This window comes from Python bivittatus, unplaced genomic scaffold, assembly GCF_059951505.1.
Source record: "Python bivittatus isolate LINGU-HERP-01145 unplaced genomic scaffold, Pbiv_v1 ctg000220_np1212, whole genome shotgun sequence".
NCBI classification, from domain to species: Eukaryota; Metazoa; Chordata; class Lepidosauria; order Squamata; family Pythonidae; genus Python; species Python bivittatus.
In genome coordinates, this window is record NW_028277048.1 from 13,434,562 (window position 1) to 13,506,650 (window position 72,089).

Here is a 72,089-nt window from a genome sequence, read left to right on the forward strand (position 1 = left end):
CCCTGACTGACTCTGTTATCCAAAGACCTGAGCTAGGCCGTTCACTATATTAAAAAAGCCTGATGCTTTTTGATGGCTTAAATCGCACATTGTGTACTGTATATTGTGCAACATCCTCGCAAGAAAAGGTTTGAGGTAAGTCTAATGAGACTTACCAGAAAGTTTAGATTCGGTTGGTGTGTCCTCTTCTACTCTGTCTTCAGAAAAGCCCAGTTTGGCTGTAAAGGCTGTGGCCTGAAGCCGAATCTCCACCAGGTAGAGGCCCTGGGATTTCAGAATCGGATTGCTGCACTATATTTCACTTGAAGGAGACGGCACTGAGTCAGACTGTGCAAAGCTTTGGATCCACTCTGAAATATATGCCTCAGAACACACAGAAGCACCAATATGATACCTGTCTGCAGCTCTTTAAAGCAGCTGCATCTGTTCCTGGACTGGGCAACTGCCTTTCTGCCAGGCCAGCCTCTTCTTGAGGCACCGGACTGGGGCATGTTTGAAAAGTTGCTGCTGCCTGTGCGGAGGGATCATTTTTGAAAAGCCCTTGGCTGGCTAGCGATGCTGTTCTCAGTTTCATTTTTAACCCTTCCCTGGCCTATTCTTCTGCTACCTGATGTCTCCTCAGATGTGTCAGAATACAAATTGCAGAATTGGCATCTCACAGGCCTGGAGGGCAGCAGGTTGGGGAAACCTGGGCTAGCCTCAGCAGCAAGTCAAGATGGTGGCTGCAGCAGCATTACTGAAGCCCCGCCCCTTTTGTATGTCCATCCACATGCAAGTAGAAAGAGGCAGGGCTACGGCCGCACTTCTGCGACTGTCATCTTGATTTCTCTTTTACCCTCCCCTGAAGATGCTGCTGGCTAGCCAACTGTATTCATGGTCAGCATCTGCGGGTCAGTGTCCTGGCCAAGGATTGCCAATAGCCTGTTTGCTCTTGTCCTTTTAAAGGCAACCCATTTTCTTTTTAACCAGTGTTCTTTTCTTCATTGGGGAAGGACAGGGGAAGACTCACCTACTCCAAGATGCCAAAGCAAAGACAAGCAAAAGAGGAACATCTTTCTTCCCAAATTGTCCTGCTGGCATCAGAGTGGAAATTTTAAAACACTCAACAACAGACTAATTTGCCTGGATTCCATCAAGTGGCTGCGTTTGTTAATTATTACGGAGAGAATGCTTCAGAATCTTAAGATCCTTTGTGGTTTGCTTCTTTGTTTTTAGAAGGAGGGAGAGAAACAGTAACCTACATTTGTTACTGCCCAATTTCTATTCATTAGAGGCAACTTCCATCGAGTTCGACTCACCACCTCCTTTTACGTAGGCAGGCATTTCCCAGCTTTGTCCTTCTTCCCGGGGTTCCCACAAGCCACCTTTGCACTCCTGCTTTGGTGGTTAGATTGCCACACAACCTACAGCTGTGAGCTCTGGCACCCCAATCTATCTGGGAAGGACCCCTCTGGATACCACCCTTTGTCATGCAGAATAGGTTGCAAACCCTCCTGCCTTCTCCTTGGCCTGCTGCTACAATCACTCAACTTGACAAGCTAGGTGGGGGGGGGGCAGGGGGAGGCAGGACACGATGCTGCAATCACTGGCCAAGACAGGCCTAGGCTGGGCCAACACACAATGTAGGGTAACTGTCTCTGTGCGCTGAGTGACTCACACCTGATTTCCCCCCCTTAATTGTATTTTCCCCACCTCCCACCTAGTGTCATGCTAATTGGAGCCCAGTTGCCGCAGCTGCCGAGATCCAATTAGAATGGCTGCATAATGTGGGCTAATTCTATTTCCATGGCCGGTCTCAGGCCCTCTCCCGTGCAGGGGCTGGCTTCAAAGGAAAACAGGCGTGGGATGAAAATCTCCTGTCCCAATATTTGCTCCCGCAATTCCCTACCGTTGGGGTCGAGCAGGAAATTGGATTAGCTGTTGCGGGAATGAAGCTGACGTAGTGCAGTAACCCCAGCCTGCCTAACACAATGACAAGGATGCCCCAGTGACAGAAGAGCTGGGCAACTAAGATGTTGTTTGTTGCAATGAGCACTTTTGTGCCACCTTTCTCAGCTGAAAAGTTTTCTTGAGTGGGTAACATACTAAGCAGGGGAAACAGGACAGAAGCTGATTATAGGTATTTCACCCAAAGGACATGAGACAGAGGAAAAAGGATGGGGAGCACAGTGGAAACAAACAAAGTCATTATTTTAAAAGTCAAACAGAAGTTGCAGTTGCGTCTGGCTGCAATTCAGGAAGAAAAGGAGTTAGAGAGAACTCCTTCCATTCTCTTCACCCTCTGCTACAATTTAAAGCAATATTTGTTGGCTTGCTGCTGATTGAGAACTTGAATTTCAGCCTGGCTTTTTGGAATCATCACTGCTGGAGCATCATCCAGAGGACACGGCTGCTGCCTGGTGACACTTGAGAAGGAGAACCGAGAGAGCTGGGCTATTTATCTACAGTTGATATATCTGTATATAAACTCTAGTTTCTATGGGGGGAAAATCCATGTTAGGTTGAGGCATCATCAGATGAGCCGGGGACAAGGATGACTACTCATAGTTGGTAGATAAGGGAGACCCCAGAATTCTTAGAGTTTGCAAAATTTTTAGAGGGTACTGAGTGCAGGGAGATAGAAAGGGACAGGCAGAAGGTTGGAAATCAGAGAAGGATCAGAGAGTTTTTTATGGAGCTTAATCTAAAAAACCACCTTTTTTAAATATGCAGATTGGGAACTTTGCTACCCTCCCCTCTGCAGTTGTCTAAATACTGAGATGTAGACCTATCTGATCCAGCTGCAAACATTTGGATGATCAATAGATAGCACCAAAGAGGTACAGAAATCTCTTACTCTGTTCCTCCATCAGGTGATTGTCTGAATTTTGCAGCTAACATATGGGAATTCAATCTCTATGGTACATTTAAATACATTTGAAAGAAGAATATGTAATTCAACTCATCTTCAAAGACATATTTGAAAGGATATTTTAAGAGGATAGTTGCAGAATAATGTGAAAAAGAATGTAGTCATGGATTTTCAAAACATCTGAAAGGGATACATCCTTGGGAATGTTTATTCCTAGGGAAAGGGATAAAATTGCTGGTTGGAGGAAGGATGGATGGAAGAGAAAGCGATTCTATGATGCCAACAGGGATGTGGTAGGCAAAATGGTATTGTCCAGAGGTTTTGGAACAATCCTCATCAGTTTAATGATCGAGATCATGAGCATTTTCATCCAAAAGTCTGAAGGCATCAAGTTGACTGCTCCCTGATTCATGAAATTAGAGGGCTACAACCAATGGAAATGAGAATATGAAAACAATTAATGGGGGTGGGAGTGATAGAAGGTGAAGCTCTGTAAATCTGGAGCACTGGATGTCAGAAGAGACGTACCAAAGAAGTATTTACAGAGGTACCAACCCTCAGCCTGAAGTAGTATCCACCAATCTCTAACAAACAACCATTTCTACTGTAGCTCTATTCTACTACTGTACTGTTACTACCAGAGGTAGCTGGGAAAATCCCTAAGTCATTGTGCAAATGATGCAAAATGTACAATTCATTTCATTTGTGTGATGATATCATCACATGGATATGTCATTTGTCTTCTTTCGCCTCTCCAGGAGACTCCCATGGTTATCACTCAAACACTGGGGTTGAATGAGTTCAGTGCCCTTGATCCTTTGAGTAGATTTGTGGCAAGTGCATGCACAAATGTTGACCACCCTGCTCTGTCTTCCGTTAATAAGTCATAGCTCTTTCAAGTGTTCCAATAATCTCTTTGACCCCATCTGTCCACTTCATTCATTATGGGAAGGAAAATGCTGTTAGATTCCAAAATTCTGCTACTCTAGGTTACATCCGGTATTTCTTGAGTCCGTTTCCTGATCTGGCCTACCTCAAAAGGCTGACATCAGTTAACTCATGTTTTACTAACTGCTGCGCTCCTTCTCCAGGGTCATCTCTGTGATTCTTTACAGGTGGGGAGAAAAACTTCCTAAGGAGAGAAGTTCATGAGCCAGAAGAGTTTGTTTTTTCTTAGGGAAAGGCTGTACAATCTGCATGTTCTTGTTATGAGACAGTGTATGATGATAATACTTCTGAAGAACACAGTCTAGGGTTCGTTTGATCAGGCCTCTATTTCATCTAGGAGAACATCACGGAACAGTGGATGCCCCCAGCTTTCCTCAAAATTCTTCTCTGGAGTCAACGGCAATGTCACCAATCCAGCATCCAGGCATCAGCTGTTGGTGAGTCTCCGATGGCCCAGCAGGCCCAACCGCCTGATTAGCATCTGAATCAGCTTTAGAAAGTTAACATGATTTGATTTAAGGGTTTCAATAGCCTGAACAATGTTCTCTCACGGACAGGATGTCCCGTGGGCTTTAGGGGGTCAGCTCACACAAGAGGGTCTCTTCTTTCTTTCTTTCTTTCTCTTTCTCAGTCGGGGCTGCATCTATCACTTTAAAAAAAAAAGGGGGGGCAGCTCCGAATGGGCAGTTATGATTTATGCATTCTTCAGAAGCAGAACGCTTTATGCGCAGAAAATGACATATTGCTTTCTAAAAACGAAAAAGCTTCTGCCCTGGTCTGGTTTTGCTCTCTGATTTTTGCAATAGCCTCCATGGAGAAGTAAAGGGGTGAGCAAAAGTGCAGTCAGACGTATGAAAACTCCTTCATCTAAGCTGCTTGCTCTCTCTGCCGGGGATTGGAATCCACAAGGGAAGATAGCCTAGTTTGTATTTGGGTCACATAGGGCTTACCTAACTTTCATGAGGTCCTCTGACTCCAAGGCTTTTGTTCTCTTGTCAGCGTCAGATGATCCTCTTCCCTGTCCCACATCAAGACACAGATCCCCTTCACCCTCAAGTGCTCGGATCACCTTAGGCAGAGTGTGGTTCTCCAAAAGTTGTTAACTGACGTTCAGTCATCCTGTTCTGCAAGGAAGGCTGACTGTTCACATCAGGAACATTGGCCTGTTCTCCAAATGGCTGCCATAGTGAATGTTCCCCATTACCAAACTCATTTACAGAAACCAAAATGGTGGCATTGTTCCCCACCAACCCTGTCTAGCCCTTGAGAATGCTCTTTTCTAGTCCAGTATACTTGTCTTTTCCAGTCTAATCTTTCAGACTTGCAAGATTGATGTCAGCCTTGCCAGGTAGACCAGACAGGAAACATGACCAGATAAGCTAATTCCACTTTATTGTAAAGCTACATTAACAGAATCTTGCAAGTCTGAACGTACAATTCTCCTGCCATCACCTTTACAGTCCAAGAAACTCCCTTCTGAGACTCTTTCCCCACCCACTATCCAGCTGCAGACTATGCTGTCTCTTATCTGACTGTTCTTTAGGCAGCATCTCTTCACCCCAGCATAGCAGATCTGTACACAATGCTTTATTGTGGCATATACTTTCCTCAACAACAGGCTATTGCTCTGGGTTAACTCCACTCTTCTAGGCCGTGCAGGTTGCTGTAGCCACATAAATATGTCTTTAATACTCAGTCATTAAAGCAAACAAAATTCTCAAAGTCTGTAAAGTGGCATACAATTCTACCTCCCTCCAAAGGTTCTTGCACTAGTTGGGACGAGGTGCTGCCTCAGTGTAGTTGCTCCTTTTCTGGTTGCTGCTGAACTCCAAGCCAAGCTCCAAACTCTTCTCTTAAGCAGTGTTGCTTTTGAGCACTCCAGCTGAGCTCCCAAGCCAAGCTCCAGGCAGGAATCCCACCAGGATTCACTACTTACTTTAGCTTGTGGTCCTGGCAATTGACTGATAGACCTCTTACCTGCCTGTAATAGCTGTAAATTTCCAGACATCACCTCCCGCTTCCTCACCTGCTTGCCACTTTCTATCTCCTTTTCCCCTGCAAACCCACACACTCTATCTTAGTGTTTCCTTTTGTAAGCCTGAGTGGCGTGAGGCTGTCTCTGGACCTTGACACGTTTCTGAAATTGCTAGGGTGTGGCTCAGTTAGCAGGGAGCTGGAACACTGGCGTGGATGCTTGTAAGTAAACTGTGAGTGGAGGAATGAATGAATGAGCCCATCTCTTCTCAAGCTTCTGGGGCTGTAAACTTTTACTGCCCTTTGGGAGGTGGGATGATAAAGAACTGGTTATTTCTCTGTAACTAGAGAGCTTCTGATGAATTGTGAATACACACCAACCAGCCATCTACCCCTCTCAGATGATCTTTACCTGTTTTCATGGATCCACACTGCTATGCCCATCCCGGAACTGAAAGGAATGGTGCTAGGACCACACTATGAGGTTGGTGGGACTCTTAGCAAAGACTTCAGCTCTAGAACACACCTGTCAATTTCCTGAAAGGCAGAGTGTCCATATGGGGGACTACCCAGATGATCACTTTATGAACTATAGTTACTAGCCAGTAACAAATTCTTTCATCTCCAGTCCTTAAAGAGTGGAAAATGTTGACATACAATGTATGCTCCTGTCAGTTAAATACAAATGACAATCAATGAACAACTAAAAGCCCGTGTAGTAATAGGAGCAGACTCCTATTCTTCATATACCAGAAGTTCATATGCCAGATTTGAGGGATTTACTATAGATTGAAATTAAAAATTTAATGTCCCTCAAGTGAATCCTATTAGTTTACTAGAGTAAAAGAAACTTGGCTTATGCAAAGGGACTGGTTTTCTTCTAGTGTGATTCAGAACATGGAGGCAAGGCAATTTGCTCAGCTAAAATGAAGAGGCCACCTGACTCATCTTCATGAAGCAATTCAAAGTTTCCTTGAAATGCTTTATGCCAGGGCTTCGGAAGAAAATTCCACTCAATCTTCTTATCAGCATTATCAAAGTCATTCCATACAAAGCCACAAGGGGGCGCCGTTGTTCTGTCTAGAGCAGTGTTTCTCAGTCTCAGGTTCTTTAAGATGTGTGGACTTCAACTCCCAGAATTCCCCAGCCAGTATGGCTGGCTGGGGAATTCTGGGAGTTGAAGTCCACACATCTTAAAGGCTCTGAGATTGAGAAACACTGCTCTAGAATGTTCTGTGAGTGTCTTTAATGATAATGCTGTTTCATATAGTAGGAATAGGCAATCACCTGCCTCCAGGTATTTTAAATCATAACATAACAGGGTTTATAGAAATTGGAGTCCAAAAGACCTGAAGGCCATCATGTAGTCTCTCTCTGCCAGAGAACATAAAAGGTGCCTAGTTGGACTGTTATATTGCTAAACAAATTTGATTTATTATTCATCCATTGTGATTGGACCTCTTTCAGCTCAGCAGTTTCTAATGAAGGAGATAGAAGTGCCAAGCTTTGACTGGTGCTCAGTCTTAGCATGCCAAATTTCTGTAAGGACAAAATAGCCTCTTATATTTCACCTTTAGTTTCTTTGAGGGAAGGGCACAAATGATAACAAGCAATAATTTGTGAGATAAAAAGAAAGACTGGCTGCATCAGGACAGCTACTGCATCTTATTTGAGGAAGTGGCATTCACAAGGTTACTTTCTGCGGAACTCGGTATTATAATTTAAGCCTGCATGTGTTTGCTCAGCAGTAACTCACTGCATTCTGTGGACTTCATTTCCAGTGAAATAAGCATAAGATTGCATCTTAGTCACCCCCTTTTTTTCACCCAAGCTGATACAGATCAATTCAGTGATTTATTCATTAAAAAGATCCTTTAAAAAAAAAAAAGAGCAGGCTAATTATAATCATGAAAGTAGACAGTTTGTTGTGTCGATAAATTCATCTAGAATTTAAAACATGACCGTTTCTAAAGTGTTTCCTAGGAAGGTCCCTGATCCGGGGATAATTTTACTTCTACTCTCTCCACAATCAATTTGGTCTGTTTTAATCTTAAATATTTGCCTAGGGTTCCCTCTGTTGGAAAGAGGACATAACTGTTTCTCTTGGTGAAGGCACCAAAAAAAAGGGGGGGAGGAACCCCACCCCTTCTGATTTAACTTTCTTGTATGGTCCAAAATGGAAGGATTGGTAATACTGTATTTATGTGTGTGTTAACACGTACATCTATATCTATACATACAGTCTTGTTTTTTCATCTTTATTTATAATTAAATAGAAAAAGGAAAAAAAAGAAAGTGAAAACACACACACACATACATATAGGCATCTCATACATGTATTTATGTATATAACATTTTTACACAATAAAGGATGACCACATTTCATTACAACTCTCCAGACACGTTGTACGTATGTAAATATACTTCCATCCTTTCCCACAGAGGAGAACAATTCCTGCTGAAAAGATCATTTTTTCTCCTTCTTTCTCCATTTTATTTCTATCCAGAGCAGAACAGCAATCTTGTTTGGTGGGGCAATGCTCCTTTCCCTCCCTCTCTCTTGTTTATTTTCATTTTTAATATCCAAAGAAGCTGAATCCATTTTTATCACATCCTGGCTGGCAGACAAACACAGTTCCTTTCCTTTCTTTTCTTTTTTTCCTCACTTCTATTTTTCTGATGTTGAATGTCAAAAAAAGCACACTAAATCTTCTGACATTGAATAAGCTGTAGTTCCAGGGTTCAGGTTTGTTATGTTCTGCTGCATTTTCACTTCAGAAAAGCCCTTTGGTTAGGATAGTCATTGACAGGTCCTGTCTATCAAGAATCATTATTCAAAAAAATATGCATTTATTATTTCCTCATCCCCTCAGTTCAGGAACCATTTTTACTTTTTCTTCATCCTCTTTGACAGCTTAGTGGTTTTCCAAATCCTGAAGTGGAGGCTTGGTTTTGTTCTCAGTTTTGAAATTTTCCAAGGAACGGATAAAAATGGCCTTCATATATCCAGCAAATCAAAGAGAACAATTCCTGTCGAAAAAATCCATTCTTGTCCTTCTCTTTCCACTTTACTTTATCCAGAAGAGAACCACCATTCTTGCTTGGTAGGGCAATGCTCCTTTCCCTCCCCCTCTCTTTTTTATTTTCATTTTTCTAAATCAATTTCCATCATATCCTGGCCAACAGACAAGAACAGGTGCCTCCTTTTTTCCCCTTTCCTAACTGATCCTCAAATTAAGTGATTTCTTCCTTGTATATCTTCCTCTTAAGTTTCTCCCACAAATTCAGTTTCTGCAGCCCCCCTTCCTTCTCTTAAGCCTGATTTACACACTTCCTTCCTCCTTTTCCTAGAGTCATTCTAGGATATTGACCCTTGTCGATCAAGATCTCTCTGTTACTCTGCAAACTGTTAATTGCTGCTATTGCGCATCAAAGGTTTATTTGATCTCCTTGTGTGCCATTCGCTTTAATGTTGTTTAATAGGTTGTGCTGATAGTTTATTAATTATAGTTTGTTTCTCAACCTCTGGAACTCATAAGCCCATTAAATAGCCTATACTGTTCACATTTGGACACAGGCGGGGCTGTGGGAGGCCCCAGTTTCTTACACTGTTCTGGGAAGGAAGCAAAGTCCTAACTGTTATTTCGGGGTAGTTGTGCCGATATACCTTCGCTAACTGACCATGGAAACAGACTTGTAAAATTATAACAAGTTATCTGTATTCTGCTTTTGTTGATGTTGTTTTTAGAGACACTCTACAGAGACTCTAAACTCTGATGATCTGTATCTCTCTGCCTCCATCTAGTGGTCATCTCAACCTGTGCAGCCCAGCTATGGTTTCCCAGCTTGCTCACAACTTCTGCTCCAAAATTTGAGGGGTCATGGGCAATGCAGCAAGTTATTCTATGTTCTATTATCACTAAAAAGGATGCATATCCACACTTACTTATGAGTTTTTTAAAAATCAGATTTATCACCATAATGGACTTTTTCTGCCTTTTTTTCCTGGACTTCTCATGAAAGAGATTATGATTATTTAAAAATATTTTCATACTGCTTTTGGAGACAGCCTCCTTCCTGGAAGGTCTGGCCTCTCTCTCTTTCCTCTTCTGCATAAACACCATCTCTGGCACTGAAGCCAGACTTCAGTGCCAGACTCTTCCGCTTCCTGAACTTTGATGTTTCTCCTGCTACGTTAAGATGAAAGGAAATGTAACATTCTCTGAGTACTATGGAATATATTGCATATACTGTATATTTATTTTGTTTAGTTGGCAACCTAATTAGTGATTTACACACAGCTTTTATTTATTTAACTTAGACACCACTCGACTCGATAATAATTGTTTCAACTTCTTCCCTCAGGACGGCGCTACAGAGCACCGTATGTTAAAACATCTAGACACCGGAACAGTTTTTTCCCTCGTGCCATTGCTCTGCTGAACACCTAATTAATGTAGCATGACAAACTGATTGACATTGCATGATAAGATATGACTGCCAAGACGTGACTGATAATGCTCTGTTAAATGTGAATATATGCTAGACAATAGCTTCTCCTTTTAAAAATGAATATATTAGTCAATAGCCGTAGTATTATTCTTCCTCCAATTCTCCTCTTCTGCTTGCATAGTTTTAGTATATAATGTTATTACTTTTTATTATTCCTTATTTCCTGATGCTATGCAAACACACTGAGAGTTTTTTGCACCGAAGTCAAATTCCTTGTATGTCTCATACTTGGCCAATAAAGTATTCTATCTATCTATCTATCTATCTATCTATCTATCTATCTATCTATCTATCTATCTATCTATCTATCTATCTATCTATCTGTCTGTCTCTGTCTATCTATCTATCTATCTATCTATCTATCTATCTATCTATCTATCTATCAATCATCGACTTTAGGCAGCTCACAGCATAAAAGCAATCCCGCCCCCCAAATATACAATCCAAAAAGAGAGCAGAGCAATAAACAAGGTGGCACCTCCAATCAACAAAAAAACACTGTACACCCAACAAGGGGCTCCAACCCAGGTTTGTCGCCTGGTATGCGAGGCCAATTAAGCACACAAGATGTGGAAATCTCTTTAAAAGCTTTATCCTATACACAAGATGGACACTTTTTTTGTTCCAAATCAAACACAAAAGTTCATTCTAAGGCATTGGGTTTTAAACAGTTACAATCAGAAAGTCATGACATCATTGGTTCATACAATTTCATTGGTAAACACAGTTAAAATAGTTGGTACTATTGCCCAAAAGGTAGACACTACTGTTGCTAATGGAAGTATGAGCTGGCCGGTACCTTGTCTAACTTGGTTGTGAGGCAGCCGGGAGAGATTTTTACTGCTTTCACTGTTACTTTCACTTCTCGTAATTTTCAAAGGGAAAAGAATGTTAACAAGGCCTAAGCCTATTTATCTACTTTGTTCTCTATCTGCTTTGTTCTCAACAACTAGTGAAGGTCAATTCTGGGGCCATACACAGTGCTCCTTTATTTTCCATCATTCCATCAACCCTAGCCTAAAGCCTGGGAGTTGGGCCTGCTAGTAAAGGCCTGCTCTTCACTTGTTCGTACATTTACTAGATAATGTCTGGATCAGTTCCCAAGCAAAATATGTGGACATCTGAGTACAGAACATCTTGATAATTGATTCAGGCCTGAACACAAACAACGCCAAGGCAGAGCCAACACCAAGGGATAAACAGGTTTGAGTGAATCCTGAAATGATGGAGTTTACTGTCTTTGAACTTGTACCAACTGGAAGACCTATGCCTGAATGTGTAGACCTGCACTCTGGTTGTCTGCAATCAGAATAATGATATGCAGAGGACCTTGAAAAGATATTTCTCCAACTTTCTAAAAATGAATTTCTTAAGCCAAGAAAAACATAAGAAACTTGCACAGGGTCTTGCATTTCATAGCTTATTCATGGGCACGTAGAATGTGGGTTCAAAATTGCTCCTGGATGCAAACACTGAAGATGTTAGAATGGAGCAAATTTCTTACTGAAGTACAATTGATTTTATCATCAAATTGCAGCCCTAGAAAGCTATTTGTTTATTTATTTATTTCAATTTGTATCACTGTCCATCTCATCGTCGTGACTCTGGGCGGCTAACAACAATTTAAAAATACAACCTAACGAGTATTACAATAAATACATAAACAGCAGCCAGGATAAAACTATAAGCAAATATCAAAATCCAGCATCAACATAACCATCTCACAGGCTCTGCGAAACATTCCAACCCCCATGACCAGTGATGGAGCCATGTCTTCAAAGCCTTATGAAAGGCCAATGGGGGCTACTCTTATCTCCAGGGGGATGATGTTCCAAAGGGTAGGTGCCACAAAAGAAAAGGTTCTCTTTCTGGGTCCTGCCAAATGTCACTCTTTCATAGACAGGGCCCACAACCTGCCTCTCCTGCTGGTCCTGCTGGGATGGGTAGATCTAACCAGGGAGAGGTGGTCCTTCAAATAACCCATGCCATATAGGGCTTTATAGGTCATAACCAGCACCTTGAACTGAACCTGGAAGCATACTGGTAGCCAATGCAGCTTGCAGAGCAGAGGTGTAACATGTGCTGATCAAGGAGTACATGTAACTGCCAGCACCATTGCATTTTGAACCAACTGCAGCTTCCAGATGCTCATGTAAAGTGCATTGCAGTAGTCCATTCAGAAGGAGACATACACATCCATGCTAGAGCCCCCAAACAAAAATTCTGACCCCAATGCCTGGGGGAAAAGTCCATAGTCTCAAATTCCACTTGGACAAAACTAGTTTTATGATGAAGGAAGTTCTTCACATCCCCGAAACTCATCCATTACTTGAGTTAATGGTTTAACCAGGATTTTTTAAAAAGTCTTATAGCATATTGCAGAAATACCATCAGGTCCTGGAGCTTTATATTGTTAGTAGGTTTTATAGGGTCTACTTTACTCTTTATATTGTAATGTGGTTACCTGTTTAGTAGACCAATACTCCTTTAGAGTTAGAGCTACCTGTTTTAATATATCTCCTTGGTATTTTTGTATATATTCAACTGATATTTTATATTCCTTTATTTCTGTTCTGTGGTGCTTAGTTTTTAAAGCAAGATAATATTATTCTTAATATAATAATATCAATATCAATATAATAATAAATATTAATATTATATTATTATTTCCATGTAATCCAATAAATAGATTGGCCAGTGGGACTATTCTCCTAAGTAGGATTTTATTTTATATTTTTATAAACAGGATTTTATTGTGTGATCAGAGGCGCTGTTCTGGTCCCATAGTGCAAAAGGGTATTTCCTCTAAAACACATTTTCCTCTTCCTTCACCAATGCAGTTTACAGCCACACATCTATGGCTATGTGCTGAGACAGACCCAAACATGGTGTTACATTGGGCGTCAAAATTCCTTAAACCCATTGTTTATTACAGGCCTAATTACACAAATACCATAAATCGTTTTAGTTGAAGTAATAGTCTCTGGTTTATTTTTCTGAAAATTGCAATGATTTCAGTGTAAAATTGGTGATATTTTTAATTTTATTTTACAATATTGTGCTGTACTGTACAGACATGTGTGACTTGCAAATTGCAAATATAACAGTTGTGTGAAATGAAATGGTGCTTTTTGGTTGCACCTCAGAATTGCTGCTCTGGCAGTGGTGGGAACCCTGATTTCATCACCAATTCATGGTTAAGGAATATTGATAAAAGGGTGCTATCCTGAAATGAAAACACAACTTAACTCCCTTTAATACAGAAATACTGTTACCAGTTCACCCAGCTTAGGAAAATAGCCTGAAGCAGCCCTAGATAAAGGTTAATATCACCAACTGTGATATTTCCATGATTTCACCCAAATGCAGGGGGACAGTTTTTGTTTTTGGAGGGCTCCCTCTCTTTTTTAGACACAACTTTTCCTTTCCAATGCCTTATACACATTTCTTTCCTGCTAAGAAAGATCTGTTAGGATATTCTGATGGGAAAAAGAACAAATTGCTTATCTTGAAACAAATTGTTTATTGCTGCAGAAGTCACGCTATTTACTGCCACCTATTGGCGTCCTCATGCTAGTTACCTAAGGGGAGGTGCATAGTCCCAATAAATTGTGGATGATTGTATGCCTCACTGTTAGTAGGTTTTTAGTAATCATGTAATCATTTTATAGGTTATGTAGTTGTAACTAATAACCAAGTAGTGTAGCTCTTCTCTGAGAGTTTTTGGCTAGAGACTTTGTTGAACTTGTGTATTAGATAAGTCTTGGATGCCACATAAATGAGAAGAAGTGATTTTTATATATTTTTCATGCAACTTGTATTTTATGTAGTTTTATTTTTCTCAATAAACAACCAGATATGTTTTATAACTTCTGGCTGGATTTCTTTGGAGAACAAGATAAGGACATTGCATTCTTTAAATCTCTCTAACGCTGGTGTGTATTTTTGGTGTGGAATGTAATCACACCTCCGCTGTACCTAACAAGATCAGTTGGAAATTGACCCTCCATTTTGTGACAATTTATCATTGAACTATAGCTGTGTGATTTCAGAGGGTTTTGAAGGGGTTTTTTTCTTAACACATAGCCTGTGAGAACAGTTTTCCCAGGGGCCTACAAATATTAGTTTCGACAATGGCCTTCTAGATCCCTGGATGGAGATGCAGAAGGCTCTGTTTTTTAAATCACTAACAGGATCATAATTCCACTGCAGAGAATTTGCCTTATGTGCAGGAGATCCAATATCTGATCCTTCATTTTAAAGAATTATGGAAAGCATGGCTGGGACAGAATGTTACCCAAGAATCACTCCAGAATGGTTGATGTTGGGATATTGGACCATTTAATAAAATCCCTTCATCACTACTCAAAATGTTGTATGACCTGTAACGACCCGTGTTTATGTTGGAGATTCCCACATTTCTTTGTACCTATAAGCCATTTTAGCTAGATGGATGAAGGGAAGCAACTTCACAGTTGTTCCTGCACCTGTTTCTCACCTGGCCCATTGTTTGTCTCTTCAAGGTGTAGTTCAGATAGGCTTTTTTGTATTAATGTATTTTTTAAATAAATCCAGCTTTTACTTTAAAGATAATAAATGTCTGCCAGCATTCGTGTATACCTGGACTAAGCCCATATTCTGCATCCAAGACAGCTATAGTATGAATATTTGCATTTTTCTTTGAATGGGACATTCTGCAACATGATTACTAATATTTTGCTTATCTTCAGGTGCACATCCTCCAGCAAAGACTTCTGCTGAATTCAGATCTCCAAAAGCTACTGAACCTAATCATGCCAATAATACTTAATAACCTCAAGCAACTTCATCATCAGTTATCTCTGCATTATCCATTTAAAGTAGGCCACTACTATTCATCTTCAGAGCATCAATATGGTGCTAAAGCTTAAATACATGGGATTAGCCACAGAGTACATGATTAAGATGATGTATGATAGGTTAAATTCCTGTTCTTTGTGCACACACTAAATTATAACCCAATCAAGGTGTCCATACGGTCCTTTTCTCCACTCATGGGGTTACTCTTCATCCGATTCTTCACTACTTTCATCTGGAGAGGCAGCCTCTGGGGGAGAAAGATCTCCAAAATGGCATAACTCTTGACGGCCAACATTGTCCAACTTCTTCTTTCTTGTCCCACGAAAGGGGAAAGAAAGCCATCCTGTTAATCCTGGCAAGGATATTTCTGTGTTTTTCCAAGAATACGATGGAGTGTCACAGTAGCAGCAGGGAGAAATCACAGGAGCTGCCTCTATGAAGGCAGACACTGAAGAAGCCATCCTTCTGCCCATTCTACTGTGGCAAACTGAGTGTCTAATTGGCACTGCTTGCATGTCATCCTCCATGTCCTCCATGTTAAATGGAAATAGGTCTTTGTGAGCCTCTTCTATCACTTCCCACATTTCCTGTTTCAGGCAGTTCACAGGAGACTCCATACTGAATGCTCTTGGAGGCCATTCTTTCGGGGGCGAGGTATACAAGCACATCGCTTTTTGCAAGCTATGAAGAGGAGAGGAAGACTCTGGCTGGGAAGGAACATTCCAGGAATCTGGGATTTCTGGAAAGGCCCAGAACAAGTGGCCAGGTGGGATCTCCTGCACTGGTGTCTTAGATATATATGAATAGAGGCAGAAGCAATCATCAGCTGTTGTACCCGGAGTTTGGACATGTCTGAACCGACCTGAAAAAAGAGCAGTGAGATGTGTCAGAGAAAAAACCATTCCGATTGAAAAGGCACTAGCTGCTTCTTAATCTTCCATATTTCACATCTTTGCAGCCAAGAATCCGCAATGCACATTCCCAGATGAGAGTAAACACATTGGTATGATGACAAACATTTGAATGTTTGCCCTTTCATTTAAAAAATAATTTAGTAACACTATGTCTACTTTGGATGGTTTGGGCAAATTAACATACAGAGGCATCCTCGGACTTACATCTCTGTTCCATTCTTGGATCCCTTGTAAATGTTGGATTTTGCATAGGTTAGCTAGTTTTTGCGCACGAGTGAATAGGCACCTGTTTGTGCATGCACCAAAAAGGCAGCTCCCATGTTATGTGTGCCCAAAAAGATAGCCTCTGTGTTTTTCACTCCTTGTGCAACTTCAGGATTGTGTAAATCACATCTGGCACAATTTAGAACCACCTTTAATGTCCTTTCCTATATTTAGCATTCCTTTGCATGGCCATCCTACTGTTCCAGAGAAAAGTTTGATTTCTGGTAAAATAATGATATATCCATGCAGTTTTCTTGGCAGCAATATGGAAGCTGTGGTTGCCTTCTTCCAGAATGATTTCGACTTCCCATTCTAATCTACAGCTCATACAGCTCTTGGTGATCACCCATCCAAGTTTTAACCAGGCTTAATACTGCTCAACTGCTGAGCCCATATAAGGTAAAACCTGGTGATCCCATCTGCTGAAATAATATTTCAGGTAAGTAAAATTAACTAAAGATTGTCAGGTTTTGTGCCTCCCTACTAACTGCTTACATATCTTTTGAGGAATATCATAGAAAGCTGTTCTCCTATAACCAACATGTCCACTAAGTTCAATTTGATTTAATTTACACTTAAACACACTTAAAATTAATCACAGTTTGTATGATTAAAATTACACATGTAATGATTTTCCCCTTCCCACCTTTCATATTAAAGACTATTGTTTGGTGATAATTTTGGGAAGCCTTTAGAGGCACCCTCCAAGGTTATAAGGCCATGGAGTCTCAGTATGTATACCTAGACCAAGGATGGGCAATCTGTGGCCTGCCCCCCAAGCTTTTGTGTGTCCCCCAGATCCTCCCAAATTGCTTCTCCTTTCTACATTGTTAAATACAATTTGCAATATCATCACTGCAATTTGTAGTTAAACCATACCACTGCATGGTCAACATGGCAAATCCTGAGGCACTTTCCTCCACCCATACAACTGTACACTTGCCAGCATTTTCAGATGATGCTTTTGCTTTCTCCTTCCTGCCAACTGTGAGACAACTAGTCCCACCATGGTCTTATCTCTATTGTAATCAAGCACAGAGAGTTATACCACATAGATAGATATAGGTGCAGACAGATAGGCACAGAGATACACCTGGTGCTAATCCTCTTAACTTTAGTGTTAAGCCCTAAACATGCCTATTATTTACTCAAAAGTGGGAACCACATGATCTTCCAGATATTGCTGAACCCCAGCTTCCAGCTTTACTTGCTATAGGTTGTGCTGACTAGAGCTATTGGGAATAGTACTTCCACAACATCTGATCAGCCATAGATTCCCCACCCTGTTCCTGAGGTGTTACCTGCTACCTGATCATTTTCACCTGGAGATAAGAGAGATCAAACCCAAGACCCTTTTCATGCAAAGCAGATGTTCTGCCATTGAACAATGGCCTGTCATTGTCAAGAAAGAGGTGTTCTCATCCTTTGAGAGCCCACTTTTAGAACCTCCAATCATGAAAGAGACACTTACTTACTAACATCAGGCAAGGATCCTCCATCTCAATCCGCTGGATCTGAGCTCTTAGAAAGAGCTGGAAATTGATGCCCTCAGCTTGGGATGGAAGAGAGAAGAACCGAGCAGGAATCCAAGTGGCAGCCTGTGCTAATTCTTCTGTGAACCCCAAGTTGCCAAGAATGGTCTCAGCATCAACCTGACAGAGGTCTAGCACTTCTGAAATGCTAAAGGGGAGAGGATGGTGAGAGGTTGAATTCAGGGAATGATTAATCACTGTTTTTTAATGACAATGAACATAGTGCTCTTTCCTTCAATTTATCTCCACAACGAGAACCCTCAGAAGTTATTTCATCTGGGAGGGAATGACTTTCCCAAAGTCACCAAGTAAGCTTTCATGGCTGAGACTGGACTTGAATCAGGATCTCCCCAGTCGTACTTCAACACTTCAACCATCTCACCACATTGGCTGTCTTATATGGGATTCATTTCTCTCAATTGTTGCCTTACAATAGCTTGTGAGATAGGCTTGTCAAAGGAAGGATCCATAAGGTCTTGATGGCATCCTTGTCCATTGCTCTCTACTCATACAGTATATGGTAAAATACTTTTATGCTTTTATTCAGGCCCAGCCCTCCATAAACAAGCTTCAGGCTTACCTGGAGCTGGTCGTCTTAGTGCTGTCTGCCATGTCACTGGAAGCCATGTTGTGATCTATATTGAGATGCCAGGCTTAGAAGACCAGGCAGCACCTTTTGTGGGATCCTGCCATTAAAGAAAAGACAGTGAAGAGATGCCCTGGCTCATCTGCCCAGAAGAAAACATTTGCTGAAGAAGGCAGATGGACAGGCAGACACATTCAAGTCTTATGGGCATGCCAACAGCCACATTAAAAAAAGCAAGCAACATCAGGAAAAAAAAATGGGTAGAGTTAAAAGAGACTAGTGGGTGAAGTCAAAGCAATCATCCTCATCTTCATCAAACACACTGAATACCTGAAAAAGTAAAATAACTACTAAGGGTACAGCTACCAAATTTGACCTACAAAAAGGCAGAGAACCATTGGATGGCAGCAGAGAGATACTAAAAGCTATTATTATTTGCTGCTTTCTAGTCATCTGGATTTTGGCACTCCTGTTCTAATAGCCCTAACTAAGGGCAACTTTGAGGCTGATAGTTTCCTTTTTGATGGGTGACTAATATCCCAATTGGGTATATTCAAATGAACAAAGTTTCGAATGAACAACAATGACATCAGTTAACTCAGTTTCTAAACTCTTAGTAATACTAGCATAATTTCCAAAACTAGAATAAATGATTATACAGTGATTCCATGTACCTACTCATAAGTCAACTTTTTCACTTCAGTGGGACTCACCACACTGGTAAAGAGTGTATAGCAGCATTCCTCAGAGTTGTCGAGAGTTGGGTGGCATACAAGTTTAATAAAGTAGTAGTAGTAGTAGTAGCATTGAAATTATGTTCCCATTATCTGAGCAAATATGGGTTATATCATTCAAAATTATGGAACTGAAGACCAGTGTATTTTAAGGATATTGGATTAGTGGTACAGTAACTGGGATAAAGCTACGATCTGTTTATATTTGCAGAAAAACACCATTTCACTTAACAGGGTTTTCTTTTCAGTAGACCTGCACAAAGTTTATTTGATTCCTATTTCTTACCTGGACTCTACTCTGTCTTTGTCCAGGAGCAGCATTGCTGGAAAGAGGAAGAGAAAGAGGTTTTGTCCGAGGAAGCCAAATAACACCAAGCATCTTCTATGAGTAGTAGAAATTCTATGGATCCTCTTCCATCACACTGGTTAATCTCCTAACTTTGTCAGTCAGATTCCCCTTCCATTTTGGAAAATAACCTTACTGGCATTTAAAGTAAACTGCCCAACATCTGAGCACCCAACAGCAAAAATGAGATTGGGATTAAAATAAAGAAGCATTTGAAAACTTTAACAGATCAACACAGAATATCTACCAGACTAATCCTTTGACCAACTGTGATAATTTTGCTAAATCTGAGCTGTTGCACTTTTGCAGTGAGTTCAGCTTGCGTGTTGATCTCTTGAAACCTTGGTAAACATTTTGGTGCACAGAGCCTAGAGGATGTCAGGACTATTACCTTGCTGCCAAACTGGACTGGTAGCAAGTTTTTTTTTTTTTTAATGAATCTGAATAATAATGGTGACCTCTGCCACCCTATGGGCTTAGCCAGTGCAAACATTTTCAGGATATGAAATTCATTAGCCAGTACTGAAATCATGCTCACAAAATATGACTGAAGAAATAGGAAATAAGCAGAACTTTGTCTCCGGCCAACCATTGCCAGGCATTGTGTTTGAATTCTTCCGCATGCCCTGCAAAATAATGGTTAATTTGCTGCAATAATATTTAATGCAGTAATGAAATACTTAAAAGCTCTTCTGATCCCATGGTTTTTAACTTGGGGGTAATTACCAAGGGGGTAATTTGGGCATATCCTGAGGGTAATGGAACAATTGGCAAGGGCTTCTTGTGAGTCAAGGTTCCAGTCTGGGACTGCCACTGCTGAGATGGTTGTGTAAAACAAGAGTCCACTTTTTTTGTGGGAATAATGACATTATTCGAGACCGGGAAAAGAAGTTAATTAGGTTAAACAGTTCAAGGACCACTGCCACAGACACGTCTTGCTGCCTTTTGACAGAATTTCCTGCTCTTCCCAATGAGCCTGCAATATTTCTGAGAGACCCTACCTGGAGAACTGGGTCATTTTATCCAGAGGTCCCCAGCCAAGTGCCCTCCAGCATGTGGGGCTGCAACTCAAATTCCCAATCAACATCCCTAGAAGACCATGAATGTAATAATTCTCAGTACAGGTAGGTGCAGATCAGAAATTATGTCTTCTCAGAGGAAACTGTAGGGTTAGGTCTATTCACGAATCACCAAAGGAGAATGCCTATGCTAATGATACCTTTGATTTGCTATGACTATTTCCTGTGAAATATGAGAGAACACCAATATCTTCCAAAAATGTCATATTTCTCTTGTCACTAATCTGCCGCTCGCTATGCAAAGCATGGCTCTGTTCACTTGGGCTATTGGAAAATCCCAGTGGCCTCCTGGCATAGCGACACTGTCAGATTAGTTCTCCTATTCCCAATAGCTACTTGACAGAAAGGCAGACCAGCAGCTCTCGTCCCTTCCCTTCTGCTCCCAGGTTAAGATCACCCTCAACGCTGGTTCATTTGTTGCAGGATCCTGCAGGCTAACACAGAGCACAGCAAACATACCACCACACAAAAGCTGCACAAAGGCACACTCAAGAAGCCAGAGGCAGAAGGGGTGCTGGATCATGACCCCATATTGAGTGGCTTTCTTTACCTTTATTGTGAGAACCTGAAGTGCAATTCTTCATATAGCAGGCTGGGATTACAACTCTCCATAGGCAGTGAACAGCCAAAGAAGGCAGCACAGAGTACAGAATTCAGCACCTTACAATTCCCAGATTCCCTTTTTTTCGTTTTCTTTTTGTAAGCAAGTTTCTACTTCTTCTGAAAATAAATGTGTAAGTTTGCAAGTAATGCCTAGTGAAATTTCAGAAGGGGGGCAGAGCTTCAATGCCTTATACAGATCCTATGCACAACCAGTCAACCCTTCAAGTATAGAGATATTGGGGTAATTGGTAACTTTACAGCATCTTCTAGAGAAATCCGACTACTGTTGTATCAAAAAAGAGCTGAAAGGTCCATCAGGACAGTTGTATTTATCCCTAATATTTTTGATATTCCTGCTAGCTGCAGGAATATCAAAGATGAACAAGTCTCACCCACCCAAGAATTTTTTTCCTTGAAGTCGAATCCTCTATTTCAAAGATGGGCTATACAGGTATATTTAACTGCTGGTGGATAGGCCTAGGGTGGACAGAAACTGGAATTCAAAAACACCTGGAAGTCCACACGCTGCCTAGTCCTGTTATGAATAGTGTGATCAACTGAACTGTAACATTCCTGCCTGGGGGCAGCAAGGGTTTGCTTTTCAGGATACAGTTTTGATTTTAAATTGTGAAAAGTTTCTCTTTATGGTTTGACATTCACTGCTGAGGGATCATTTAGGGAATGTGCCCATTTTGCATGCCTCATTGAGAAATCTGAAGATAATAACCCATCTCACCTTGGCTAATTCAAGACTTTCATGGTTCTGAATGGAAAGGCTGGCATAATGCAGTGAAGCAAATATCGAATGCGGAACTGGGGAAACCCGTGTCCAGCTTTCTGCTTAACCACCAAGCTCTCGGGGCTCTGATTCTATTCATTAATTCTTTTGCTGCACGTTTTATGGCAATGGTTACACAAAATCCCGGTGCCACGATTTTCTAGTTTAAGATCAAAAGCACACCAGGTTGGACCATCATTCCCGAGGGGGGGGGGGGGCGAATAGGGCAAAGAAAACTGCGACAACAAGCGAACAGGTATTTGGAAATAATTTTGGATCCACCTCCCATTTCACTATATCACATGTATCCCACCTCTAATCCTGCAAAAATAACCAATGCCTACTCCTTTCTGTGCTTGCAGGTGAGAGGTTTGCCCATTTTGGCTCAGCTTGCAGCAATAATAATTGGGCAGACTGTTCCTAGCTAATGTCAAATGATCCAGAAGAACCCAAACACCTCTGGCCTATGTTCCAGGACTTGTTGTTTTTCTTCAGTCTGGACAAACGTTTTCTAGGAAAGTTGCCTGGCTGCTTTTCACAGCCTGGCATCTTTCTTACCTATATTTCTTGAATAAAAAAGTAAACTTCCTTTGAGTTCAGCTCAACTGTTACAAAGATATACATGGACATATAGCGTTTTCGCCCAGATCCCAAGGGAAGCAAAGTGGCTATGTATGCACACACATGCAAAGCTAATCAGGGGTAGCTCCTGAAGCAGCAGAGCAAGCCTTGCAAAGCCAGTTTTTACACCTCTTTTGAATGCTTTGCTACAACACTCTGTTATTTACCCTAGTAAAGAACATGCTTGTTTCATTTTGAGTTATACAATGGCTCCCTCTAGTGGCCAGGGTATGGATCAGCTGCTTTTATGAAAAAGCAGAAAATGGTTATTGGCTTCAAATTCAATGCAATATTTGGGAAAATTTAAAACAGGTATTTGAGAGGAAAATGCATGCAAAAGGCACACTTTATGAACAGAATATTTAGAAGTCATCCCACAAAATGACATGGATTTCTGTGCACTGTAAAACATGCACAAGCAGGTTCTTAAGAAGTCATTCTGAACGCTGTGGTCAGTGGCATAGATGACAAATAGGTTTATTTAGAAATGCAGCCAACAATTGTCCCTTGACCACAGTGTGCAGCCACAAGCCTGGAACTTTATAGATGAACAGGTTGTATGGGAGACTCATAACTTCTATACTTATTTAAATTGTAGCCATAGTGTATTAAGCCATACAGGTAAGATCAGGGCTGGTGTAAGTTTGAGATATGTTCTCTGGTTGGGGCTATTTTTGTTCTCTGAGTCTTGGTGGAAGGTTCAAAGTCTCCTTCAGGTCAAAGCTGATAATATGACCTTGATAAACTTGGTGATTTCATGGACGTGTTTGCAGTTGTCTTGAACAATTGTGCGGATTGACTTCCTCTGGGATGGCCCTTGTCTTCCCAATCTAGCCTACAGCCTTGGTATAACTTGAAGGTCTCCCATTCAAGTACAACCAGGCCTGACCCTGCTTAGCTTCTGAGCTCAGTCTTGTTGGGCTGACTTGGTGGCAGAAGCAGCAGGAGCTACAATGCCAGAAGCTGGATCTAGCTACCTTTCTAATGTCACATAATGCTTGGATCAAAGCAAACCACCTTTCTGAACCAAGCCAAGAACCATATTTTTTGTTTATAAATTATGTTAACAGCCAATGACTCCAATGATTATGAATTATATATTATTAATTATATATTAGGATGATTATGATTATGAAGATACCATGAGGTTACTGGAGAGGAATTGTTGCCCATATTTTCCTATTTGTGGAAGAGTAGGGAGCGTTTTAAGGGAAAAAAATGCTTTACACCTATCAGAAGCTTAAGACACCTGTTTGGCATCCTATTTTACAAAGAAGCCACAGGAAATGACTGCAAGAGCAGCAAATAGGGGCTGAGAAGTGCTTGTGGCCACAGATTATAGCTTGCTCACCCTGTCCTTGGAATGAGAAAATACACCATTGTAGGAAATAAAATGATGCTTAGAATCAGTGCAGCACTGCTCTGAGCACTCATCTGGTACAAAATATGTTAAAAGTGTCAGCTATGGATACTATCTACAGCTGGTTCAGATCAGAAACTCTGGGTGGAAATGGAAGCATCAGGATGACCCAAACCAAATTTCAGCCAGGTTGATTTAGATACCTACTTCCTGACTAGTCCAGCTTTGAGACTCTGAATGCCCCCTCTGTGCAGGAATCTAAATAGAGCTAAATAGAGCTAAAATAGAGCTGAATCCTGATCAGTTGGTTCATTTTAAAGGAGGCTAGAACATCCCCCTCCTACATCCCCAAATCTTCTCTCTCTCTTTGTATGTCTGCAGGTCAACCTTCTACTCTTCCCCTTGTCTTCTTGTAATTCCCTTCCTTCTCCCATGTGTGCTCTATGTTCCCTTACTCTCCACTTTTTCTCCATTACATCCCTGTTCTTCCTGACTTTTTCTCTCCATCTCCTTCAGTTTATTCCCCTCCTCTGCCTGTGCCCAGCTAGCACTTTCCTCCCCAAGGCTGTCTCCTTTGTTGCCTGCCTGCTCTCTCACTATTCTTTCTATCAGCATCACTAGTTACGGGATCTAGTCCTCCTCCCTCCTTCCCTTTCTTTGGATCCCCAACTTAGGATCCAGACTTCCCAAATTCAGGATTTAGCCTTCTTCTTCTCCTCCTACAGGCTCCTCCATGAGCCTACACTGGGCCTTAATTTCTTCTTCTGCTACAACTAGAGGGGACAAGGAAGTCATTCAGGAAGAATAAATGGGGTGCATGAGTGTTAAGAGACAAATAAATGCTTTCATGTGTCACTCAAACATTCTGAGTGTTATCTGTGTATAGGAATGTGCTGGAATTCATCCGGGAAGACGTCTCCAGATGACCATGTAGCACGTGAGGTTACTTTGAGTCATCATACTCTCTCAGCCTAAAGTACCTCTGGTTTATTGTAGTGATAGAATTAGGGGAGACCCTCATATAAGCTACCCTGTGCTTTTAGAGAAGGAAGGAAGGAAGGAAGGAAGGAAGGAAGGAAGGAAGGAAGGAAGGAAGGAAGGAAGGAAGGAAGGAAGGAAGGATACACAGAAGGCTACATGCTGCCCATTTACTAAAGCAACCTCCTCTTCAGAATGTTCTTTTCAGAAAATTCAAATATGTTATCCCTAGTTCATCCACTGAAGAAATAATAATTAAATACTTAAAGTTTTACAATTTTTCAAAGTTTGAATGCATATGTAGTTTAAATTCAGCTTAGTCTGAGCTCTGAAAATCTGTAAAGTTTGTCCAGTGGCATGCCTTGGAATTTGGAGGAAGTGAACGCAATGTGGATATTGTAAGTGTACATGTGTGTGTGAAATTATTACAGTTAATTAAACTGAAGCCACTACTCAATGGTCCTTTCTGTGAAGGGTTCTCTGATCGGTGTTGTGTGTGTTTAGAGGTATACATTGTGGATTATACATTGTGGAGTGTAATTATCGACAATAGCATTTGGGGCAAGATTATTTTCTGATTCCCCTCTCCCCTAAAAAACCAGAAAAATTGCCTTCACATGAGGGAGTATTGCTGAATTTTCCCATGAAGATGTGGACATTTTCAGTCCAAGGCAATCACTTTAGCTTCGTCTTATATATAATGTGAGAATGAAAAGAGCGGCCAATCCATTCTCTTAGGTCAAAATTTAATTTATTATTTTAATTTATTGTTATAGAGTTATATCATTTTTTAAAAAATTAAAATGATATAACTATGTTTACTGTATTTTTCTTTTTGTACTTTTTCAGTTTTGGTTGGTTTGGGGTTGTTGTTTGTTGTTTGTATCTTAATTTTTATAAGCTTTGTTTCTTGTTTTGGGCTTTTCAAGCTGTAAAATTAATAAAAGAGAGTGTGTCATGTATTTTCATGTGCAAGTCACAAGAGGGAGCAACAGAATACATTCACAATGAAAAGACTGCACACAGGAATTTGCAGTGTGTACTTCAGCAAACAGACTAGACAGGAAATTCCTATCTGCATTTTTTTCCACTTTGAGTCTCCTCTGTTGCTCCCACTTGTGACTTATACCTGAAAATACATGGCATAGATAAGTACCTTTCAGGAACAAAGAAAGCTGGCCTTTACAAAATCTTAGAGATGTTAATTTCAAACGATAAGCTTCTGTCTCATCTAGTATGGCTTTCTATTTATATCCCATAAATATTTAGTTTCCCCCTCTTCCTCCTCCTCCTCCCTCTCCCCATCCCAGTGGGTAAGTATTAAAAAAAAATATCCCAGCCATGGAGCCCAGATGTTTAGAACTCAACAGAAGCTGCAGACCTGGTTCCCCTGAACCCAGTATGGCTTACTTTTGAACAGACATCTATACAATTGCTCTGATAATTTATTAGGAAAGCATTAAGACACATCATAACTGCTCCAAAAACATCCTGACCTGGTTGATTTGCAGACAATGAATGTTCCAGGAGCAAGTGTGGAGGGAGAGGTCAGAGAGGTCAAATCTGGATATTAATTAATTAATTAATTAATTAATATTTAGGGATATGTGTGATCTGCTGTTTCAGGACTTATCCACACCATTCGTTTGCCTCTCTCCAGAACCATTTCTAGGCAGTAGAAATAGATTGCTCCCTCTTGTGACTTACAGATGAAAATACGTGGCATTCTCTCTTTTACTGATTTTATTGCTTGAAAACCCCAAAAGAAGGAACAAAGCATATAAAATATCAAGATACACTCCATAACAGAATACAAACTCTGGGTGGCTCACAGCAGCAATAAAACCAAAAACACAGGGCCTCAGCCATTCTTCTTGGATGCCTCCAACAAAACCATCTTCTGTCTCCCATCTCACCCTGTCCCAGAGCCCGTGTTCTAAGATGGACAGTCATATGAATCAAATAAATAATAAAATGGTGTTGTCTTCTATTTTCCCATCACTCACCATCAAAGAGACCTCAGGGCATGTTTTTCTCTCCTCATCCATTCTAATAGGCTCCATACCTCCCTGTTCTCAGCAGATTTTCTTAAAACAGATTTGAGTCAAGCTGGCATGAATACAAGACAGGAACAGGTAAAACACTAAATGCAGATCTGTCTTTATTCTTACTCCCTCCCATTGCATTGGTTTTAAAGAGGGAATTTGCTGGAGGTTGTATTACCTCTTTGTATCTCTCAGCCATTTTGACCATTAGGGCCAATGGCAAGAGGTTCATAAGAGGAAAGGTCTTCCCTACTATTCCTGGGTCTGTTTCTCACCTGGCCTATTAGTTAAATGAGTCCCAGTATTTAAGAGGCAAAAAGGAACTTTATCTCCCCCCACCCAGATGTATTTATGTAGGCTTTTCTATCTTCATATATTTCTTAATAAATCTAATTTTTACTTCAACTGTAATGAATATGTATTAGTATTCCCTGATAATGGGCCTACACCCATACTCTGCATCCTTATGAGCATTGTGGTTTTTCAGTGGGATGTTCTGCTGTTTCAATGCTCAGTATTCTTCTGCATTCTGCTTATGTTCAGGACAATGTCTACAATCTACACTGTCTTCTGGCAATACAAATACAAATCTAGCAATACAAATCTTCAGCAGTTACTGAAACTAATCATGCCAACAATAATAAATATACAAGTATCTTCACCTTCAGTTCAGTCATCACTTTAATTTGGCAGCAAGCCATGACTCAAAGACACCTGAAAAAGACACAGATCAACTGGAAGTCATTTGGGTCGATGGGATTACAAACTCCTGGTATAATCCCAAAACCAAGCAAAATAAATAACTGGATGAATTTGCAGACTATTTCTAAACTTCCTCATACTGAGCCATAAGAATAGGAACAAAGAAATAGTTAAACATATGATCAAATAGTCATGCCTAAGACTAGAAACGTTTCTAAATATTGTCTGGGTTTACATATTTCAGCAATCCTTGGTTTGCTTAGCCAGGGTTTGCTTAGCCAGGGTTTCTTAGCCAGGGTTCACAAAACAGGTTAACCCACCACATTACTTAGGGCAGGGTGAGAATTATAACCCAGGTTCAACAAAGTTGGGAGACAGGAACTGAAATTCCAGCTTGGCCTGAACATGTCGTTATTAGGAGCATCCCCACAACACCATGCTGGTTGTCGCCCATAAAGCCCTTCGCAACATTGGGCGGGCTTATTTGTGGGGCTGTCTCTCCCGGGTTGTTTCTACCCATCCCACTAGATCTGACAGGAGGTGTGTGCTCCGGGTTCCTTCAATTAAAGAATGTCACCTTATAGGGCCTTGGAAGTGTGGCTTTTTGGTCACAGGGCCCTTTGGAACACTGCACCGATTGGCCCCAACTCTGCTGGTTTTCCATAAAGCACTGAAGAACTGGGTGTGGGAAGGGAGGTCAGATGGCCCTTTGAATGGTTTCTTTTGATTGTCTTGTTGGGTTTATCCTTGGTGACTATTAGTGGTTTTTGATTTCGCTAATGTTTTTTTTATTGTTTTAATGAGTTGTTAGCCACTCAGAGTCGCATATCGATTGATTTAATAAAATAAACAAACTTTGGCTTAAATAATCATGGACAACTCCTCCTTGCCATACCCTGTTTATCATTAACCCTGGACTATCATGACGTCCCAATCAACACATTCCGCTTCATGAAAATGGGATGAAGAGCACAGTATGAATTGTGCAGTTTTCTGATTTTGAATTCACTACAAATTGTGGCTACAGTAGTAGTAAACAAGAAAGGAAAAACAGTCATCCGTGAGGGAAGAGTGGTCCCACCTGAGCTCAAGAAGGCAGATTCCCCCCTTCAGAAGCCATTGCTGGACCCATCGTTTTATATACTCTGTGAGTGTGTGTGTGTGTGTATAGAGAGAGAGATAAACACACACCCAGAGTAGATTAAATGTATATTTAGTAGGTTAAAGCATCAAAGGTAGAAGGCTTTCACCCCAGCCTCCAACAGCCCGTAAGTTATTTATATTATTTGAAAGCTGAGGTAAAAGCCTTCTCCCTCAGGTAACTGGAAAATTGATGATTGATGGAAGTGCACTATTGGAATATATATGTATGTATGTAATGTATGTATGTATGTATGTATGTATGTATGTATGTATGTATGTATATCAAATGGAAAAGGAGGAAGCTTGAAAAGAAAAGCCATGATAATAAAAGAAGTTCCTGTTAGGTTTTGAACTAGTAGCATTTGAGATGCTAAGTAGAAGTGTATTAATTAAGCCACTGTAACACCTCAGAGAAGAAGCCGAGGCCTGAAAGACCCTACAGCCAATGCGAAGCATTGATGGAGCAGAAGAGGTAATTCCTCCTCTGCAGAGCAGCCAATCAGCTGCCAAGGTTAGGCTGCAGCAAAGCGAAAGCACTCAAGCCCAAGGAGCACAGAATGATTTTTTTTTAACTAAAACCACATCAATCCCCTTAATTTCCCCTTCATTTTCTCCTTTTGTTGAAGCGTCATAGTTTCCTCCTGGCAAGACCCTGATATGGCTCAAGATTTATCGCCCTCCCCTCCTCAGCTGGCCCCGGAATCGGCAAGCGTTTGTTTAATGATGCGGGTTTTTTGTTTGTCAGCGCGAAACCAAAAGAAGAAATGGCAGACAGCAGGGAGAAGGCGGGAGAGGAAGGGAGCCAGCTTCATAGCCTGGGCGGGACCGAAAGGATGGAGCAAAGAGCTTTTAGCCTAGATGGGAAATCACCTTCGTGGAAAGTTCATGGAGGTAATGGGGCATCCTTTCTTGAGTATAACACGTTCAGCTGAAAGCGCACCTGCGTGCTCTAGTTCGTACTCCAGGACAGGCACCCACCCACCTGCAAGGAGGAACCTCTGAGACGGAGGGGGGAGCACCGAAGCTGCACAGGTACCTGAAAACAATTCGGGGGCTGCCTCTGTCAAAAGTGGGAGCCCCCCAGGCACTCTGCGCTTGGGCTCACTAAAACAGAAGTCAGCCATTCAGCTCTCCTTGTGAGTAAACAGCAAGCCAGTGTGTCATGCATTGCCCCACGAGGTAGTAACTAAGCAAGGGTAGGCAACTGATCGGTTCAACCGCAAGCAGCAGAGAACAGAGCCCCCCAGCACAAAATGGCTGTCTGAAACACCACAGCTACTGAAGGGGAGAGGATGTGTCCAGCCCTGTAGCCAATCACACTGTGGATGTAACTACTGGTCCTTGCTTATCACCCACTTGTTCAGCGACCATTCGAAGTTATGATGGCGCTGAATAATGAGACAACCAGTCCTCAAAGTTGCAGCCATGACAACATCCCCGTGGACATGTTATCCCAATTTAGGTGCTTGGCAACTGGCACACATTTACAACAGTCACAGTGTCTCGCAGTCATGTGATCCTGTCACTTCACAGCTGGCTTCTGACAAACAAAGTCAATGGAGAAGCCGGCAGAAAATCGCAAGTCGCTGTCATGTGACATCACACTTAACGACTCAAGGTGATTTGCTTAATGATCGCAGCTGGAACTGCTGAACTGCCATCATAAGTCAGGCACAGTCATGTGATTTTTCACTTTACGACCATGTCACTTAGCAACAGAGTTGCCAATCCCAATTGCAGTCAGTAAGTGAGGACTACCCATAATTTGAAGACTATTTTCTCTGAAAGGCTTATATGGCTTGGTTTGGAAAACTCCAGTTTTCAATCAGAGCTGTTGAACATGGACGGGGGTTGCATTTGCAGTGGGTTAGAACTGGGAGAAAGACAATATCATCTGTTCCGGCACTACAGTATAGGAAGCTGCCTATACTGAGTCAATCAGAATGGTATATAGAGACCATCTTCCCTTAAACTCTCAGAACAGAAGATATGGATGTTAGGTTATGTAATGCGGGATCAACCTTTTAGGCATTAAGGTCAACAGGACAAGCCTGCTGAAAGATGCTCACTTTTTCAGAGCACTGTCTGCCGGGCACACCAGAAAGGGTCTTCTCCTACATCTCTTCCGAGCTATAGGATGTACTACTAGAGGATTTGTCCTCAATACACACCACTGCTGCTGTCCAAATAGCCAAGTCTTCGCAGTTGTACAGCTAATAATTTAAACTATGTTTATTTACCTGTTATCCGTTTTCACTTTATTTTAGACCGTTAGCTATCTGAAGTGCCTTGTAGACAGAAAGGCGGTCCAGAAATCAAAATAATAACTTAATCGATGTAAATAATGGTCTTTTTGGCCTTGAGTGTATTGACAGAATGTTAAAGACTGGCCTGTATTTGTCTATAGTGGCCTATAATTGCCCATCTCTGAGGAATCCAGGGTAGGCTTTTTAATGAGAGGTCTCATAAAAATTGCCTCCTTTAAACAAACAAGTATCCTGCCCTCCCTCAGCTGTTTGTCATGTTAACTAAGCTGTATCTAATAGCGATCCAGCTAGAAATTACAGGCTAAATTGGGCAAAGATCCAGGGGAGGGATATACATGGATGACTGGATTCACAGGGAAAGCCCATAGCGCAGGGCTAGAACGTTGTCTTTTTTGCACAATCTCCAGCAGCAAAGAGTAAAGACTAAAAGCTCTTCTGCTCTACAGCTCAGAGAGCACCTCACATGCAACCCCTAGCAACCTTTCCCACTTTGGTGCCCTCCTGATATGTCACGTTACTACACCTGTCATCCCCAGCTGATTTGTATTCCGTGAAAATATAAACAAGAAGACACAGAATGTGAAAGACTTTATCTCTGAAGTGACACGTGTGCCACCACCAAACTGAATGCAAACTCAATTATGTTACCCCCACCCACCCCAAATCATTTGGGGCAAGGTGTCCATATAAACAAGAAAAGCACTCTCTTTATGCCATTTTTGTTCATTCATTGCCTTATGTTGTTACTGTTCTAAAAAAAGCTTTTTTAAATGGAGGGGAAGAGAAAAGTGGCTTGGAAACATTCCTAAGCTATCCATTCAGCATTGCACACTGCAGGTATCTACATTAAATTCTGGATACCTTCCTCATGCCATTCTGGAGAAGCAGCGTCCTTTAGGATGGATGGATGTGAGGGGGCTTCAGGGTAGTCCCACTGTTGGGAGGAGAAGGAGAGATCACTCTGGGGCTGCTGAATTTGCAAATATTGGGGTATACAGCAGCACTATGCCACAGCAGAGATCACAGAGAATATTGTACTGAGCAAATACATCTTATAACGAATATAGGGATCATAGAGAGGGATTAGGGAGAAGACAGATATGAAGAAACCAGTACCTGGGTCAATATTCCAGACTATAGTGCACATGTAGCTGTCCTACCTTACAAGAAAGCATTCTCCAAGGAAAGACCTTCAAGCTTGCCCCACTCCTGTTGCAGCCCTAAAGTACACCACGCAGATCTGTGTAGCCTGAGCCCGATGCCTCTCCCAGGAAGACTGGCTCAGCCACAACATCAGATTCTCCATGATTAGAGGGAATCTAGGAACCAATAAAAAAAAAAGCATCAGGGAACTGATGGACTCAGTTTGACAGAATTTCCCATCCTTTCATTTGAATCGGTTACCACTCCATGTGATGATTTTCTGATGAGGAGGTCAGACTGGTCAACCACTGGCATCATTTTTTATTATTATTATTCCCAACTCCCAACAACTCTGGGACATGCCAGATTAAAATGGAGATGCACTCCTTGAGATGCTCAAGATAATATTTTGTGGAAAATAACATGGTTGCTGATCATTGCTTCTTAGGTAGGGAAATGGGTAATGAACGGTTCAGAATTGTTGTGCAGAGTACAGCAATGCTCCCAGAAAAACTTTGCCCAGGGAAAAATACACATCAGCATGAGAGGTTTGCAAACTGCAATGTCCATATCTTGTTCTCCAAAGAAACTCAGCCAGAAAATATATACTATCTGGTTGTTTATTGATAAAAATGCAAAACGTCATAAAATACAAGTTGTATACAAAATATAGGAAAAAACACGTCTTCTCATAAATTCAGCATCCAAGACTTATCTACAAACATAAAGTCTCTAGCCAAAAACTCTCAGAGAAGAGGTACACTACTTGGTTATTAGTTACAACTACATAACCCATAAAACTACATAACTACATGGTGGCTAACGCTAAAACAACTGCGAGGCTGGGCATACAATGCTCCAGTTATATTGCCACTCCATACCCCCCCACTGGGTAACTAGCATGCACACGCCAATAGGTGGCAGTAAATAGCAGTATACGTGCACAACACACAATAACAAGTTTTTTTTTTCACATGATCCATGTAGCCATAATATTGTTGTACAGATAACGGGATGAATTTCTTCCCATGAGAAACTCCTGACAAGAATAACTAGTTAATCAGCAAGCAATAATTGGCTGTGTCTTTGAACCAAGTGCTCAGACTAGTAAGGTCACACATCCTCAATCTGGAATCTGTGTACCAAAGAAAGAGGGAAGAGAACCAATTCATATTTGGAACTGTCAGGAGTAGAAAAAGAGCTGTGTTCATGGAAAGTCACTTTGGTATCCAACCTGCAATGTGCTCAAGGAGACTTCAAAGCCCCATGCAAGAAATTGAGAAGGAGACACCTCAGGCAGCAAACCTAGTTTATCACCTCTGAAACAGTGAAACAATAGGTACCATCCAAGGAGGGGAAAGAATCTAAATTCCTTCATAGCACCTCTAATCTTTCTCTGGGGATCTGAAGTGAACCTCTACAAGGATTTACTGCCACACAGAGAGCAAATAAGCCAAGCAAATATAACCAAGATGATGTAAGTCCCCAGTGCTCTTTCCTCCAAGAGAAACTAAATCTAAATAATGAGTTTTCACTGCTTAGTAGACTTAGTGTGACAGACTGTATCAAGAGATTTTGTTGGTCCACCATTCCTCCTTCTGGATTAACTCTGATCTTTTTTAGAGTCAGCTTTACTATTTGTAATAGTAATTAGTTAATAATTAGTAAATAAGTCTGTCCTCTCCTATAAACCTCAGTATGGGTTTTGCTGATTTAGACTAATCTGCCCCAACTTGTGGGTATCCAGATTTCTTGGCTACAAATCCCAGAGAGGCTGGGAGTAACAGGGGTTATAATCCAAAACACAATTCAGATCCCAATGGGGCTGTTTGGATAAAAATGCTTTGAAGTAGATTTATAACTGGCTTTAGAGGTCTGGCCCTGAACACGAGCTGCATTCAACGTATCAAAGGATGACAAGCAATGTCCTTATCACAAGCAGCATTCAAGACATTGAGAAGTTTGCTTCCTGTTTGTGGTTTCAGCTGAAAGTTGCAGTCTCTTGATAAACCCTGCAACAAGGGTTGGGTAAGATCCCCTGCTCTCTTAATGTCCAAAGTGGACACCATTTTTGTCACATGGACTTCACCCTGGAGTGTTTGTACTTATGCAGTGTTTGTGGGACCCAGGTGATGGGGGATAGATTTAATCCTTTGCCCTCACCAAAACAGAAGTGCCCATCTTCTGCATCTGCTATTTGCAGTGGTAGCAAACATTTAGCTGAAATCTGAGTCATAGCATGATCAATAAAAATAAAAAGTTATTTTTCCTTTTTTTGACCATCCTTGTGCCTTTACAAGTAAGTACAAAGAATTTCCTGCTTGCATTAATGTTAAAATCAAAACAGTACAATCTAAACAAAAATATAACCACCTTATTGGGGGGATAAGCAGCTAATTAGTGGGGATAATGCTGTTAAGCTAGGGCACCAACCAGAGCAAGACAGGACAACTTGAGAAACTATTGTCATCTCTCACCATGGGCCAAGCTGGACACAGCTGTTGGGAGTTAAAATTCAAACAATATCTGGAAGGCCAAAAGTTGCCTCAGGACAACATATGAAGGAACAACCTAAAATAAAGTCTAGGTCTGAATAAGAAACCACTTTACATGGCCTAAAGTCCCATGATAGAAGAAATAGAGAACAGAAAGAAAATAATACTATATATGTTCATCTGTCCATCACTCTTAAGATATTATCAAGCAGTATAGTATTTCTATACTGCCTTTTCTTGAAAAAACATTCTGTTAAACTGAACCTAGCTCTTTATGCATCAGCACAGTTGAGATCTAAGGGATGTTTTTTCCTACATCAGTCCCAATTCAGTTTTAGTTTCATACACCTACATCACAGCTACAGAAAAAGAGGGTTAGAAGCTTATAAACAGATGAGAAGGGCTCTGCCTCAAGATTAAGCAACCAGTTTATTTCTGGGTTAGGAAGGTTAGGGTCTTCCAAATGTTTCTTAACTGCAGATGCTTACAATCCCATGCCAAGTTGGTTGGGGTCAATGGGGTTCAAAGCCCAAAACCTTTTGAAGGCATCAAGTTGTTTCTCTGTGTCTATTATAAAATGATCCCTGAGGAGAGCCTGGACCAACAGATGTCAATATTTCCAATATCAATCACAGTGACTAGGTTTGCCCAACATTCTAGATTAAGCTAGAATGGGACAAGGCAGTTGCAGATGCTGTGGGATTTCATCCTTTGCTTCAGCATGCTCTGTGAATCATGCCTTCACATTAACTTCACATTAAGCCATACTAGATGTTGCATGTTACATGAACATTGCAATATTTTCTTAACCTACGGTGAGGGATTCATGTGTTGAGTGAAACCAGCCAGTGGCTAGTTCTAACTGAACAATTCACCCACAGGATTAAGACAGAGGTAAGAATGCTGAGCATGAATGGGTGGGAAAAAATGGATACTGGAAGCTGGGGCAGTAAGTGATCTGTGTGCTGGCTGGCACTAACACACTGTAGCATGGTGAAGCTTTTGCTGGGGTGCTAATATAGGATGGGGCTAAAGCAACATAAGGCAACCTGGTTTTCAGATGGTCTTGACTACAGCGCCCCAAACCCACAACCAGCAAGGACAGTGGTTGAGTTATGGGGATTGTAACCAAAGCAGCTGTAAGTCATCAAGTTGCTTAGCTCTGGGTAGAAATTTACTTTTTAAAATATGGGAGTCTGAGAATCTAATATATCTAGTGATCCATATGGTCAGCAGAAGCCTGGCTTAATCTAGGGAAATCTGGCCAGGGTATTTATTCTAAGAATTGAGGTTGTGCTGCCTAGTAAGAATTTCCCACTGTTTCTACTTACACACCGCATGTGGATTTATAGACAAAGCAAATATTACAAAAACAGTCCTACATGTCTAATCCTCTTGTTCTTCTCCAGAGAAAACCAATCCAGTAGGGTTGCCCCTTGGAACTTCTCAACACCTTAGGAATTGGGAAGGGGGAAATTAACAGTAAAATTTAGGCTTCTAATTTTGCTTCTCATTCCATGAGGTAAATGGTACAGCACCGAGTATGTCTTAAGCCTGCAAAGCTGACCATTCTAAAACCCAAGGCATAGCCTGCTATGGCTGAAAAGGAAGGGAAAAATCTGGATTACAGAGCTGACGATAGCCCTCCCCAGCTAATGCCCTCTAGGTTGGGACTACGACGTGATCACCCCCAGCCATAACAGTTGGAGTTCTGGGAACTGAAATTCAGCACTTCTGGATTCCAGGTGTGGGGAAGTTTGCCTTGCATCAGAGTTCAGTTTCTTCCTTTTGTGCCTTTGGGAGCCTTGTCCTGAACTGCACCCTCATCCTCTTACTCTACACACAACCAGCACCACCTTCTCACTATCTTCCTCACTCCCCACTCCCTTTTTATCTCAGCTTTAAGTTTACAATCAAAGCTAAGAACTTTCTTCCCCAAATCTCAAAGTAGGTGCCACTTAAGATACCACAAGCCACACCTTGAGTCTCCTGATGCCATCACTTACCGTCTAGGACAATTGTTGATGGTCTCAGAAAGACCTGCTCATGGAGCTGGCACCCCTTCCTAAAGAAGTCCTATCCATCCTGGCTGCTTAGCATGGGACTAATAAATATTCTTGCCAACTTCTGCCCTCCCCCGACCATATCTGCGTCAGCAGAGAACGGAGGAAGCTGATCTGTTTATAAGAGGAAACTTTATCTATATAAGTACTCATCCGTGTGTGCATGTTTCTTTTCATGTAAGACCTCAAACAGTGCCCTACATCCGGCAGTCGCTCACCCCAATGAGGAAATGCTTAATGAGCTGCCGAGTGATGGCAATAAGGAGAAACCTCCAGTTCTTCAGTTGCTCATTATTTTTTATACATACACAGGCTGTTCTCTGAAACTTCTCTAGCTCTGTCATAGCCTTTCTCTCAAGGGAAGTATTCTAGTTCTTTTTTGCAGAGTCCTCATCATGTCCAGATAGTGCTGAGAAATCCAGAGTCTTTACATCAGTGTTCCCCAATCTGTACCTCCCAAATATGCAGGGACATCTCTGCTGGGACATCTGCTGAGGATCAGTGTGATGTAATGGTTAAGGGTTAGATTAGGACTGAGGAGACATAGTCAGTGGAAACTCACTGGGTGACGTTGGCCAGTCTCATTCACTCAGTCCAACCTACCTCATAGGGTTCTTGCTGTGGCAAGACATAAATCTAACAAACAACAACAACTAACAACTCTAAGAACTGGTTCTTAGTATCAGTTATGCTGCATGGAAATTTTGGGAGTTGTAACACTCACCCATCCGGGAAGTGGCAGATAAAGAAAAGTTAAAGGACTGTTGTGAATCAGAGGGCACTTCCATACCACTAGTATTTCTGCTCTTCAGTCCTCCAAGGCAATGGTCATGATTATCTACTAAACTACCACCCTAAAATTTGGAGGTTGAATTTTATGGCAGAAGAAAGGAGAGTTCTTACCAATGGAGGCTGGAGATGGGTGAAGCAAGAGTTCCCACCAATGGAAAAACAGGCTATCTTGAAACTTTGCAGAACTTCAAGAAAAAGGAGCTTTATTATGATAGTGTATGCACAACAATAGAGACAGTCACAAACAAGCTCAGCTCACTGATGGATTCTTTTTATGATCAGTGAATATCTTAGCTCATGTCCTCTTAGTCCTAATTCAATGAGTCAAACCACCTTTGAGATGAAGGATAGTTTTGTAGGGATTTACTGTTAGCCCTGACCAAAAAGGCCTGAAGGCCATGGATTAAGGTGCCATATGCTCTTGAAGTCTCGGCCTCCCTGTGGCACTCTGCACAACACCTTCTTTTAACGTATTGCATTCTTCTGAGGCTAACCAGCTGGAAATTTCCCTATTCAGGAGGCCATTCCATTTAATCCTTGATCTCCCCCCATCAACAATTGTTAGAAGAGGGTCTTAGGAGGTTGAACAGGAGGGCATCCTGTCAGCCCCATCCTATGCTTCATCACTGGCTGTATCATTTGCTCAGTTATCTGCTTTATCTGCCTGCTCGATCACTCATGCTTTTCTTGTTGTATTATTTTCTCACACTTATTCTCTTGCTTTGTTAAAAAGAAAAATAGCTGCCCAAAGACTGTTGACAGGCACTGGTAGGTAGATGACACCTTCAGCCATTGCTGAATACTGAATACTGAACACTGCCTGTTGGTGGGGCCATTTATCTTATTGTGTAGTTAGAGAGTCTGCAAATGTATAATCAGATGCCTAGTGTCTGATCTCTCGTGCTGCCCAACATAAAATGGCCATGCCCCCTCAACTGGAGAGAAGGGGGCATATCCACCACAGCCAAGGTTGGCCAGTAGGAGCTGACCAAATCCCAGCCCCAGCCATGTCTTCACCATGTCACTACCAAGTGTCACAATCATGGATAGAGCAAGGGCTATGTTGGGAGAAGATGGGAAATACTACATTAACCCCAACTATGGCTTGGAAATGTGATGAAAGCTGAGTTATGAGGACATGTCCATAAGAAATGGTTAGTGAGGAATTTTCAAGGTACAGTTAGTGGGACATGCAGCTGAGCCCAAAGAAAGCCTTCTAGATTCTCAAAACAAACTAGGGGGAAAAAGTGGTCTCACCCACTGCAGCACTTCCATCTTAACTGTCAAGGCTATTCATACTTCCATCAGTCCATTTCACCAGATACTTAGAACTACGAGGAGCAGCAGCAGAGCAAGGTTTCAGAAAGACATTATTCCAGCCCTACCTATAAATGATAGAACTAAAGTTCTATCACTGAGCTACACAGGCTTCTAATAGCCAATCCATGAAAACAATGAGACAATGTTCCTAACCATTTCCAGAGGAGAGAGGCACTTATCCAGCCATTAAACTGACTGTTTGAAATAGGCATCAGAAAGGCATTTGGACCTTCTAATTTGCTGGCTTGGTAGCTTTGGGATTCCAAAGCTGGAATAATACATGCTAACGAATTGCTGCTGCTGAATTTAATTGGAAAAAGCAGAGGCTTAATTTTTAGAGGGATGGTGGGAGCAAGCAGAGAGTTCTGCTTTAACAGTTGGCATCTTAAATGAATTTCCATCGATAATTGAAAATCCTTACATAGGAACTGCACAGGACCCAGTTATACCCTGAGGCAAATGAAGAAAACAGTGGGAATGCCATCTTATACATTGTGCAGAATCGTAGCAATAAACAGTGGAACACTTGTTTTTATCAAGATACTAAAATAGAATCATGAACTTGGATGCTGTCTTTGGATTAAAATGGTGGGATGAGGTTAAAATATATTATAAGAGGTAAAGCAGTGTTGTCCAAACTTGGCCACTTTAAGATGAGGCTGGGGAATTCTGGGAGTTGAAGTCCACTCATCTTAAAGTGGCCAAGTTTGGACAACACTGAGGTAAAGGAAGGATGATATTGTTACTCAGATTCTCAGGCTTAAAAATATACAGATAGCCTTCACTTAACGATCACGGCTGGGAACCAGAATTTCCATTGCTAAGCGATGCAGAGATGTCACATGACCCCATCGCTTAGAGACCACAGTCCCGGCACTCCTGGTTGCTGTCATTAACTGGGAATTGCAGGTCATTAAGTGGAGGAAGTCCCAGGTAGCAAGTGTGGGGGTGCCACAGGAGGGTTATGGGAGGCCCTGGGAGGCCCAGCGCAGGCCGCGTGTGAGTTGGGGGCGTGCTGCAGCGTGGTGCAAAGCCACAGCCACCACAGCCTGGCCCAGCAGCATGGCACAAAGCTGCCGTGCTGCAGGAAGCCTCAGCCACCCCAGCCTGGCCTAGCAGCGCTTACCACTGCAGGGGCGCTGCAACTCCCCCCCCCATCTCCTCCCCCATCTATGCTCTTTTGGCCACCCTGCACAGCAGCATTCGGCAGTGGCAGCACTGGGGCTGGGGCTGAAGTAGGGGCCCGGGGCCTTCAGCAGTCTCAGCCAGCTGCCACCGCCCCCGGCCTCTACTTCAGTCCCAGCCCCACCACTGCCATTGAAAAATGCCGCCTCACCACTGCGCAAAGCCCCAGTTGCCCCACCACCCTGCACTCCACAGGCTCTGCCGCACCCAGCTGACCTTCGCTGTTTTCCTCCCCCTGCTGATGAGGCACACCCAGCCTCACCCTACAGTATGCAGGACAGCTGCTGGCTGCACCAGGCCTTCTTCCCAAGGCCACTCATGCCATTCTCCAAGCTGTTTGCGCCATTCCTTCTCCAGTTCACAGACTGTGATGGAATAGAATTATGAAGGCCAGGCTCAGGGAGAAAAACATTTTCTTAGCTCGCTGGAGGAGCGTGGGAGATACAAAAGGATGAGACTGGCACCTCCCTGAGGAATTCACAATGTTGTGGCTGGCTGACTTGGGAGCTGGGGTTTCAGTTTGGGAAGATTGATGTCAGGCCTAGCCCAAGGAACTCCAAGAGACAATGCAAATTCACTTCAGCTATGTTTATTAGCTACAACCACCAGCAAGAATCTTCCCAGACTGAAACTCCAGTTCCCAAGTCAGCCAGCCACAACATTGTGAATTCCTCAGGGAGGTGCCAGTCTCATCCTCTTGTATCTCCCACGCTCCTCCAGCGAGCTAAGAAAATGTTTTTCTCCCTGAGCCTGGCCTTCATAATTCCATTCCATCACACAGACATAACTTTAGACACAGGTCATGAATCCATTTTTCAGTACCATCATAATTTCGAACAGTCGCTAAACGAATGATCATTAAGTGAGGTCTACCTGTATGCTTGAAATTCAGTTCTGAACATGGAAATTCAATTTGAATTTTTAAAAACACATTGAAATAAACTACTCAAGTTACTGATAAACAAACCTACTTTTTCTCCAGACAACTCAGATTGCCTCTTTCCTACCACCTCCACCACTACTGCTCTCACAGCACCCTGGAGACATACATGAGGCTGAGAAGTAGAAAGTGACTCAATGTGCTTTAATGACTAAAAGGAGATCTGAACTGATGTCTTGCTAGTTATATTTCAGCAAGTTCATGTTTAATCTAATGTAGGGTACAAAACTGTGAATGTGGTGATAAATTGAAAGCTGTTCTTTGCATTCTTCCCAACCTAACAGAAAAAGAATTACGTGAAGGGATGCAGGTCTCTGCCTCTCTGTCCATAATCAGGAGAACACTCTGAAAACAGGTTCAAATTTGGTGGAGCGTGAGAAGCTAGGAAAAGAAAGATGGCGTTCACCAAGATTAAGCCAGTGGTTGAGAAAAATCCATCCAGAAAAATCCCCCCATGCATACCTATGCAGTTGGGGAGTGGCTTCGCAGGTTGTTGACTTTTCCGTTCCAAGCCGGTTCCTTCCGCCTGGTCATGCGGCTCAAGGCGGAGCTTCCATTAAGGGAATGGATGGAGTTCCAGATGCCATGTGCTGAAGGCTTTCCGTATGCAGCTCACCCTGGGCTTCCCAGAGCCCTCAAACACACACACACATACAAGCAGAGAGGAAAGCAGAAACAATACACAAAGACAATACACATACACACCCACTGCTTAATTTGGGGGAGAAAATGCAACAGATGCAGACGCAACATGTGGGGAGAGCAGAAACACCCACACAAATATATGTACACGTCCAGATTAGACACTGGGGAGAAGGCGTACACACAGAAGGACAGAAACACACACACAGGAGACACATATATACATATCCTAATTAGACCCTGGGGAGAAGGGGTTGGTTTGTTTGTTTGGCGCCTTAAAGTCAGTCTTGTCTCCTGGCAACTGCCCGGACCAGTCCCTGCATTTTTCTTGGCGAGGTTTTTCAGAAGTGCCTTGCCCTTGCCTGCTTCCTAGGGCTGAGAGAGAGAGTGACTGGCCCAGGGTCACCCAGCTGGCTTCGTACCTAAAGCGGGACTAGAATTCAGTCACCCAGTTTCTAGCCCGATGCCTTAACCACTACACCAAACTGGCTCTCTCAGAAGGTTCATACATAGAAATAAGTCCATGCAGAGGCAACCCGTGGAAAGAGGAGAAACACACACAAACCCAGGATCTTTCAACAGAGGAAAACAAACACCTCCTTTGGCCCTTGTTGGTTAAGGTATTGGAAACAATTCCAGAAGCCATGTCCTGCTTCTGGAATTTTTATTACAATTTTAACTATTGTGTAGCAAGAGTCAGTTGAAATGAGTGTATTGATTGTCCTTAAACAAAAAACAAAAAACAAAACAAAGGATTAAACTTACCCTCCAGAGGGCTTCTCAAGTATTCAGGCAAAAGTACATTTGATTATTTGATGATGTAGCGTGTCATAAAAACACAGCCAGGATGGAGCAAGGGGTGATAGACAGCATAGCTCATTCCAATTTTTCTGATTTACAGGACAGAACAAATGGCACTCAGAGACTTTTGCAGGATGGACGTGCACATTTCCCAACAACTTTTATGCAATTTACACAGCTCCATCTGTAGCTGCCCTCAAATCTTCAGCCAGTCAAAGTTAAAGCCATTGAACTCAAAGCCTGATTAAAGAGGGAGAAGATGGATTTTACCATCCCCTTTTTGGCCAACGTTCCAGGTCACCCCCTGCACTGTGGAGACAGAAACGCATATTTGTTATTGTGTGTACTCACAGCAGGGAGCTGAAGCCAATCCCCAAATCCAGGGATATATGCTTGCTGAAATTCATCACATGCATTAAGTTAAAGAAATCTTTAATGGTGACCTATAACTTGAGTCCCCATCACATTTCCTCTGACACTGCAGTCAAGGCCCAAGCGTGTGAATCTTGCAACTTTGGGATCTGATAACTGCCAAGAATGGGAGCCTTTTAGCTTCAGGCTTACATTTTGCCTAATACCTTATGATTCTCCCTTAGCAGAGGAAGATGACCCACTACACATCATAGATGTTGAGCTTTAACTGGTCCATCACAAAGCCAATGGCAAGGCAGTTGGATCCCAGGACATGTGAAGGAAAGGAGAATTCCTAACCTAACCTTTCCACCCTATCCCATGTTGTCCAAGACAGAAATGGCCACTTAAGAAAACTCTCATGCAGAAATGGTCTAAAAAGATAGTGGTAGGAGGCAAGAAACTAAGGAAGAAGTCTGCATTTTGTTCAGTGAAGCTCATGATGTATAAAAAACTGAAATATCCAAGCTCTATCTGATAAACAGCAACCTGTACACTGTGATTAATGTATGTACTACATGGGTCAGGAGCTCAAGGATCTCAAGATGCTGTCAGAGGACCTCTAACATATAAATTGCCCACTCATCTACTGTCCCTCTTTGGACTACCATAGTTAAAGGAAAATTATGTTTCAAATAACTGAATCTTAAACTGGAACTGCAAGTTAAAAACTCAAGCGTATTTGGGTTACAGTTTAATCAAAATCAATATAGGAAAATGGGAACATTAAATTATATTATTTTCTCATTCGAGCCCAGCACCTGGCTCAAATTTTGATCCACAACTTGGGGGTTCCTCCACTTTTCCCCACTGCTGCTACTATTTATCATCAGAGTCCCAAACAAGTAGCAGGGAAATAATGTTTGCTAAAATCTTAGTGGACTGTCATCCTTGGCTGATGGATATATTCAGCTGAATATATTCCAAATGACACAGATCCAGCTTAAACTGAATGGGGAGAATTCTGTTTAGCTCAGGGGTTTCTATAAAGATCTGTCCCCAGAGACTGATCAACTCATTCCATTTTCTTAAACATTGCTGGTCCCAGAGGAGGTGAAGGAGAAATGGAAAGTGAAATTGAAGAATTTACTGTAGCATTCTGAGTTTGCTTTCACCTTCCTGACAGAGAAGGCTTATATTTCAGTCCTGATGCTGTAGGAAAGCATTTTGGCCTATTTATTGAACCAGACTCTTCCTTCCTTGCCTTCAATATACTGTAAATGAATTAAGCAGGAATGAGAAAAAGCACCCAAGAGCATATGATAGAGTTAGCTCTGCTAAGGCTAAACAGATCTGGGTCTGGATACTTTCTGGATGACTGATAGATGAGATTTCTATCATAACATGTTGTTCTGAGCTTGCTGGAGAAAAAGTGGGATGGAATTAAAATCAATACACATTCAGAATCAAATCCCATTATGCATGAGAATCTGAAAACTTTTTCCACAGATACACAAAATGCTTTGTGCACTATAAATAATTCTGAAATCTTTAAGATCAGATTAAGTGTCCATTTTATAACATAAAGCCAGCTGATAGATTTTCCTTACAAAAACATCACAATCGTCTTAGGTTTCCATTAGCATGAAATATGCTACTAGCTTACAAACTATAATTCTCTCTACTTAACTGAGGTTCATTTCAATAATCCTCTTAGGCTGCAATCCCATGTTCTCTGGGAAGACATCCCGAGGACCATAGGACTGATTTATTTTATTTTTTTACTTTTCCTGAGCTACACTGAGATCAGTAGAGGATCTTTGATCCTAAAGGGGAGGAATTGATATTTTAAAAACCTTCTTATATACACATTCCCTAGCTTATTCTTTGCAAGGCTGGGTTTTTGACCTGCGATGGGGGCCAAAAGGAAGCCTCCCAGTGGATCCACTGGAATTGTCATTTCCCTAACTCCCATACCCTCTTACCCACTTAGAGAAGATTTTACACCAGCCTGAAACTGACAGGAGGGATATCTAAGTACCCATTCAAGGAGGGAGCTCACCGTGTGAGTTTGAACCAATCACTTTCTTTCAGTTCAACCCATCCCACATTTTTTTATTATTATTATTATTTGCGGATTATAGTCAGGGGACCATATAGTGATCAGGAGCTCAAAGAAAGGCAGGACAGAAATATGGAGGAGAAGATTTTGATTGCAGCTTTATTTGTAAAGAAATCTTTTCAAATCAAGAATGATGAGCGCTTAGGGCTATTAAAAGTTCATCCAACTCTGCTCTTCTGTTTTTAAACAAAACTCAAAATAACCCAATCAGCTCTGGAAGATATTTATCTCTGCAGCCTATTGTTTCACACTTTCAAAGAAGGATCTTTCATATCCTCCCTTGGGAAACACTGTTTATTTCCCAGCCATTCTAAAGATTTCAATAATCTCCCTAGGTTTCTTAATATATCTCTTCTTTTTTAGCTTAAGACATTCCAGCCGTGTGGATGTGTGTATTATTGTTCATTCTATAGTATGCAAAAGACTGGTCCTTTCCCACCCAAGCAGAGAGACCAACAGTATTCATGCTTTCTAGAGACTGAATTCAGCAATGGCAAGAAATCAGTTTCCTCAGGTCAGTTACTCAGAAATGCTAGGCCTCAAGGAAACAGAGAACAGCTTTCTATGAGGCTACGAGTAGATGCAGCAGCCCCGAGGCTCCCCTTGTGCTGTCCTCCAAAAGACTCTACCCAGATACATATTTTTGAAAGTGAAAGTGGGACTGAGATTAGCAGAAGCACAGAATTTGGCTTTCCAAAAACAATAATAAATGGGCACCTCAGTCTATAACCAAGATAAGATGGCTATAATGTTGATAGAATAGAACAGAACAGAACAGAACAGAACAGAACAGAATAGCACAGCTTTATTGTCGTTCCACTATACACTATACACCAAGTGCATAATAAAATGAAATTCTGTTGCAGTTGGCTCACAATTACAATCATACACTAAAATACAACCCAGATACCATAGTTACTATAAAATATACATTCTATACACATTTGACATTAAAGATGATTTGGTGAACTATGGTGGTGAAGATCATGTGAGTGTATCTTGATGGAGTTCCATTCCCTCCTAAATCAGATATTGGCAGACTGATTTAAAGTAAGGTGGTGGATTTTTCTCCCATTTTTAAAGTCTTAAGGTCACTGAGATTGAGAAACACTGGCCTAAATGATTATTTTCTACTGCTATCTTATGATTGTATGTGTTCTTTGACTACTATTTATTGTTATGTTTATTGTCAGAGTAGGCTGCCCTAAACAGTAAAATGTAATATATGAGCAGCATCAAAAATAAATTGAGGGTTGGACCAACCCTCCCCAACTTTTGCTGCCAGTTCTGTTGGGTGTAGAGGAGTGTTTCTCAACCTTGGCAGCTTTAAGATGTGTGGACTTTAATTCCCAGAATTCCCTAGCCACTCTTATGGACTTGGAATTACAAATTTGAATTAATTAGAATTCTTCCTGTGGGAAATGGCGATTGAGTTCTTTTAAGAGGAAATATGATAATAGGACCCTGAAGGTTTGACACTACAGGGAGCTAGAGGACAATAAATTTGTTTCATTAACAAAGAAAGAATGGAGCACCCAACTTTAATGGGCGTTTTTTAATATTGGTCTTTAAAATTACTTGATATGAGTCAGATCATGTGTCAATGAAGTTACAGAAGAAGATCAAGCTACAACAGATAAGTTTAAAATTAATTTGAATGTGGATTTAATTGTGTCAAGCAATGAGAAGGATATGGAGAAAGACACACTGGATTTTAAAACGAAACTGATGGATATTTCACTGCTTAAGGGAGATGTTCCCTTACTAAACCAGAAAAGCACCTTGGCTAACTTTTTTTACTGGATTTACAAAAGAGGTCAGTCTTGAAGAACTTTATGAGAAGTGATTTAAAAAGGACAAACTTTACTTACTGGATGTACAAAATTAATTCAGGAAAGGAATACAGGGTTGGCTTATTTGATCAAAGTTAAAATAGAAAATTAGTTATATTTGGTTTCTCTTACTGGACTTTTATTGATAAAGAACAAGCAATAGGGCTCTTGGACTTTGTTTTTTAATTAAAAGATGTTATCGGGTGAAGAGAGTATATGTTATATTAAGAGATGGTGATAAGCTATTAAAATTGTTTTTACTTGCTGTGTTGAAGGGGGAAGTTAATTCTCTTTTTTTCTTTTTTTTCTTTTTTCTTTTTTTCTTTTCTACACTTCTTTCATTTTTTGTAATTTTCTTTTTGTATTCCTATATTTTTTGTAGTTTGTATTTATTTTTATTCTTTCTATTTGTAACTCTTAATAAAATTATTTGGAAAAAAAGAAATACGTTGCACATTTACAGTGGATATAAAACAGTGGTAAAAATTACTCTTCAATCTTTGGGGCAAGTTTAACCTAATTAAAATGAACATAGTCTCCAGACTGATGTATATTTTAAGAGGAACTCCAATGCTAATTCCTGTTAGATATTTTATAGAGATTGATGAATTACTGAGAAAATTTTCTGGCAAGACAAGGTCCCTTGAGTCTCTTTGGCCAAACTGAGGGTGTCTTATGATGATAGTGGCTTTAATTGCCAATTTTTTCATTACACTTTTATTTTAATATCCATGTTTATGTGGAATTGGACTGTTTTGCACTCTTTTAGTGAGTCAGTGGATGACTATTTGAAATCTTGAAATCTTGTCAAAAAGAAAAATATATATACAGCTTCTCTTGGACTTGGGGATAAAATTATTAAAAAGGCATTTGCTTTGCTACATTTTTATGCTGAACTCCAGGATTGTCTGAAGAATACACTGGAGCTACTGAAGAGAAAAGCAGGGCTTAAAGGAGTCAAATGTACATGGATAATAGTCAGTGCCAGAAACAGCTGGAAATCATAAGCTGTGCTGTGCATCTGAGCATCCCTGATGCGACATCTTTAACACTGCTTGCTGTGCCAAGGATCAGCTGCCTTAACGGTTGAAGGAATAAATCTGAAAGCAAGTGAATGAAACATTTGGAAAAGAGCAAATGGGTTGGAAGGAGCCAATGTAATGAAAAGGGAGGATGGAAACAGGCCTAGGGTTGCTTGAAATACCCACACAAGATAGATATCAGAATGGTATATACGGTCCACCTTCCCTTAAGCTCTCACAGCAGAAAGGCACAAATGTTACATTATATCATGCCTCCATGTACAGGGTTTTACGTGACTCTCATCCCTCTTCTTGGAGGAGAGGGGAAATTACTCTGTTTTTACACAGTGTATATTATATATCCTGCATAGTGTTTTCAATGAAACCACCCAAGACAGGAGATCGAAGACCCACAAGTTCCTTTAACCCATGAATGCTTGTAAAAAATCTGCTTGCACAATATCAAGGAACATGTTGTCATTTAGTCATAGTGAAGAGCAGGAATGGACAGCCTTTTTCAGATCACAGGCTGCATGACTTTGAATGGCCTGCTAGGGGCTACACTAGGGCTACTGTATCTGGGCTGCAAAATTCCAGAGGTCTACTAGATGGCAGCAGAAGGCCAGAGTTTTCTGTATCTCTCTGCTGCCATCTTATGGTAGTTCTGGTTAATTAATTCACCATAATAAGCATTCACATTAATTAAATACCATCAATATATTTACACTATATTACAGTGTTTCTCGGCCTTAGCAACTTTAAGATGAGTGGACTTCAACTCCCAGAATTCCCCAGCCAGCCATGCTGGCTGGAGAATTCTGGGAGTTGAAGTCCACCCATCTTAAAGTTGCCAAGGAGAAGAAACACTGCTATATTATGTCCTCCTTCTATCATATTGACAGTTACAATTCAGCAGCAATTTTGAAACAAACTCTGAGGTCCCCAGCCTTTGGGAGCCAAATGGAATCCTTTGGCCATGAGTTGTGAATCCCTGATATAAACCCTCCTTCCTCAATCAGGTGTACTTCAGTTGAGTTGAGAGTATAACTCCAAGAATTCACAGGCAGCATAGAGATGCCCCTCCATTGTCACCTATCTGGCAGCTATTCCATCAGGATGCACAGCAGAAGGAAAAGGGAGGGTGGCTTCTGTTGTGCCTTTTGATGGAATGCCCCATCCATCACACAATCTAAAATGTTTTCATCCCAGCTGGTCACTGGTGCCACCACAGCCACCTATTCTTCCATGACTTGTGCCATCTCTTATCTTTGTATGTCATGTCTTTTAGATTTTAAGCCTGAGGACAGTGGCTACCTCTGTTTTCTTTTCCTTTCTTTTCTTTTCTTTTTTCGTAATAATTTTATTAAAGTTTACAAGTACAAAGATAAAAGACTAATACAAACTAAGAAAAATATAAAAAGTGAAGAAAAGAGAAAGAAAAGTGCAAAGAAAGAGGAGAAAGGAAAGGAAAAAGGAAAAAACTAAGAAAAAGAGATATATAAAAAGAATGACTCCCCCTTCCTCCAGACAAGTATAAACAACTTCTGTAACTTAACACCTTCTCTAGTATTTCAATTTAAAAAAAAGATACCCTCTTCCCATATCTCATCTCTTATCAATAAACAAATTGTGAAAACTCATCATTCAGTCCTATTCAGCAAAAGTCCATTAAGAGCTACCAAAAATAATATATATATTTTAATCTTAATCAAATAAATCCATTTTGTATTCCAACATCACTTTCTGTGAGAATAAAGCAAAAGAAATCTCACCCCATTTATAAACACATTTTTAAAGCCTCATCATTTAGTCCTAGTCAAAAATAAATTCCATTAATAACTACCAGAAACCACAATATCTATATTTTAACCCTGGTCAGATAATTCCTTTTATATTCCTTCTGTTTACTTTTAAAGAGCTTGATCTTTAATCTCATCAAATAATATCCCACAAGTTGATTTCTTATTTTTTCTTTGTCTCCTCTCAGAAACAGCTTCAGTAGTTTAACGCATCCCTTTTGTAAATCCAAGATAAGAAGGCTATCCAAGTCACTTTTCTGATTTATTATTTGTATGTTCCCTTTAGTTATTAAAACATCAGCCAGTTTCATTTATAAATACATTGTGGCATCTTTTTCCATATCACTCTTATAGTCTGTCATTTTTAAATCCATTTTCAAATCCACTTTTTTTTTTTCATATCACTCTTGTAGTCTGGCATTTTAAAAAATCTATTTTCAAATCCACATTCAAGTCAGCCTCAGTCTATTTTGTCCAGTAAAATCTGTTCCTCTTCTGTAGCCTCTGTTAGATCCATTGTTACAGCGGCAGACAATCTTGAAAGTAATTTCTGAATATATTGTTCCCAGATAGCCTTAATTTCTTCTATAGTCTGATAATATTCCTCCATTGTATTAATAGGTCTCTTTAACTGTAATCTTTAGTTCTCTCTGATTCCCTTTAGTCAACCTTCAAAGTCCCTTCTTATCATATGTTTATTTTCCAGTCAGAAAAACTTTCCCACAGGAGGATTTCTTACAGTTAATTTCAAAATCTTCATATATCCTTTTATAACATTTTAAACAACCCATGGGAAATATTCTTTCAAATCCATCTGGCTCCTTAACTTTCCAAAATCAACATTCTAGTCCCTCTTTTGCTGTTTTCCAAAAATTAAATTTTTTCTTTTTAATTCTTAAACTTATATGAATATGCCTTATAGGCAGGATGATTTTCCTCTGGCTCCCAGAAGTCTCAAACCCACTGGAGATCTATGATCTAACAGAGGCTACAGAAGAGGAACAGATTTTACTGGACAAAATAGACTGAGGCTGACTTGAATGTGGATTTGAAAATAGATTTTTTAAAAATGCCAGACTACAAGAGTGATATGAAAAAAAAAAAGTGGATTTGAAAATGGATTTAAAAATGACAGACTATAAGAGTGATATGGAAAAGGATGCCACAATGTATTTACAAATGAAAATCCTGGATCCTGGATAGAAGGAAGCTCTCCCAGCGTAATGAAACTTGCCCTTCAGAAGGTTCCAAGAGATCAATAACGAGCAATTTCCTAAGATAATTAAGAGAGGAAGTGGGCGAACCCAGTATCCTTTTAAAGGTGCAGCTTAGGCGGGATGATTTTCCTCTGGCTCCCAGAAGTCTCCAACCCACTGGAGATCACTATTTTATGATTTCTTCACAGGGAACCTCTGTATGAAGCAAACTTGTGGATGATCCTAGTGCTCTCCTTAACCTGGAGAGGGGTTCTGAGGAGCCAATCCATTCACTGGCTCCTATTTCCACCATGGTCGTCAGCTCCACTCTCGCAGAGCCATTTTCAGTCTGCTATTGCTTCCCCGGAAATCCAAGACAGTGACTCTCTCAGGACTGATCTTTGCAAGCTGCTCTGGGAGCCATTTTGGCTAAAATGTAGTGCTTTAAACAAACAACGTTTGCTTAAACACAGACGAAATGGCTGGGTCAGCTACCTTTTATCCCTATTCTGAGTACAATCTAGCAAGCTCACTCTGCGTGAAGGTCAGTTGTGTGCAAGTTTGTGGCAGAATGCAAGAGAAGCGAGAAAAAGAGGTCTGCAAATGTTACTCTGATCTGTTACAGAATGGACTAGATGTTTCACTGCTTGGAATGATATGATGTTCCACCATCCAAAATGATTCTGGAGAAGAGAGCAAAGTTCCTTGGGAAAGAAAGGACAATGACTCAGCAGTCAGATAGTTTATTGAAGCTCAGTAGTGGAGGATGCTCAAATAAGTACAGAATTTGCCAAAGGAAGTTTTCTAGAAAATATAGCCTCCACAATCAGATATGTATAGATAGGAAAATGTGTTCCCCAACCTCTTTATATTGCCTAGGAAAAGGGTAGAAGTGTATGCTGGCTGACAAAGATGAGATGAGATGAGATGAGATGAGATGAGATGAGATGAGATGAGATGAGATGAGATGAGATGAGATGAGATGAGATTGTGTGTGTGTGTGTGTGTGTGAGAGAGAGAGAGAGAAAGAGAGAGAAAGAGAGAGAGAGAGAGAGGAAACACACAATGTCTGCTTTGTTTTAAACTTGATTTGTGGGTTTTTTGTAAGTCCTAGCACATTATGCAAGCCCCCTGTTTGTGGTTCAGTATATTCTACAAACCCAGAAAATGTTTTACAGTAATTCAATCAACAGGGCATTTATGTCTGGTAAATGTCCAGTAAACGCAATCTCTTTTTCTCACTCACGAGGTGACGTTAATTAAGTGGTAACACTATTTTCTTTTGTCACACTGATGGTCAGATAAGGAGGGTTTCAAAAATGGAAATTAGCCCCACATTCCTATCAAAAGAACAACAGAAAACGAGCAGGAGAAAAAGAAAGAAAATGGATGGCATAGTGAACGTTGAATTAAATAAGTACTAATGAATTCAGCCACATCAAGTGGAATGAAGCCCGCTACATCATTCTGTGCTCAGTTCTATAGCTCATTCCTCTTTGCTTTTTCAGGGCTGGGCGAGCTGCAAGCAAGGTTTGTGGAGCCCCTGAGAGTTGCCATCTGTCAGGGTGGGTGTGTTGATTGGTTTCACAAGACACAAGTTACCTGCATCTGAATTCAACCTAAGATAATGGAAAGCTTCTGGCAGGTCACAAGATGGCGCCACACTTCTGCCGTATCTCACTGGAGCAGGCAGGCAGATGAGGATTGTCGGTCTGTATCGGGCTTGTTGATTGCGAAAAGCAGCTGCTTTAGAAAAGGCTGCACCCAGGCAGCAAAGCTGCATTCATGGAGCTTTTAAAAGACAGTCAGCGGGAAGAGTTGGAAGAGAAGAATTAGGCCCAATTGGCTTGGGGCAGGCATCCAAACTGAACTTTTCCAGCCTCCACTTGAACACATCCATGAAGGAAGCCTCTGAGTAATTGGATCCAGTGTCAAATTGCTCTTATGGTTAGAAAGAGGGTTTTTTTCCCTCGGATTCTGCCAGAATTAGCCTTCCTATAACTCAAACCCATTACTGTATTCCAGGTCCTGCAGTCAGGAAAGACCTTGATCTTCTTCTCATTTCAGTTTTTGAAGAACGCTTATCCTCACTGAGTCATCTTTTCCAAGGCTAAGCATGACCAGCTCCATCAATCTCTCCTGATACACCTTCATTTCTAGTCACTTGATCCTCCTGCTGCCCTTCTCTAAACCTGTTCTGGTTTGTCAGAATCTGTCTTAAAGTGTCTGGACACCATATTTAAGATGCTGCCTGTCCAACACAAACCAAAATAGAACTGTTACATTCCACTATTTTTGGTTGATGCAACCTGATATAAATTCTCTTCCAGAACTTAAGATCAGAAGATGCTGCTTTATTCACTCTGGCTGGACAAGCTGCATGGCCAAATGCCCCTCTGTATAGAGAATCATTCAGTATAAAAATGCCCTGCACCCCTTAATGCTGATTGCCTAGATTCCTTCAGTTTACTGCATCCATATCAAATGCACATTGTCAACATACCTCCAGTGGAGACCAGCACAATGCCCTGAATACTGGGTGTATATGTACATGTATGTGTGTATGGGTCCTGCAGTCAGGTACACGATGTAATATTTGGCTCACTCATCTGGCATAGAATTCAGTGACTGTCCCTGGAAAACTTTAGTTCAGTTTTGTTTGTTCCTAGCTCTCTTCAGGCAGGCACAGTTCCAGATATATTTTTTTTCATCTCTATTGTATATATACCACAATTCCACAGAAGTACGTAAAGTTACTTGATGCAGAACTGCATAAAGAATTCAGAGAGCAATAAACATTGTCCATCTTTTTTCCTTCCTTCCTTCCTTCCTTCCTTCCTTCCTTCCTTCCTTCCTTCCTTCCTTCCTTCCTTCCTTCCTTCCTTCCTTCCTTCCTTCCTTCCTTCCTTCCTTCCCCGCCTGCCCGCCTCCCTCCCTCCCTGCCACCCATAGACCTTAAGGCTGTGTAAATTTCCTGGAAAGTGTCTTGGTGATGCTCATTATCTTATACAGAATTATTCCATTGGTTATTTTAACCCAATATTGTCAGTATTGGCTGAAAGCAGCTCTCCAAAGTTTTAGACAGGAAGTCTTTGGGGCAAACTCTTTGCTGCATAGCTCATTGCCTTTACTCCACAATTAGTGTATCCAAAATAAAAGATGTCACAGAATAAAAGTCAACCAGAATAAATTATATACAGTATGGAGGAAAAGCATGCATACTAGCATAATATTTACATTAGTGCTTTCCTTGCACAGAATTTGGATTGCCTTAGAGTAGAATTTCAGGGTGGATTTATTGATTGTGCAGAATATTCACACAATCCTACCTATATAAAATTAGAAAAATATTTTCCCTAAAATTTAGTAGCCTGCTGCCAGCCAGAAGAGTCAGCAGCAGGTGTCACACTTTGGGGCATTTCCCATTTGCACATTCCCACAGTATAGAGATGACCTCACAATAGCTTCTTTCTGTTGTGGCCCCTTCATCTTACCCCCGGCTGATGAGTGAGACAGGCTTCAGTTGTCCTTGAGTGCCCTGGTGTTAATGTTCCTTATCCAATCCCATCCAAGAGCATACTCAAGGTCAGAGCCTTTCACAGGATCTGCAGCTTTCATCAAAATGAGGAAAGGAACAGCTCAGTGACACAATTCTTACAGCACAGTGGGGCAACCTGCTTTCATCATTCTCCCCACCCCATCTTGCAGACACTTCTATTCCAGGTGTGTAAAAATCCAATTGGATTTTTGGAAGGAAGTCAACTGGATAGCATAACTTGAAGCAGAGGGAATAGAGGAGAATAGGAGACAGCAAAAGTCACACCAGTGTAGTTTTCTGCCAACGCAAGGATGGGTGGAGATCACTTCAACTCTGCAGCAGAAAAAGGGAATTTAAGAAGAGACTGGAAAACAAGGAGGCAAGAGTTCATTCTTTTTTATCCATGTTGGCAGCTATTGAAGCAATTGGTTTTCCTGAAAGAGGGTTTCCCTGAGCCTCTCCTGGTTGATCCTTTGGGTTTTCAGAGCTATCAGAGGACACTCCAAGGACTCTTGTCTGCCAAGGGGACTGGGGCAAAGGGAGACCAGGGTCCCCTTGCTTCTCAGAATGGAAGAGAACAGCATTGAGAGGCGAGCCAAGGCCAAGAAGATGCCACTCTCTGCCCTTTGCACTGGCTTATATTTACCATTGCAATGGCAGCTGTTTTATTCATCCAGCATTTGGCAAACACTGATTCTGTCTGCTTTCTCTTCCCCAGTCTGCACATGAATCCTGCCATGCCCAAGGCCAACCAACCATGTAATGGCAGGGAGAGACTCGGGGGTGCCTTGCTGAGCCAAACAGCTGACATTCTGCACTTGTCCTGAATGGAGGCCTCCTTCCCTGCAGAGCTGTGGGACGGAGGGGATCTTGCCAGCTCCCTGCCAGTTAATGACTGACTGATCGTGGCATGCCATTTGGTGCTTGGCTGTCTTGGTGAGTTTCTTGACACCTGCAATGAAAAGGGTACCACTGTGGCTGGGAACCCAGCCAAGCTATCCTGGAGATGAACAAATGTCAACCCAATTATGCAGGATGGGGTAAAGAGGGGCCACTCTCCCTGATGAAGAGGCAACTGTAGGGATCCCAAATGAATGTGAAATGTCTCTTTAAAACAGCTTTTAGAGGCCAAGTTTCAAGTATGATTTATATATTGGTTAGGTCTTCCCTCCAGGAGCTCAAGGAGTGTACATGACACTCTTTCTTCCCATTTTCCCCCACACCATCCCTATGAAGTAGATTGAGCTCAGAGACAGTAATTGTAGAAAATAAGGAAGATGACCTTGATGGAGATATGCAAGAACCATTACTTAGGCAAAGGGGGCTGAGGCATTTTTTAAATCCAGAACTACAAGATAACATTTGGAAGTGGCTCAGGCAGACACCTCCCTAATTCACTGAACTGGGAGGAGGAGGAGGAGGAGGAGGAGGAGGAGGAGGAGGAAGGGAAGAGGGGGGACAACACAATTAGACTTGCAAGATTCTGTTATTATAGCCAATCTCAATAAAAGGAGTTTTAGCCTTCCTGTGATGTTGATTTCCTGGTCCAGTCTACCTAGTGGGGCTGACTGTAACTGATCCAAAGCCACCCAGTGAGATTTCATGGCTATGGGTTGATTTAAACTTTGTGGATCTCCTTTGTCCATCATCTAACCACTGCATTACACTATCAAACCTATCATCTTGAACCAGGAAGAGTTAACAATTGAACTTTGGGTCTTGTGAAGGAAAGGTGAGGAACTGGAGCTCAAATATGGCTGAAGTACATATCAAACACTCTGATCACTGGCCATGCCTACTAGGATTCCTGAATAAACAAAGTTGTCAGCACTGAAAAAACACTCTTTTCTTTTACGCAATGTGTTATCTATAACATACAGTCTCATGGGAGAACAGAAAAAATAAAGGGTGTGACATTCAAGCCAGTTTCCTGGGAACCTGACATTCCTTTCTCAGCATCCCTGCAAGGTAGATTGGGCTGAAATGGAATGACTGCTTCAAAGTCACCAAGTGAGCTCAACTGAAGATTTGACACTGGATATCTCCATTACACCACAGTAGCTCTTTTAATAGGACCCCATCAGATTTTCATGACTTTGTTTTCTTTATTTGCTCACATGTGCATGAGATTATTTAGCATTTCCTTGGAACTTCTGTTAAATCTACTCATCCTGAGTTTGTCTGTGAAATCTCTGATTCCCGGATAACTTCTTCCAACCTTTGTTCTTCTGAATGCTTTGGGCTTCCTATCCTCCCTGAAGACTGCCACGCAGACTAGCTTCAAGGCATTTGCAGTGTATTGGGCTACGAAAGATGGCTTTGGCTGACCTAGGCAAACCCCCAAAGGCTTCTGCCACTGCAGCATAAAAGACGTGCTGAAATAGAAAGAAAAAGTGCAAAGTGACTGGCTAATATTTCTTCTTTAACACAAGCACAAAATGTACAGAAATTCTCTTGTCCTCTATCTCATTCCACCTGACCAGGTGGATCAGTGCAAAGATTTAGACATCCCTAACGCTGAGCTGTTTTCTGGGAGCAGCCTCGTCCAGGGAAGCATTTGCAGGAGAAAACTGGCAAGCATGCAGTCTATGCTTCACTTTTCCTCTCTTTTTCAACATTATCCTGCAAACTCCACCCACCCTCAGCCTTATTTTAATAATCCATATCCCCCATTCAAGTTCTGAAATTAAATATAAAACACTATTTAAATATAAAATATTAAATGTTTTTTCTGGGGAAAAAACAGATTTTTGGGAGAGGGGTGGATTTGTGGAAGACTTAAACATCCTTCCCCCTTGTTGATTGTCTCCTTTGAATGCTTCCCCTATATTCTTGGCATTTCAGCCCATCTAACGCCTCCCTCACCACGTCTACAGAGAAAATGCCCCCCCCAAAAAAGCTTTGCATACCAAGTATAAAGTTGCCTGAATTTAAAACAATGAATCGGGGGAAAAACTGAGACACCTTGATCAAGAAGCCAGTCCTATGCAAGGCACCCTAATTTGCTTTCCCATGAAGTATTGTTCCCCTTCACGATCACCACCACTCACAGAAACTGAACAAGGAGATGCTTCCCAGAGCACGATGGTGCATTGAGCAAGGCTGCCAAGCAATTCTAGAAGCCCAGCCAGAAAACAGAGGTGACTCCATTATCTGAAAAAGAATCTCCTGTCTCTTCTTGTTCTTGATTCTACCTTCACATTCCAGGATGTCAGATCTATCTAAAATAGGTTCCTTCTGGTTTATTACAAGCCAGCCAGCCAGCCAGCCAGCCAGAAATTGCAGTTTCAGCTGCCATGAGGCAATGCTTGGCATTGTCATAAATGGCAAAGGGAAGCAGCATTCCTGGCAAGAAATAAAGGGTCACCTACTTCACTGCCTGACTGCTGGTAAAAGCAGACACAATGCATAAGTGACAGGTCAGTGATGCTGCTTTCTGGTGACTCCTACCCCCACGGGCAGATTTCAATCTTCCCAATTGAATCAGGATTCAGAGACCTCATTGTATAATTGTTGTTGCTGTTGTGTGTTAAATTTGTATGCCACCCAACTCTCAATGACTCTGGGCAGCTCACAACAATAAAAAAAATTACAATCAAATCAATAAAAGATAGAAGATAAAAGATGGCAAGCGTGACAGGTGGATTGAAGCGAGAGGTCTCAATCACCCTTGCCAAAGGTCTGGGTGAAGAGCCAGGTCTTCACGGCTCTTTTAAACAACAGCAGAATGGGGGCCATCCAGATCTCTGGGGGAATCTCATTCCAGGGGGCAGGCGCTGCTACAGAGAAGGCACCCTTCCAAGGTCCTGAGAGATGTCATTGTTTAATGAAAGGAGTCTGGAGCTCACCAACTCTATAGGATTGAATTAAGGAATTAAGACATCAAAAGCTTGGCAAGGGAAGGAGAAAGAAATAGTGCTTAGAGATATGGACTGTGCTAAATCATAATTTGCTTCACTATGGTTATATAAACTACAGTTGGCTGACTTCAGACAACACATTAAGCCACAAACCACACTATGGAAATCACAACGGTTGAGTCTATACATTATGTCAAAACTAGTTTAATCACATGATGTCTTGGTGTAATGTGTAGGGTTACCAACTCTGGGCTGCAAATCCAGATGCCTAGATGGCAACAAGAAATTGTTGTTGTTGTTTTATTATATTATTGTAAAACACAAGCAGTACCTAATACTATTTGGATACAGTGGTATTTATGCAGTATTGACTAGAGAGTATTAACACTCTAAAGTTTAGATAACTTAAACCTTTAAAGATAAAGAAAAAGACATGTATATCAATATTAACTGTGATTTGTAAAATGTCAACGTTGAGAAGCACAACGTTGTTTAAATTTTCACCCAAAGCTAAATGTGGCATTCATAACAACTCCACAATACATCAAACAATACATTATACAATAGAGGTTTCGCCTTCACTCTCTCCTGCAATTTAGTGGTCGTCAGAGTTCTGCAGCCCAGATCTGGTAGCTCTATTTAAAACTCCAGGGGCACAGAAGACATTTCCCCCTCCTGGCCAGTTGCACAGTGTCTGTGGCCTTGCTGGCTACCTGCTGCTCGCTCTTCCATCAGAAGAGGCTCAAGGCTGCAAAAGCAAAGCGGTTGTCAAATGGCAGAGGCTGGGCCTGCAAGAAACACTCTGTTTGTCAAACAATAATACCAGAAGCTCCTCTTAGTCCCTGTGCAAAGATTTCTATGGACCTTTGTGCCTTCTTGCAGGTTAACAGCGGGTTTTCCCCTCTGTAAATCGATATATTGGAAAACATAAACAGGCAGTTCTCAAGGGAGTAAGAAAATGAGATAAACTCAGCGGGAGCCACTGTTTCTTCAGCTCCTCTCATGAACCACTTACGTATCATCAGGAAACAGTTCTCTTTAGATGTTTCAGAAGCCACGTTGGAAGCTCATGATGTCAGCAGTATTCAAGGTGCAAAAGTTTCATTGTTTTATAGGTCCTTGCTGCAAAGAAGGAAGTCATTTGCTCTGTCTTAACTTTTTATTGGCCTCTATCTCTGCTTTCCAATGGCCAGAAAGCTTTTCGTAGGCCACAGCAGCCTGTCTTCTTTCACACTAAACTAAGCTCACATGCTGGTTCAACACAATGTGAGAACCAAGGTTTGTCTGGGCCTGTCGTATAAACTATGTCAGTCACTATAATATGAAGCTATAACATGATTTGTTTGAGCTTGGCATGTTACAGGAACACAGGGTTCTGTTTTGTTAACCCCATATAGGGTTTAGCATGTTGTGTAGCCTGCCTGTTGATGCAGCCAATTTTCTATTCCTAGAGCTTTGCTATTTGATCAGAGGTTCTGAAAGGTTTGTTCTTTTTTTTTTACTAACAAATTTGGAAACCTGAAAAATACTTTGAAACCCCCTGATCTAGTCCAATATCTTCTTTTGTACAGCAACCAGCAAGAGATGCTGGCCCCTGTACAAAACAGATTTTAAGGCTAGCAGAAGAAAATGGAGGCAGAGCCATTTAATCCACAGCTGGTTATCTACAATCTAAGAAAACAAAAAGGCCAATGAAAAGAATGTTGAGCATTTAAAAAAAAAATTATATGAATAAAAACTGTAACAAATGTCTTGCATTGAATTTCTGTATCTATATCTATCAAAGCTAGAGACAGTGTATTCATAGAAAGAAGCAAAATTATATCAACGTAGTATTCCAGAACCCTAAATCCAGGCAGCCTAATTTGCATGTTAGGCAAATTAAACCCATTTGCATTTTTTAAAATCTTTTTTAAAAATCCCAGGGCAATTCACTGAACAATAATAAAATCACAACCAAAACATTAAGTCAACACCTGAGACAAATTAAGAACTCATAAATGAAAATACAGTTTGGTTTTATAAAATGGAATACCTGTCAACTTTTGAGGTGGAACATATTTTTGCATATTATAGAAATGCATAATGGAGAATTGGAAGTAAAAGAGAAGCTGCTTTTCCCCTATAGCAGTGTTGTCCAAACTTGGCCACTTTAAGATGAGTGGACTTCAACTCCCAGAATTCCCCAGCCAGCCATGGGGGCTGGCTGGGAGTTGAAGTCCACTCATCTTAAAGTGGCCAAGTTTGGACAACACTGCCTTATAGTATAAGGGAATTTCCCAGAAGATGCTGTCACACAAAAATCAGTTAATGATCTTGGTTGAGACATTTAGGATTAAAAATTCACCTTGAAATCAACTTAAATCCCATCTTTCTGATTCTGGGATAATGGGAAGTAAATTATTAATATCTCCAGCATAAAAAATGAATGGCCATCACAAAATCTGCATGTAACTGTGCCTTGTAAGTTAGCGATTGTAAGCAAGGAGCATGGCAGGGGTCACGTACAGTCAGCATGACCTACCTGTAAATTCCTACCCAAATGAATGACACATTAGGATTCACCCAAGGGCTCCACTGCATGGCCTGGGCAGTCCCTGGGGCAAGGTATCAGGTCCTTCCTTGCTGACTGAGGGGTAAGGTGTCATCAGTAAATGTTCTTTCTGTGCTTCTCATTTAAGTGTGAGTGTGATCTTGCAATTTCTCAGATGGGGTGGGAATCCTCTTGTGCAGCACGATGCATTCTAAACTCTGTCCCCTTTGTTAGCGCGCAGCAAGGATCAGAGAGCCATCTCAGGCACATTCGGTGCAAGTAACACCTTCTGACCATTAATGCTGTCTAGGAGGCTCCCTTTCCCTGGCTTGACACATCCTTCTCCTTCATTCCTGATTGTTTCTCTGGTCTCTCAGTCTAGCAGCCTAGGTACTACTCTTTCTTGCTTGCTGGGTGTGTTGGCATAACGCTCAGGAAATGTGACCACCAGCCACCTCCTTGTCTCCTGTGCCTATCTATTTGTTGCCACTTTCCCCACGCTCGCCTCTTCTTCAGCCTCCACATAGGCCTTCCTTGCTTCATTCACCTCCTGCCCCAGCTACTTCTCCAGCACTTTCCTCTTCTTTGGCCCCCATATACATTTTCCCTGCCTGTGTCTGGACATTTTGATTGACCTCTTTGCAACAGCTGTTGCCTCACCAGAAAACACACATCTCTGGACCTCATTTGCTTCTCTATTTGATGACAACTGCCACCACTACTGCTGCTGTCTCTCCTGGCCCTTGTGCTTTTTTAGGTCTTGACCACTGATTCCTACGTCAGTTTCCTCCTCCCTTTTCTTCCCCTTGAAACACTAGGAAATGCCTATTCATTTGCTCATAATGCTTTTTCCCATCATGCACTACACTGCAGTGCACTGGAAAAAACCTGGTAAAAATGGGCATTGGTAAAAGGCACCAAACTTCAGCTCCACCCAGCTGTCTGGGTCTTATGTCAACCCTACATTATTGTCCTTTAAAAAAAATGCAAAAGAAATTAACACTACGGGTTAACTTTTTTAGATGTTTTTCTTTGCAAAGTCAGTAGCAGTCTCAGCTTATCACTAGGACTTTTATGTGGTTTCAAATTGGCCAACTCTAAGCAGGTTACAACAGTCAAAAAATGGTCCACAGCACAAAACAATATAAAGAATACCATCATTGTGATTACATATATTTAATGCCCACAGCGCTCTCTCTTACATTTAGGATAATATTCCAAACTCAGAATTCCTTCATTCCGCCAAGACTCTTGGAAACAGCCAGGTCTTAACAAGCTTCCTAAACATCAGAGAAGGGCCCAATCTCACCCCCAGAGCAGGCTGTTCCAGAGGACAGGAGCTCCAACAGAAAACGCTTGTTTCCACACCTTCTCCCAACAAACTTCCCAATAAGCAGGGATTCTCAACATGTCTCCTCTGCTTGCAGACAGATTCTACTTGGCATAGGTAGTCTCAAGAATAATCAGGTCCCAACCGACATAAGGTTTTATAGATGACAAGCAACATCTTGAACTGCACATAGAATAAAACAGGCAACTAATGCAGCTTCCAGAATAGCAATGCAAGGTGACAATGATGGATCTGACCCATTAGCAAACAGCGAGCTGCCTTCTCCTGTAACTGAAATTTTCACATGATAATCAAGAGCAGCCCCATGTAGTGTGAGCTGCAATAATCTGACTGAGAAGTGACAAGGTCATGAATGACCATTGCTAGTCTTGGTGCACCACCCAAAGCTAAGCACTTCCAGGCCACAGCCTCCACCAGCTCTTCATGAGTGCAGGAACTCAAGCAGTTTGTGAATCTGCTCTTTCTGGGGAAGCCCAGCCATCTAGAGGCAATGTTGGAACTGTCCTGGATTGTGTTGACTTCTAGATTAAGAGCCATTTCATCTTGCTTGAGTTGAATCTCAGCTTATTTTTCCCCATCCAGATTCTAACAGCCTCTGGGCATTGGGTCAAGATTCCTGCTTCATTTTCCTTTCAGCCAGGGGTGGACATGTACAGTTGAATATCATCCACACACTGATTATCCTTTACCTCATGTCAATGGATGATCATACTTGAATGCCCAAAGACTTGATCTCTCCTCTTCCAAAACTGCTGACTGGAATTGTCCATTTAGAAAAGAATAGAACCATCATATTGACTCTACTCCCGATCCCTGCAGGAGATCCAGAAAGATATCATTAATTATGGTGGCAAAGGCCACTGAAAGACTTGGCAAGACAAGGAAGACAGTATTCCCTCCATCCAGGTTCCACCGCAGGTCACCCACAAAAGCAACCAATGTTGTTTCCATCCCATGTCTGGGCCTGGACCTTAACTGAAAAGGTACAGGTGATCTGCTTCTACCAGAGCTCTTTGTAATGCCACTCCACAACCTTCTCAAAACCTTCCCCCAAAAGCGGAGGCTGGAGATTGGGCAAGAGTTGTCTAACAAGAGGGGCAGTCTCTTAAGGAAGGGTCATTCCAGTATTTCTCTTAAGGAAGCTGGCATCTCCCCCTCTCAGAGCAACACATTTCCCACTGTCTGCCCTCTGACCTCCTCCTCTTCATGACAACTCACACCAGCCACCTGGAGTAGGACTCAAGCCCACAACTGGCAGAGCTTTCCTCACCAAAAACCCTAGTAGTAGTAGTAGTAAAAGCAGCAGCAGTAGTGGCAGTAGTAGTTGTAATAGTAGTAGTAGCAGTAGTTTTGTTTTGTTTTTCGTGTGCCTGTAACACAGGAGAACAAAATGACAGCGTATATCATCAACAGTTTGATATAATAAAACACCACATTCCAATTTAAAATCACAGCTTAAAATAGCCTTAAAAGCTATAGAACAAGAAAATGCCCTGACCTATTTGGCACACAGTTCACTGTTTTTCGTATTGGAAATCTGAAGTCTAAAGACTAATGCAAGAGTCCAGCCCAGCTGGGAAACAGCAGCTTGAAAACAAGTCACTGCTAAACCAACTGGGTTATTGTTTAGCAACATTTTCCACCAAATAAATGTGTTTAGAAATGTGCTTGAAAATGTGCAGGTTGCATTTCAGCACCAGACCCAACTTCTCTGCTTAATTCCATATTTCTTTTCTTCATTTCCTTCACTCTCTCTTTTCCATTGGATCCTACTGATTGTTTCCTGCCTCATCTAGTCTCTTATCTCAGCTACTCTTTCCCCTCAGACTTTTATTATAGCCCAGCAATTTCTCCAACCCTCGGATGATACAATCCCTGAGGAGAAGTTACAACTTGGTGGTCTCTTTTGAAGGAAAACTACACCATGCACCCCCATATAACCCAAAATTTACATGGTCATATTCATGCACAAGCTGAACCAAACCAAAGAAACCCCCTTATGACTATATGTCAGTTGTAATCCAAGCCAGTGTAACAGTGGTGAGTTAGCTACATGAAAGGTCTGGCTTGGTACCTGCTCTTTGTTACCAGGAGAAGACATGAGGGAGATGGATGAACCAAGCTCAGGAAGATTCAAGACCAACCTTCTATTACATGTGTGGGTTGTGTTGTAACTTCAAAGGATCAGTGCAGAGGATGGAATTTCTGCAATTCTCAAGCAAAAATAGTCAAGGGCGGCAGGTGAGTTAGATATCAATCTATCCCCCACCCCCTCTTCCTGTCTTTTGCCAAGTATGCAAGTGAAAAGCATGCAACAGACTGGGTTTCCTATTTTCCCTGTTACCAAGAAACCACTGGTAACCATTTGTAACCATCCTCCACATCAAAGCAGGTATGGAGAAGGAAACATCAGTAACCAAATTTTGCTGGCAAAATACTTTAGGACATGAGCCCATAATCCACAGCCATGTGCATCAGTTAGGACAATTCAGCAAGCAAAGGCTAAGATGGAATTTCACTCATGTGTCCAACATATGTAACACTGGATTACAGGAATGTGTTCTACCTGGGGCTACTTCTGGAGATGACCTGGGAGCTCTAGCTTGTCCATAATGTGATGGTTAGACTGCTGATAGATCAGCCCTGCTATTGCAAGGTTACACCACTTCTGAACTCTCTACATTGTCTACCAATAGGCTTCCTGGCCTTGTCAAAAGCGCTGGTCATCACCTACAAAACTCTGTATAGCATAGCCTTAGGATGCATCAGGCACTGCCTTGGTGGGATTGAATCTGCCTGTCCCATAAAAACATCTCAAGGGGGTCTGGTCAGAGTCTTCCTTCTGTGCCAGGTGCCTGCCTATGGACTAGGCGGTCAGTCTTTTCTGTCCTGGCCCACAAGCTCTGGAGCACCTTCCCTCTTGTCATTCCACAGCGTGGTTAATACAACCCTGTGCCACCATACTCTTGACCCTAACTAATTATTTAGAGCCATTTGTCTTAGGGTGGGTCGATTAATGCTATCATGATGTTTTTATGCATCTGCCTTATTGTCCATTACCCAGAGTCTTTGGATTGAAGTGAGTCACAAAACTTGCAAATAAATAAACAAATGCAATCTCTATTGAGCCTGTGACTTAGTTCACACTTGGTTCTAAGCCATAATGTGATTTGTTAGCATGTTGTGGGTGGACTGAAGTTTATGTGGCAAACCAAGGGTTTATGAATTACCTGGACCCAGACAATATTTACAGAAGTTTCTAGTCATAACTGTGGCAATTTAAACAATTAATTCTTATCTGTATTCTTTCTTATCATTATGGTTTTAGAAGTAGTGGTTTAAAAATGCTTTGTGAATGTTTTTATTTATTCATCTTATTGGTTGCTGGCTTGGGTTAGACAAGTTGCACTCCTATAGGACTTCTAGCTCACCTCTGTGTTTTTCAGACAACTTGGGATGTATGGCTCACTGCCTAATTGCTGAGTTCCTCATTTCCTACCCAGCATCTTAGCTAGCAATATGGGTTACAAGAAAAGGCAGAATTCCAGGGTATCATCTGGGAAATGAAGATCTAACCAACGATGCTGAGCACAGAGTTTTGGTCTATTTATTTTTATTTTTACAGCCACATGGTTCCTTGTCAGAAAGATCCTCTAGAAAAAGCATGACAACAGGCATTCCTTTCTAGAAGGAAATTTAAGTTTGGATTCACACAACATACCAAGCCATGGTTTACTGATTAAACCTTACTGGACTGTTTTTTCATAACACTAGTAAGCCATAAACAGTCTTAATGGCTACATTCATGCAGTGTTAAACAAAATGAATTGCCTTTTGGCTTGGTGTGATGTGTGAAAGCAACCTAAGGGTGCTTTTTAAGAGACAATGTTAACCCAGATCAAGGGTGGGCTACTGGTGCCCTCCAGAACATGGCAATGAATAACAGGAACTGTTGTCCACTTCCCAAGGATATCATGCTGTCTACTTGTAAACTATCTCTTCACTTGCACCTAACCGTAGCAAAGACATCTTGAGTGGTGTCTTCCCTAAAATTGATTGACAAGCTTGACTGAAAAAATAATCTCTGTTTGGTAGCCTGTTAGGTCAGCAGCAGATTTTACAAGACAGCTACTTCAAACCTTTTCTCAGTTGTACCTGCCCATAGTATAAACATGTCCTTGCAATCTCTGTTTTCTGCCATGTCACCATGATATTGCCCTCATCTTATCTTCAGCCCATGAGTGAGATAGGGAAAGTTCTCGGCTGTACCATTGTTAAAACAGCATTTTCTCTCTTATTCTAGCACCAATCACACCAAGAAAAGGACTGACTTACCCAGCATAAGTTAACAGGCAAATAGCAGAAAGAAAACATGGTTGGTTGGGTGTGGGGGGGTGTTACATTTTAGAGGAGAGTGGGGAGAATGAAAGGAGAGTGAAGTGGGAGGCTGACTGGAAACAGACTAGACAAAAAGGCTATTAGGACTTTGTGGGTGTGCCTTCGAATCAGCCTTGGCTCCTGGAGACTTAATAGACAAGGCTATGGAATTTTATTGGCAAGATTTTTTGGAAGGGGTTTGTCTTTGTCTCCTTCCTAGGGCTGAGAGAGAGGGACTGGTTCAAGATCACCCAGCTGGCTTCTTGCCTAAGGCAAGACTAGAACTCAGGGTCTCCCTGTTTCTAGCCTGGTGCCTAAGCCACTAGACCAAAGCAGAGGAGATAAAACTCACTGGATAGCTAGTCATGTCAATATCAGAGATCTTATCTCACCACAATACTTGATGCTCTACCCCTGCCTCAGTTTTAACTTTATTAGGGCTGTGCAGATCTTTGAAGGGGTGCTTTCCTTCAGTGAAAGCTAGAACAAATGCCTTTTCAAAGCTGATTTTTGAAGCACTGGGGTCCTCTCATGTCTAAACACAAAAATTCCATGTCGCTTTGCATTATCTCATCAAACTATCTCTTTCAACAATTTTAATAAGCCGAAAAGGCTTATGCACATGAACGCTTGCCTTTACTGGAAGCTCTGGAAGAGGCTTGTACACAGACGCAACACACGTATAAATATTTCTCCTAGTTATTCCAAGTGTTAGATCAAGGCTGCAAAATGAGCAAAGGACATCTTCAAGATGAATACTTTGCACAGGTACAGTCCATATATGTTAGAGTCTCTGCAGATCCAGAAAGCTCCCAATGTCTATCAGAGCTCCAAATCACCTTTCAGCCTCTTTGAAGCAATATAAAGGTTTGATTCAAATCAATTCGAACAGTATATTTGGAGGAATGGGGCAATTCAAACAAAGCCTCTTCAGATCAGCCCTGATGGTGAAACAAATGACAGGTGGCTGGGGTGAGATCCTCCGGTCAAGCCCAAACTGGAGAGCTTGGTGAATCCAGCTACGTGCCATGTGCTTCCAGTCTATGGCACATGGAGGGTAGTGCTCATTCCTGGTGCACTGTCTGGATCAACAGTGTAGGACCAGAACTAGGTCTGGCTCTCAGGAGCACCAGAGCTGTTCAGTGGATTTGCAAGCAAAGAGACCATGATGCAGCCAGAAGGTGAACCCTTGTCTACAGTTGAACAGGGGGAAGGGAAAAACTCTCACTAGAAAAACTGTCAGAATGCTGTCTGCTTATTGCTTGCGAAAGACACCCCATAACAAAACGAGAAAGGAAGGGATGTGCAGGAGAGGGAGAGTTACTAACAGCTGAGGTTGGGCCTCCAGGGACATGTGCTGATTCAGATACAACCTGGTTGACCTGTGTGAGCCTTCCTGAGCAACCTTGGGCCCATTGTGATCCGAGTGCATTTGTCCTGGGTTTTCACAGCACTTAAACACGGAGCACTTCAAACCAGTTAGAGGGATTTTTATGTTGCTGTCCTTTCAAGTAGGAGAAGGGGAACAAAGAAGGGAAGGCATTGAATTACAGTAGTCAGATAAGAAGCGTGGGCGGTTTATGTACCACTGTCTCATATTATCTTTGCCTTTTCATTTAGGAAGAAATACTGTTGTGCTCAATGGCACTTGAATTGCTTGTTCACCCTTATAGCTAGTATAATACTATGGCTTGGTTCACATAGCATGCTAAGCCAGGATCAAACAAACCACTTTATAGTTTGGTGTGATGTAGAAATCTAACCGGTGGCTATGTTCCCACATAATCCTAAACCGATACTTTTAAATCATGGTTTGCCAAGAAAACTATAATGACTCGATTCATGTATCATGCTAAATCATAATAGTTGGTTCACCCCAAATGAACAAATTATATTACAGCTGAGTTCTCACAAGTTAAATCCTAGACCTGGGTTAACAAAATGTAACTGCTTGACTTACATAACAGGCTATGCCTCCCTAAGGAAAGCAGATTGTGGCTTAACCTGGTGGCCTGATGACTAGAATATGCTAAGGCAGCAACTAGATCCATACAATATATTCCCACACATTTCCCATAATACATTCCCACAATTATTCAACCCCATTTTAGTCTAGTCTAGCATGTTGGGCAAAACCAGCCTACAGGTCAGTGTGAGGTATAAAGAAGCCAAACATAGCTAGGGCAAATTTCTTGTGCAGTCTTTTGCATATTTATTCAGGAGTGAGTTCCACTGAAATCAAGTGGTTGTGCTTCTTAATAAAGGGGCAATTGCTGTGCCTGGTGTGAAAGACAAACTATGTCCTCACAACATGCACGACGCAATCAGCCCTTACCTCCATCAAGTCTATAACAGTCTTTTTAGCACTACACAAGCACAACTGTGGCACAGTTTAGGAGTTACCAGAGTCTCATCCCCTTTCTTCCAGAAGTACCTAGTATCTGATATCCCATTATCCCAGGGGCAAGACAACATAAGTTCATAAGCCCCTTCCCCATTGCCCAGGCTGGCAGCAATAGGTATGGTGTGGTCACTGCAACCAGTCTTTCAGAAGTGTATTCTGTGTCGCCATGTTTTGGCACTGAGTTAAGTAATGCAGGGGCGAGGAAGGATTATCCAGTCTTTTGCCTGTTCTTTCTCTTGGAGGATCAAGTATACAAAATGGGTTAACTGATTGGTTTTAGAAGTTCAACACAACATCCACAGTGTCCACAGCACCTACTAACTGGGTGGTTTGAGTTTAACCCAGTGTATAACTGGGCCTGTTTGGGATAAATTCACCCCTTTGGCTTCATCACTTGAGTCAATCACTTTTTGATATTCTTACAACACACTAAAATGTTTTGACCTAGGTAGAAGCCACAAGCACATCTACCTAAGTCAATATGCATTTCTGTTACCTGAGAATAGAAATCTTATCTCTAAAAATGGTTTTTAATTTTTACACATTTCTTTCCCTCTAGGTAAGTGTTGTCCAAACTTGGCCACTTTAAGATGAGTGGACTTCAACTCCCAGAATTCCCCAGCCAGCCATGCTGGCTGGGGAATTCTGGGAGTTGAAGTCCACTCATCTTAAAGTGGCCAAGTTTGGACAACACTGCTCTAGGTGATAACTTGCCCCCACATTTCAGCCTCCTCCCTGTATCAAATTATAGCCAATTCATTATTACTTTGTATAACTGTGAAGCTTCCATAACTTCTTCAGAACCCTCTCCCTTTCCCATTCTCCCTACAGGTGCCATCTTTAATTAAACTGATATTTGGGGGGAAAGTTTTTCTGTTTTTTAAGTTTTTTATGATCACAAATCATACTTTTGTTAAGTGTTACTTTGGTCTATTATTACGGGACAAAACGCACATTAATTGTACAGCATGCAGCTGAACCTGTTGGTTTTATTTTAACTGTGTGAGATCTCAGTTGGGATCAGGCTGCACAGGTTTGGGCAGCCCAACCATATCTGCATTGCAAAAATCCATTTGACCACACATAGCAAAGTTATGCAGAAAACTCTAATCCTCTGCTGTATCTCATGGTCATACAGATTTTTGCACCCCATTTATTGTAGGCTAGGACCACGTATTCTTGTTATTAGCCGTTGCTTCTATATTTAGTAAATTAACAAAATGTTATACAAAACATTTGCATACGACTTGCAATTAGCACAATCATTAGCTGTGCTGGTGGAGGATTCCAAGAGTTGTAGTTCCAGCATGTCTGGAAGATACCAGGTTGGGGAACACTGATGTAAAGAAAATGTAATGATTCTACCGAGCAACACATAAAAATCTTTGACAAGGGGTGAAGCAAGCAAACGAATTACTACTCACTAGGAAAAAAACGTTAAAGCAAAAATAAAGCTGTTTTTATCAGAATTCTGTGTTGGGGACTGACCTTTTGCAAACTATAGGTGAGAATCTATAAACATGGAAAGACCTGCTATTGCCTAAATGTGCAGGACGATTCAGGCAGAATTATGGCTGATATAAGGCATGGCCACCAAGAATGTGACACAAAAAGATTTTTTTCTGTGCAACGTGTTGACAGGAACTGTCTAAATGTAATCATCAGGAGAAAATGCAATCAGAGGAGTTCATTTCAAGACATATTTGCCAGTCAATTTCTACTCTTTCATATTGTTGATTAGCAGGCTCTCAGCAGCCATATGCAGTCTGGCTCATAGTAAGTGATGTGGGGCTTCCACTTAACAACATCTGGTTCCCCATCCCTGTGCACAACAACAACAACAACAAAAAGATAATTCAATCTTAGTTTGTCCAAAACCATTATGTATTGTACTGGTTTTAATGACAATTCATACATCATTTTATGCTGCCCCTTGAACATATTTTGAGAAGGTTATTGCAAATAATTTTCTAGGGCCTCCAAAGCTAACTGAATTTTTTCCTATGCAAATTATCTTCTTATAAATCCAATTGAACATGACAATTTTCAAGATTGGAGGAGGAAATCCAGTTCAAAATTTTCCAAAAATCCACAGAAGCCGTAATTGGACAAAAAGTGTGAAAGTTAAAGCCTCAGTTTTCTCATATTTATAGTGGACAAGGAACAAGAAAGGTTGGTTTTAGGACTATTCATTTGAATGTATTCCAGCAGGAGAATGAGTTGGAAGAACTTAAGGTCTGTTTATTAAAAATGCAGAGGTTGCATGTAGTTTCTGAGCAGAGAGAAGGGGTTTTTCTAAAATTAGTTTTCTAAGCCATTTCCTATTTCATCTCATGGCTTATGAATTGCGTAAGTCATAGGAAAAGCTGACTCGTGAGTACCTGGAGAATCTGCCTGCAATTTCCTTATCCAGATCATTAACACTTCCTTGTCCCAGCCAGGGCCTCTAACTTAAGAAGACTTTTTCTTTAAACAAAGTTTTTCTCTAATTCAATGTGAGTGGAAGTCCACCAGCAGGGCAAGAGGACCATCATACAAAACGCCCACTGTGACTTATAGCTATTGATAGTCATGTTCTCTTTTTTCCAGCATCCTTTTAAGCCAGCATGATTGATCATTGCTACGGCTTGTGATATTAAATTCCATAGTTAAATTACTGTGTATTGTATGAAGAGATGCTTCTCTTTTGTTTGCCCTGATTCCCCCACCTCCCAGCTTCATTGGATGATTCTCAGCAAACAGGTGGCAGCCACGGCCGGGAGGTCCTTTGCACAACTCCATCTAGTGAGCCAATTGTGCCTATCCTTGGACCAGGAAGCTCTGCTCATGGTCACTCATGCCTTAGTCACCTCTCAGTTGGACTGTTGCAATGCACCTTACAGGGGCTGCCCTTGAAGACTATCCAGAAGCTGCAACTGGTCCAGAATGCAGCAGTGTGGGTAGTTATGGATGCCCATGTAACACTCTACTATGCAAGCTGCGCTGGCTCCTAGTTGCAATCCAAGGGGCTGGTTATCACTTATAAAGGGCTGCCTTTATGGCTCAGGACCACGTTATTTCTGCCTGTCCCACATACTTCAACAGAGTGGGCTTTGACATGAACACATTATTGACTCTGTCTTTTTTCAGCATGGTGATCTGGGGTTTTTTTTTGGTTATATACCACCTGGAGTCATGTTTTTGGGAATTGGTCAGCCATAATTATTTAAATAAATAAATAAATAAATGATCGTATTACAAAACAGGA

General features: G+C 41.5%; 1 protein-coding gene across 2 annotated transcripts; it reads right to left on the reverse strand.

Annotated features, from left to right (window-relative positions):
* Window positions 1–10,798: 10,798 nt before the first annotated feature.
* On the reverse strand, window positions 10,799–36,804 carry TESPA1 (thymocyte expressed, positive selection associated 1). 2 transcript variants are annotated; one of them, XM_088137929.1, is made up of 8 exons: window positions 36,721–36,804; window positions 32,237–32,395; window positions 27,627–27,678; window positions 26,926–27,028; window positions 19,441–19,477; window positions 18,415–18,520; window positions 17,774–17,982; window positions 10,799–15,986 (listed from the first exon to the last, which is right to left on the reverse strand). In XM_088137929.1, the coding sequence occupies exons 6-8, from the start codon at window positions 18,459–18,461 to the stop codon at window positions 15,325–15,327; spliced, it is 918 nt and encodes a 305-aa protein (XP_087994055.1). In that variant the 5' UTR covers window positions 18,462–18,520; window positions 19,441–19,477; window positions 26,926–27,028; window positions 27,627–27,678; window positions 32,237–32,395; window positions 36,721–36,804; the 3' UTR covers window positions 10,799–15,324. The 2 variants fall into 2 exon arrangements, with proteins under 2 accessions (XP_087994055.1, XP_025026783.2); XM_025171015.2 differs by lacking the exons at window positions 26,926–27,028; window positions 27,627–27,678.
* Between the last annotated feature and the right edge of the window lie 35,285 nt (window positions 36,805–72,089).

Excerpts from the sequence above, each read along its gene's own strand:
- TESPA1 (XM_025171015.2), bottom strand. The coding sequence starts at position 18,461 with ATGGCTTCCAGTGACATGGCAGACAGCACTAAGACGACCAGCTCCAG. Across the intron at positions 17,983-18,414 it reads ACTAAGACGACCAGCTCCAG|CATTTCAGAAGTGCTAGACC; the intron begins GTAAGCCTGAAG and ends TCTCCCCTTTAG. Across the intron at positions 15,987-17,773 it reads TCCTTGCCTGATGTTAGTAA|GTCGGTTCAGACATGTCCAA; the intron begins GTAAGTGTCTCT and ends CTCTTTTTTCAG.